General features: G+C 51.9%; 4 protein-coding genes across 4 annotated transcripts in view; 2 read left to right on the top strand and 2 right to left on the bottom strand.

The window, feature by feature from the left end:
- LOC100904758 (uncharacterized) overlaps window positions 1-530 on the bottom strand; it is a 6,186-nt gene extending 5,656 nt beyond the window's left edge. The window contains exon 1 of the mRNA XM_003743061.1: window positions 1-530. This exon is cut by the window's left edge and continues 5,656 nt beyond it. Within this exon, the coding sequence (XP_003743109.1) occupies window positions 1-530 (530 nt within the window).
- A 1,017-nt stretch (window positions 531-1,547) lies between these two features.
- On the bottom strand, window positions 1,548-6,145 carry LOC100904612 (pyruvate carboxylase, mitochondrial). The gene is made up of 2 exons (XM_003743060.2): window positions 3,428-6,145; window positions 1,548-2,862 (listed from the first exon to the last, which is right to left on the bottom strand). The coding sequence occupies exons 1-2, from the start codon at window positions 6,143-6,145 to the stop codon at window positions 2,047-2,049; spliced, it is 3,534 nt and encodes a 1,177-aa protein (XP_003743108.1). The 3' UTR covers window positions 1,548-2,046.
- Window positions 6,146-25,983: 19,838 nt separating this feature from the next.
- On the top strand, window positions 25,984-29,724 carry ArgRS (arginine--tRNA ligase-like protein). Its single transcript, XM_018639437.2, has 10 exons — window positions 25,984-26,031; window positions 26,646-26,786; window positions 26,873-26,968; window positions 27,076-27,210; window positions 27,346-27,593; window positions 27,705-28,341; window positions 28,472-28,611; window positions 28,698-28,848; window positions 29,025-29,191; window positions 29,364-29,724. The coding sequence occupies exons 1-10, from the start codon at window positions 25,984-25,986 to the stop codon at window positions 29,605-29,607; spliced, it is 2,007 nt and encodes a 668-aa protein (XP_018494953.2). The 3' UTR covers window positions 29,608-29,724.
- Window positions 29,725-35,241: 5,517 nt separating this feature from the next.
- LOC100904319 (uncharacterized) lies at window positions 35,242-48,893 on the top strand. The gene is made up of 3 exons (XM_003743058.1): window positions 35,242-35,276; window positions 35,588-35,761; window positions 48,201-48,893. The coding sequence occupies exons 2-3, from the start codon at window positions 35,687-35,689 to the stop codon at window positions 48,891-48,893; spliced, it is 768 nt and encodes a 255-aa protein (XP_003743106.1). The 5' UTR covers window positions 35,242-35,276; window positions 35,588-35,686.
- Window positions 48,894-70,936: the final 22,043 nt, after the last annotated feature.

Here is a 70,936-nt window from a genome sequence, read left to right as displayed (position 1 = left end):
TCGACGCACTCGTTGGCGAGTTCGGGCTCGGCGTCGGTTGTCGACTCCACAGCCGACACCCACTGTGGGAGGAGTTCAGTGAGGGTCTCCTTGAGACGGTCTGTTTGTTCTAACGAATCTTTTGGGTCCTCACTGTCATCGTAGAATGAAACTGCTTTCCGTACGTAAAACTCAACCCGAGTTTTGAGGTAGTTGAAGCCTCTCACTGCGGGTTGGGGGCGGTTGGTTGAGCCTCGGGTTTGGGTCGTCGGTTCGGGCCCCTGGGGTTGATACACTAGGCTTTCGGCCGCTCTCGACGCCTGCGCCCTTGGGCTCAGCGGATTTCTGATGTTTTCCTGATGACTCCTTGGGATCGACTGTCGTCTTTGTGGTGGTGCGCCGGCTCTGCGGAAGATTTCCTCTTCGTCGCTATCCGTCGGAGCGCTGTCCATTCTCATGGTTTGGAACTGATTCGCGAGAAACGCTGAGTTTTCCCGGTCGAATGATTCTTGGGACATTTCCCTGCCGGGTTGTTGAGGAGGGTCACTCATGGTTCACCGGTACGGTGAGGCTCGTGATTTGGTACACTGGTTAGGCCTAGCCGCGGTGATGAGCGATTTCGGTGAATTCGGGCCGGTGTGTTTCTGATTGGATTTGATCTGTCCCAATCGGGTCTTCGATGTGGGTTCCCACTTTCTCACTTGAGATTGGGCGGTATTTCTTTTGATGATTTCTTTCCAGGCACGCGTGGCGGTGGCCACGTTCAACTGTACCTTGGTCGGATGAATCTGGATTTCGGGTGTGCCGGGTTCTTCGGGTGTGCCGGGCACGACCTTTGGTCTGAATGAGAATCGCCTGAGAGATCTTTTGACTCGGGCGGGTTCCTTGAAGTTCTTCTGACACCAAATTGTGGCACCCCACTCCTAGAGCTCCAATGAATACACTGAGAGATCACTAGAGTTTCTCCTGGAGACGGGTGCGCTAGTCACTGGGGTGGTCGGCGAGTGTGGTGACACCGGCCTGACCGACTTTGTAAAGACTGACAACGGGGATTTGAACCCCTGAGAGAAAACTTGTCTCGTCGAGGTTCGGACGTAACCGTCGTGTGTGTAGATTCCTTTTCTACTGACTGTTTTCTCTCTCTGCCGCTAGGGCACCGACTGTCATTCTCTGTCCAGCCGCTTCTCCATCGCTCCGCGCACGGTCCCTCAGCTGGCTGCTGAGAGTGTGCTTGGTGGAAGCGGTCGATGCGGCTGGTCGTGACTTGGGTTGCACGCCCGTCTTCTCGAGATCGTTTATTGGATACTTATTGAACTGAAAGATTTTGACATATTGATGCATCAAATAACATGCTAAATAAAGTAGATGGGAATCACTGTTCCCTGGGAATGAATTAATGATGATGAGTTATTGATAGTCACCCAACCTAGTTGTATTTCAATCTCCCACCAGCTCGTGTGTGTTTGAGATGTGTGGTTTGGGTTCGTGTAGTTGCGCAGCGGACCTGGTCCGTTCGTCACATTTCAGACCAGGGAGAAACGACCGACGTGTAATACCCAGGAAATTTATTGAGCATAGTCATTGAACACTGGCTCAATTCGAGCAATAATCCCCCGGGATAATAAATTTCACCGTAGTCACGTGTCATGATTTCCGGCGTATAAGTCTTCCCTTCGTGTGAGTTCCCCACAGGCCAGGTCTGCTTCGTTATACACGTGGAGTTCCATAACACACCAAATCGAAATGAATACACTCTTAAACGCATCATACGATGTATCGGAAGAAGGTTCCCGTGTTCTACCGCGAAACCACGCGATGCAAGGCACTGCTCCGCTGGGGGGAAACTCTCCGAGTGGGTCGGGTTTTTCTAGACCTCGGACAAATGAGGGTTCTCTGAGCTTTCTAGACGTTTAAGGGTCTCGAAGATGGAAACAAGTCATATGCGCTTGGCTTGGTGACGCCTCGAACGGAGGCGAACGGCAGCGACGGGAAGAGGAAAACTCTACGGTCCTATGAAATCATATCAGTCTCTCAATCTCAGAAGGAGAATAGGGCGATTCTCTCCCATCACTCACTCGGGTCGATCTCCACGAGTAGGTCTTCTCCTTGAAGTTTCATATCCTTCGTAACCGCGACGTTCTTAACTTTACCGGCCACCGAAGCTTGGACCACCATTTCCATTTTCATAGCACTCAGCACCACCAGGGGATCCCCTTTCTTCACGACGTCTCCAACCTCCACTCGAATGTCTATCACAGATCCTGGCATCGGAGCACCGACGCTCCCTTTGTTCGATTTATCGGCTTTCGGATGCGAAACAATCTCTTCAGCTAAAGTTTTATCGACCACGAGCACCGAACGAAGCTGACCATTCAGCTCGAAGAAAACCTCGCGTTCCCCCTTGGGGGTCACGTTGGCCGACACCGCGAGCATTTTGATGTGGAGGGTTTTTCCGCGCTCGATCACGACATCGAACTCCTCACCGACCTTCGGACCCTCGAGGAATATCCGGGTTTCCAACTTGTCGACGGGTCCGTAAGTCTTGCGGAAGAGGGCGAAGTCTTCGAACACTTTCGGGTACATGGCAGCCGACATGACGTCACTCTCGCTTATTTTGTAGTTGGGAAATTGCTCCTGGATCTTAGTCTTGAGCGCCTCTAAATCTAGATCGGGAAGACTTTCACCGGGACGGCCTTCAATGCGGTGCGTATCTTTGAGAATTTTCGAACGGAGAGGCTCGGGGAATCCACCATGAGGTTGCCCGATGTATCCTTGCATGAATTCTACGACTGATGTCGGAAAACTCAGTTCTTCGGCTCTGTCGAGGATGTCTTGAGGTTTCAGGTGGTTCTGCACCATGAATTGAGCGAGATCCCCAACGACCTGGAATGGTGGAGCGGAACTCGGTAAGGATCGAGTGAATCGGCTACGGACGCGGGGCGATCGATGTCCGATCGTTTCAAGAGAAGTTCTGATCGGGGAGCTTTCAAGCGGATTTCTTCGCAATGATCTCTTCGAAATTAAAACCGGGTACAGCGTTGATGCCTCATTGCCGACATGGCGGAGCTGAGAGCGTACGCTGAATCGAGTCGATAAAAGATAAGCCAACGAGCAGGCAATCTCCGGGAGCCGAGGAAGAAAAAGCGAGGGGGGACACGCTTCTAAAAAAAACCTTCGAGCTTCGGCCTTTGCCCTGTTTCGGCCGCTCGCCGCGATAATATACGTCGAGCGGAGCGGTAAGCGTTCGAGGATACGGACTGTTATTCAAAATCCCGCTTGAGCTTCTCCGTGAGTGTGACAATAACAACAGCTCAATCGAAAGGAGGAGCTCGACCGATCGGAGCATTCCTCCCTGGGCCCACCTGTTAGCCATACACCATGAATATGATATTCATACCTAAGCACATGATCGATTGCTGGCATTATAGCAGCAGGCGGTTCAACTAACCTTCGACGATGGCGTCACTTTGATGATATCACCAAGAAGCTGGTTGGCTTCGGTGTAGGCTTTCTTGATTTTTTCGAAATGCTCTCCCAATCCCAAACTGAAGGCTTGGAACTGCAGATTTGTGTACTGTCCACCCGGGATCTCGTTCTCGTAGACGTCGGCGTTTCCGGATTTCATCGTAGACGTGCATTCGAAAGGCGCGTACAGAGTCCGAGTCTGTTCCCAGTATGCAGAATATTGACTGATGTCCTGCAGGTTCAGCTTGGTATCATGAGAAGTATGCTGGAGGCATGCTACCAGACCTCCCATAGTAGGCTGCGACGTAATGCCCGACATGGAGTCAACGGCGACGTCGACAACGTCGGCTCCCGACTCAGCGCAAGCGACCATCGATGCGACGCCCACCCCGGCCGTGTCGTGTGTGTGAACGTGGATGGGAACTGTGGGATGTCGTTCTCGCAAGGCTCCGATGAGGATTCGACACGCTTCAGGTTTGAGAAGACCAGCCATGTCCTTGATACAGAGAACGTGGGAGCCCGCCCTTATCAGCTCGTCGGCGAGTTTGAGATAATATTCTAGGTTGTACTTTGTCTTTTCAGGGTTGGATACGTCTCCGGTGTAGGAAATGGCGGCTTCGACGACTCCGCCGGCTTTGCCCACGGCATCGATTCCGAGCATCATGTTCGGCAGATAGTTGAGCGAGTCGAAAACTCGGAAAATATCCATTCCGGAGTTCTTAGCAACTTTGCAGAATTCGTAGACAGCGTTATCGGGATACGAGGTGTAACCGACCGCGTTAGCCCCTCGGAGCAGCATTTGGAACGGGATGTTCGGGATGAGTTTGCGCATTTCCTCCAGACGCTCCCAAGGACACTCGTGCAGGAAACGCATTGCGACGTCAAATGTGGCGCCACCCCAATTTTCTAAGCTGTAGAAATCGCTGAATTTATTCGCTACGAACGGGGAGATTTTCAAAAGATCGATGGTTCGGACCCGAGTTGCCAAGAGAGATTGGTGCGCATCCCGAAAAGTCGTGTCCATCAGGAGCAGACCGTTGTGACGGCGCACGGCTTTCGCAAAACCCTCGGGTCCGTCTCTGTCGAGAATATCCTTGAATCCTCGAGGGGGCTTAACCGTACCATCATGGTCTGGGACGATGGGCTTGATCGTAGCGGGCTTCAGACCCGTGGCCAAAGGGGTCTGAGGACCGTTGACCGTGACGGTCCCGAGATAGTAGAGAAGCTTCTGGGCTCGGTTTTGGGTGGGCGCAAGTTGAAACAGCTCTGGGTGCTGGTCGATGAAATTCGTATCGAACTTCCCGCCGAGGAAGGTGGGATTTTGGAAGACGTTCAACAAGAATGGGATGTTAGTTTTCACACCTCGGACCCGGAACTCTCGGAGCGCGCGTTCCATTTTACTCGACGAAGATTTCATTGTGCTCGCGTGAGAAATCACCTTCACCAGGAGCGAATCGTAATAAGGCGAAATTATGGCACCCGCGAAAGCCGACGCTCCATCGAGTCGGATGCCGAAACCCTCACCGCTCCGAAAAACTTCGATCCTGCCGCAATCCGGCTGAAAACTCTTTGCAGGATCCTCTGTCGTGACTCGACACTGGATTGCGCATCCCTGCGCTTTTATGTTTTCCTGTAGGAGGCCCAGGTCGGCTAATGTCTTTCCGCTGGCTATTTCAATCTGTGATTGTACGAGATCGACACCGGTGACCTCTTCCGTGATCGTATGCTCCACCTGCAGGCGAGCGTTGACTTCGATAAAGTAATGACGTCCGTCCTCGTCGAGCAGGAATTCGACTGTCCCCGCGTTGACGTATCCCACATGTTTGCACAGCTTGATGGCGTCCTCGTGCATCGCCTTCCGTACGTGTTCGGGTATATTGAGAGCGGGGGCGATTTCGATGACTTTTTGATGTCGCCTCTGAACTGAGCAATCCCTCTCGTACAAATGAACGACTTCACCGGCTTTGTCACCGAGCATCTGCACTTCGATGTGACGAGGGTGTTCGATGAATCTCTCGATGAACATATCGCCATTACCGAAAGCGCTTTTCGCTTCGGAGACCGCACGACTGAAGTTTTCGCGCACCTCATCGAGAGTCCGGACCACCCTCATCCCTCGGCCTCCCCCTCCGTAGGCGGCCTTCAGCATCACTGGCAAACCATGCGTCTGACAGAATTCGTAAGCTTGTTCGACGTCCTGCAGCGGAGCATCTGTTCCCGGGATCACAGCCACTCCACATTCTATGGCACATTTACGAGCGGCTATTTTGTCTCCCATCTGTGCCATGACTTTGGGCGACGGTCCGATGAATCGCACCCCGGCTTTGATACAGGCGTCAGCGAAGTCCGCGCGCTCGGAGAGAAAACCGTATCCTGGATGAATTGCGTCCACGTCATTCTCTTTAGCGATTCGGATGTACTCGGGAATGTTCAAGTACGCCTGTACCGGAGGCAGTCCCTTGCCTATCAGGTAGGACTCGTCAGCTTTCTGTCGATGCATATGCATCTTGTCCTGCTCGGAGTACACCGCAACAGAGCGTATTCCCATCTCGGTACATGCTCTGAACACTCGGATTGCTATTTCGCCTCGGTTCGCGACTAGAACTTTTTTGATCGTCCGCACGTCCGTCGATGATCTTCGGAACTGTATTCGGTTCCGATAAAGCTGTGTCAGCCTACCTCCTGAGTAGAAGATCTTCATGTTTTCACTGTCGGAGCATAGATTGTCTTTGGCACTAACAAATTGCGAGATAACTCGGTTGAAACGGACGTCGAATGGCTCTTACGTCTATCAACGATCACGGCGCCTTCTCCTCCAGCGCCACTCAAACGGAGCAAACCGCGCACCGTATTGAGGGAGAGACGACAAATAATGTCTTTAGATCTTCTATCTCATCGTCAGCTGGCGCGCGTGGCGATGAGAGTCTCGGCCATAGTGATCTTTGCCGAATATGGAGTACAGGCTTAAGTCTCAGAGAGGTGCTACTTGGTTGCGGATGAGATCCGAAACCGACAGACATAGGCACACCTACATGATCGAGACCAGCGCAAACCAGCCTCCCGGGCACACAATCGCGCCAGAAGCCGGCAGCATACCGTCGGAGGATCCGCCGCACCCTTCGGGCAGAATCCGACCACGGCTTTGGGAGATCAAATCATGATTGCCGAGAATCTGATTGAATCTTTTGACGTTGAAATACGTCATTGCTTTCACCTACAGACCCCATCGGGTGAGAAGACCGTCACGGAGGATGTCATGGAAATGACGTGCATCGGCGAACAGCGCGCCTAGTTTGAAAATACGCGAGGCGAAGACCACCGAATCTGCCGGACGGAAGTCGCCGAACCTAGTTGAGGCATATACTTTGTCTCTGCAGCTCTTTGAGGAAGGTGACCGTCATGATCCCGGAGATCAGAATGCACTTATGACTCTTATTATCCCGATGGCTCGAATCTACTCGATCGTCCCGGGAGATGTAACGGAAGTGACGTGCATCGGAGATGACCGCGCCGATTTCGAAAATATGCGAGGCGAAGACCTGCGAATCTGCGGAACGGCAGTCGCCGAGGCGATTTGAGGCCTACCTTGTTTTCACAGCTTTCTCATAGCTGAGGCAAGGCGAATGTCTCGAAAGCGGAGGTTCAGCATGAGCACATGATCCCCATGATCCCGAGACTGTGTAGCTACTCTACTCAGCAGGTAGTGTTGTGGTCCGCAAACGGCGATCAGTGAGACGGCCAGTAGCGTGCTCCGGGGGCAGCCGGGAGGGCAGTGCGCCCCGGGCGGCACTTTCGGGGGGCGGCATTTTGGTGATCGACATTAAAAAAAACGGGTATTTTTGTGAAAATTTCCGAAATTTCTCACGGAAAATATTCGGACAGGGGCGGCTCTGGATGATCGCGTCCGAAAAATGAAAATTTTCGTTGACCGCCCCGGGCGGTACCATGGGGAAGCACGCCACTGGAGACGGCCGTCTATCATGCGACTTCTCAGCCGATCAGAATCGTGGCGACTTGTGGGGGACGATGCCTCGACGGTCGTTCCGATGGCTGACGTTGGGGATTCATTTCTGACGCTTTCTAGTGTCTGCATAGTTTGTTCGAAACCTCGGAAATCGGATATGGATTGAAGACTGCTCATGGATATCTGTAAATCTGATATGATGACATTGTTTCATTGCGCAAGCCTGATTTGGACTTGAGTTGCTGAGTGGAGTACCTCGCCATCATCCGATGAGGATAGGTCGAGGACTGTGAATTGGGGTCGGAGTTCATCCTGGTTCGAAAATTGATTGACAATCGCGTGATTATCATTCTCGATTATGACTCCAGAGCACATTGACGTATTTCTACGCGAACTTCGGTTCGGCCGCCGGCCGACCTAGCACTAAATTTTTTTCCAGCCCGAATACCCGAATGAGTTTATATTGTGTTCGGAAATCCTTAATCTTGTTTCAAAGCGGCGAAGCGTCCCGAACGACGTATTTCCGAAAACAATCAGTGGGCCCTAAGGCGCTCAAGTGCGGCGGTCCATCCATAAATTACGCAGAGTGGTGCGACGATGTCCCTCTACGGCAGACTCGCGGGAACTGAAGCTGTTCTTGCATATGGATACCGGAGTCCATCCAGCATCGAAAATGAATAGGTCCTAGGTCGCATGTCGATCACAGACATTCCATCCATCAAGAAAACAAAAACTCACCCCGACATCGGAATGCACACACTGAGATGGGTTCTAGACTTATTTCAACTCGACAACGAGTTGCCAAAGAAAGCCACTTTGAGACCCATCTCTTGAAACTTCCACACGGGAAAAGTAAGAGCATGCCGAGACTGAGAGCTGCCCGTCGAAAATACTCGCTATACTGCACTCGCCTCGAGGACGCGAATGCGCCGCAACCACCTGCTTGTTGCCGGTGAAAGCATGGGACCAACGCGACATCGAATTCCGTCACCAACAACTCCGGCGCAAACTCCATCCTTACGTCCACGGCGGGCCCGACACAGACTCACACCGCATGTTTGGGGAATGCCTCGCCAAATCTTGCCCTGTCCTCGGACACAATTGGCGAGGATATTGCTCCGACATCAGAATTCCTCCAAGTCCTTCGGCGATCTACAAGTACGCCGAGAATCCTAGCGCCACGATTGCTACGGACAGCAGGTATGACTGGAAGCTACTTCTTTTTGCTCACGACATTGGCTGCTCGCTCGAGGAACACACACTTCCGGGACTTGCAGTCGTTTTGAGAAAATCTCACGATCGTCTCTCCGCCATCGTAATCACTCGCGTACATTGTTTGTTCACCCTCCGACTGAATTATGTCATGAAAAAAAAATATATGCAAAAAAAATTATTGCCAGCGCCAGAGGCTCCGCACCACGACCATCTCAAACGATCTCCTCAATACTCAACAAAATATTGTTATGCATAATCGTTCCTGGCGATGTTTTTTCGTAGACGGACCCGGCGGCAGCGAGAGAACATTTCTCTACAAGCAAAGTTTTTACTGCTTTTTACTGCAAAGTTGTGAGTGTCGCGTGGACGGGCATCGCTGCGAATCTACTTCCCTGCGGCCGGACCGTTACTTCGACGTTCAGATGGGTCATCCAGGACGACAGTAACACGCCATCGATGAGACGTCAATCGCAAGAGGCACAGAGTTTCGGAGACACCGATATAATAATTTGGGGCGAGGCACCCATGGCTCCAAGAACCTCTCTTGACACTGTCGATCTCTTATTACAAGACATCATGCAGAAATCTTCCCCTTTCGGGGGTAAAATGATGACATTAGGCGGCGACTCCCGACAGATTCCACCCGTTGTCGAGAAAGGATCGCGACAGCGAATCATCGACTCCTGTCTCTGAAAATCGCCCCTATGGCAACATTCCCACATTCTCCATCTCCAGCAGAACATTCGAGTTACAACGGACGGATGGCTCCTTCAGATTCCCCCAGAGATGTCGTGCTCAACTGATCTGGCTGATGAAATCTATCCAAATGAAGCTCTAGCCAATGCTGAAATTGGCTTCACCGACGTCACAATTCTTACCCCCAAAGACGCCGAAACATCAACGATGAATGAGTACGTGCTCCAGAGGCTCCCAGGCGACACAACGATTTGTTTGAGCGAGGATTAGGCTATGGTCGAAGATCCCAGTGATGTCCTCAACTTCCCTGCGGAATTCTTGAGCAAGTTACAACCATCGAGTCTTCCTCCGCATGTGCTCAACTTGGAAGTAGGCTGCATTGTAATGCTCCTAAGGAACTTGGACGTCAGCAATGGTCTGTGCAATGAAACTTGCCTTATAACAGAAATTCACCCTCGAATTATAGTATGCAAGTTCGCGTCGGGTCACGCCAAAGGTTGACCAGTCATAATCCCCAGAATCGATGGCTATTGCACCCATCGTGCTCTACCATTTCGACTTCGACGCCATTCCCAATTCGACTGAGTTTCTCTATGACCATGAGCAAGTCGCATGGGCAGTCCTTCTCACGTATCGCCATAGACCTAACCCAGCCGGTTTTCACCCATAGACAAGCTATACGTTGCATTGTCTCGAGCCCGGAATCGAACCGGCATCGCCATATCAACCGCCAAAAGCTATACTAAAAACAACGTATACCGCAAAGTTTCGCGATAAATTTTTAAAGTGATTATCCTCAACACGATCCTACGTTTCTTCTGTTGCATCTCAACATCCTAAGCTTCGCAAAGAGCCCACCATGCGCTTTCCGGATTTGAATCAACACCTCATACGCCATTGAACCCCCAGAATGACCGCATATGGAGTCAGTCTACTCTTTCGCCCCTTTCCCTAATGAATTCCCCAACAAAATACATAGAACTACGGCTAATCTCTATCCATATATACAAAAATGAATGTATGTCTGTCTGTCTGTCTGTCCGCCATGAAAATTCAGGAGCGTGTTCTGGGGGATCCACCGGTGCTTAAAGGGAGGTCAGTTCTCCGATGCGATGAGTCCTCGACCTTGAAAAAATTATTTGAGTGGGAAACGGGAGATCGGGGAAACGGGAGATCGGGGAAACGGGAGATCGGGGAAACGGGAGATCGGGGAAACGCGGAAACGGGAGAGCGGGGAAACGCGGAAACGGGGGAACGGGAGATAGGAGAAGATAGTAGGAATCGGCACCTTTATTCGTCGAAGATAGGCGATTTCGGCGAAATAGGCGAAGCAAGGGGTGCCCACAAGGTGTTTCCTCGAAATGAGCGAAGAACGAATCAGGAAGGTAAGAATTCTTCCGAGATCGACGAAAATGGGCAGCGAGACAGAAAGATTGGACCGATGTCATCAGGTTCAAGATGCTTGGTGACGAGGAACGCTCAGGAGTTTATTAGAAAAAGATTACGGTTCACACTCTGTCACATTGCACATCGGTATCAGATGATATTTCAAATTCTCTGGAGTCGGCGAATGCCTGTGGTCCGAAAGGATTCCTTTGCATCGAGAAAAAGATCGCTCGACGTCCACACTGACCAGGGTAATATAGTTATGGCATGAAAGATCTGAAATCGGTCGGTCTGTTTCGTCGTCAATATGTTCCCCTCGGAGCGCCGTCTCGATCTGAACTAATCTCATGAGACCAGGATTCATCTGGATCACTCTTTCGATTTAGCACCTCACCGGAGCGGCTTTCGGACCGGGCACAAAATCCAAGCACATCCGGAACTCTTCCAGAATATTGAGAGAAGTGCTCAGAGGGAGTGAACTACACGCCAGGGAAGCCGCGCGAAACTACCTCCGATGAACGTCAGGTCGCAGCTCAAAGTTTGGTCGTCCATAATTTCTTGACTCCTCCGGATGGCTGCAGCTTCGGGGCTGTCTAACATCGCCACGACGCCCCTGGTAGCCTCCAAATGCTCTGCGTCATACAGAGCCGCAAGCAACCATGTGCCCCAGCGAGTGAGGACTGGCTGTGGCGGGAGGGCGATATTCGGTGCTAGCAGTCGGAATGTTTGTATCCGGGGAGGAGCTTTCAAGAATATTTCCTTGACATTCGCAATGAGAGTATCGACTTCTGGGAAGAGCACACGAATCCCGTCGCAAACTCGGTGCATGCCATGGATGACGCATGTCACGTGACTTAATTTCAGGAAGAGAACCTTCAAGGCATCTCCCGCTTTCTTCATCTACGCCGCAGCGTCGGTGACCAGCAACATGACCCTATCATTATGGAGCCCCCCTGGCCAAAGCAAGTTGAGGGCATTCACAAGGGGGCCTGGGTGATGGTGAAATGATTGGTCCTCTCCACAAACTCCGTGTTCAACAGGAAAGGCCTTGATGGCTGCAGAGTAGAAAGGGAACCGACAATGGTGTTAACAACGGAACGGCCCTTGGCCTCTGTAGTTTCGTCGATCGAAACCCAGACGCGATGCTCTCCTACGGAGGCTCGGATATTCATCATGGTTTCATCGTGAATTTCCTGAAATACGTCTTCCTCAAGGTGGTGTGGTCCGGGAAGGCCTTTTACAAAAGTTCTGCAGGAAGCCCCGAAAAGAGGGATGCTGAAGTTTGTAGAGAGGAATATTTGACTCGACCAGTATTCGACACACATCCAGATTGAACGGATTCTCGCGTGGAGAAAGCGGCACCACTTGACGTTGCGATGATTCTAGAGAGAGGCCGCTGTTGTCCCTAGCATTCAGACGTGCCAAGGGTCGGGAACCTCGCATGTGCTGTTGAATGTAATGTTTCTCCGATGCCTTCACCGGCTTGCGGCATACGCCGCACATCAAAGTTCCTCATTCGAGCTGGAGACATCAGGACCAAACTCATCGACATACATTCGGAGTTTTTCCGCGGTGTCGATGGCCTGTCGAGGCATCTTTGATTTGCGTCGAGACGCTAGAAAATTGATTGTTCCTTCTGGTCGACCTCCGAGATCAACTCGACTACCCTCAATTCCCGAATAAGAGACTTCGGGTGATAAAAATTCAGAGGTAGCAGCAGAGCCACTACCGTGTAGAGTGTAGAGGACGTGAACCGTCTTCGGAATGGCCATTCGTAAGACTCGAGCATCGTCATTATCCCTTTAAACTCAGCTCGTACCCCTAGCATTTCTTCCTTTTCAGTCCACTTTTGTATTCGCGCGGCGAAGAATCTTTTGAACAGGAAGCAACTGAATAGAACTGGGGTGATAGTGATTGGTCTTCGAGAGTCATGCCCGTCAGCTCTGGAAGAGGCGTCTCACGGAAAAAGTGCCTAATAAGTCTAGTTATAGAAAATTTCGAAATTCGCGGCTCCTTAAGGCTTCTCCGAGTAAACGGAGTTTTATCGGTGTTCTTCCCTTGGTTCGATCACGTGAGGCAAGCAGGTCGCGTTTCGATTAGAGTCTCAACGGCTTCTCAGGGCGGAAATGAACCGTCGAGGGGCGGTCCGAGAGTACTCGGGGAGTGCCGTTGTGAATGCAGGGAGCGACTGTCAAAGAGAACGTGCGAGATTGTTTACGAGAAGTGTCACTAGCTCTCGAAGTCTGAACAGAACGTTTTTTTAGAGGTGCGGTGAAGCCGAAGCCCGCCAAGAAACGCAAAGTCGTCCAGGGACACCGAGCTGAAAGAAGCGTCTTCATGTACGTGATCGAGACTGGAGGCGTCACGCACGAGGTCTGCCAGAGAACCTTTCTTTCGAATCCTGGTACGGAATTCCTGGTTCACAGTTGAGAAAGAAAGTCAATAAAGTTGAGCGTCGAGACGAGAAACCCTCCGATTTGTGGGGTCTTCACAAGAACCGACCTCATCGGATAAGCGCAGAAGCGGGAGTCGATATCATCGCCAGAATAGACTCGCTCCCAAGTGAGGAGAGTCATAACTTCAAGCAGACCAAGGTACAGCGGAAGTGTCTCGATTCAGCCTTAACTAGGGCGAAGCTCCACCGCATGTTCACTGCCGAATTCCCCGAGCACACATAGTGCTACAATAGTTTTGGCGAAGTGGTGAGAGCAAACTGCAAGATATGCTTCGGGGCCGGTCGGAATGACATTTGCGAGAAATGCGAGGGACTCTACAGCGCGATCGCCGCCGCGAGGCGGGAGAACGAAACTTCGGTCGTTGAAGATCTCGAAAGAAAGAGGGGAGCTCATCTAGAAGACGCTTAGTCATTCTATGATAATCTAGCCGCTTCTAAGATCAGCGGAAGCCAAGTAGGGGTGAATGGACTCCCGGGGGTCCACAGCAAAATTTTCGGGGGTCCACGGCGAGATTTCAGAAGAGACGGCGAACGAGCCTCCACGACGGGATCGGGACCCGATTCTCGCAAATGAAGTTAGCGAAAAAAAATTATCTCGATGTTCTTCTGATCTACGCAGATGAGGAGATCAGGGAGTCTCCTTTCTACCAATCCATCGAGTAAGTCGAAGAAGACGGGAGCGAAGATCTCGATGAAGAAAATGCTTGAATCATCCATTCCCGTCCGGCAGAATAATATGGTGATATAATAAGAATGATAATAAAGCGTCAACATACATTTTACAGTCCATAATGCTTCGTTTTCGATCGCGGTTCATGTAAAGCCACATCAGTTTCGCCTTCGTACCCTCAGGTGCTCCCAGAATGTTGTGGCAGCATTCGGGGTCTCTCTCATGGATCTCTCTTTCTACTCGCTCTCACGCGCTGCTGGGCGGAGCGGTACCGGCGCTATGCTCGATCAGCCGTGAGAAGCGGGCACTCCGGAACAGCAGTGTGTCGACAGGTTCCACCACGATCTGGCGCTCCCCCGTGGACGCGCCCTGAAGATTCCGGGGTGCCGCTGGAACAGCGTTCGACGGAGGTCATTGTGGCACTATTGTCACGATCAACTCCACCACAATGTTTTGACGTAGAATTACGACATTATGGACGGTGTCCGGAAAAATGTGACGGACCCTGCAACTACGCGTTCGAAAAACTACCTCTTGAACCCTTAAATCACCTCAGTTATTGAGGATCATTGAACATCGAAACCAAACGTGGTGCGTGATGATTAGAGTTCCTAAATTTCGGACATTTCATATCTATCCAATCCACAAGAGCGAAGACCGACGATCACATCGACGAGGGAATCGCCTCTGATGAGTTTTCCCTGTCGCCGGACGATGTGGGAAAGACTAGAATAAGAATGCTGCAATCGAATCTATCCATATTCGAGAGTCGGAAAATGAAAATGTTCGAAATTTGGGAACTCTAGTGATGATGGATTGTGGTAGGGGGTTACCATTCATTCGGCTTCGGTCAGGCGGATTCGGTCAATGCGGAAGTCACCTCGGTCCTCGGTATCAGCACATCGTCTCCCGCGCAGGACGAGTCGAATTGTGGGCGCGTCCGACACATCTCGCGTACACCCGCATACGCGCCGCCGCGTGGCCTCCTCGGGACCGAGCCGAATCATTCAGATGATAAAAACCATATAAACAGGATCTGGCCTCGGAACCGAGTCGGATGCACAAAGCCGGGAAGCTGAACCTCTGCCATGACGGATCCGTACGCCGAAAAGGATCTGCTACAGCCAACGGCTCGCAATATTCGACTTTCCCTTTTTACAGCCGGCTGAGAGTTTCTCAGATCCCTTATTCTCTCATCAGTGATGCCCGAGGAACTCTTGAGGTTTTGTGCAAAGTAGTACTATATTCCTGATTCGCTGAATGAAGGCTCGGGACTCAAATCCGGATTTGATAATTGCGATACGATTTCATCGATTAATTCACGGCTTCGCTCGAGTGCAGCCGGACTTGATATTCTGGATCGGGATAACAATAGAAACACATCGTTGGGGACCCAGGATTCTCATGCGGGACCGAACTCCATCGGCTCCATAAGAGAGCGTCCGAAGATTATCCTCCGTATCGAGACTTGAGATAATAGGAACATATCTTATAGGATCCCGGATTTTGCATCAGGGATCGAACCTCATTGACTTCGAAAGAGTGCGGCCGGACTATGTATATCCTGTGGATCGGGTCTCAGATAAGTTGAAACCCTTTCAAATTTCAGCTATCAAAGACCCGATCCCTAAATCATAGGCGGAGTTATAAGGTTTCTATTTTGAATAATTCAGTGAAAATAAACATGGATTGAAACGATGAATCCATCATCGATTTGCTTCATTGACTTCATCGCGCTCTTGCAATAAGTCCCCCTCGAACTTGTTGACATATGCAGTTCTACACAACCCACAGGTTTGGCATCAAGCTAAACCTGCACTGATTTTTTTTCCGAATTCACTCTCGAATCGAGAGTCTCGATCGGATAAGTCAGACGAGAGCAGAAACGACAGACATGAGAATATCACAATTTATCCACGGACACTTCGGGTGAATGAAAATCGGTCTTAAACTATTGTCGGGAGCCTCATGTGGGCGATCAAGGAAAACTCTTTCTGTCATGGATATACAGTGGGGTCCCGGTTAACCAACCTGCTCGGTTCCGTGGAAAGGTTCTTTCACCGAAAAGTTCGTTAAGCGGAGCCACAACTGGAAATGGTCTCGATGGGAAACTAGGCATCTATATTGCATCGTGCATCTCGGTCGACGCGCTAGCAGAAAAAAACAGGAAGTACGGGAGTCCCGAGACCTGTGAAATCCGCTTCGATTCTATCCACAAATCTGAGGAAGTTCGTTAAGCGGGTCAAACTGGTTCGTAATGCGGGTCAATAGTGTAGATTCGGAAGGTTCGTTATACGGAACGTTCGTTCTCCGAGGCGTTAGTTGACCAGGACCCACCTGTATAGTGTCTCAGACGGTGTGCACGCATCAGCCCGAATACCCATTAGCCCGAACGCCGAGTCGGACCCCCCTCTCTCAAACAGTCCCGCTAAATTGGAGGGTTGGAAGTTTGAAAGATCGAGGTTGCGGAGCGTAAACGTGCTGCATGGTCTGGTGGGAGCGCAGACCTGAGTCTGCGCGCGTAAGAATGAAAACAAAGACACCTTTCGACGAGCCGACGACGATTTATCGCTTGAGTGATTCCAATTTACCATCCTTCTACTTCACAACCTCGTGAGGTAGCTTCTGGAAGTAATCACGCTCGTGGGCTAGATAATATTATCTGATTAGAGTATTCGTCGGCGTACAAGCTGACTGAGTGCGGCACGCCGAACGTAGTCAATTAGTGATGTTTCCTCGAATTCAAGCTCATCCACGAGGCGCACTAGGCGCTCATTGAGGAGTCGGTATTCTTTCCGCATCGGTTTCGGCCGCTGGCCCAGGTCAAGGAGCACTCGCTGGATCTTGTTTTTTTGCTCCTGACCTTCGAGATGGCTTATCATCTCAAAAAGATTGACGTGTCTCTTCCGCGCGCTATCGTCCAGCGCCTTATGCCAGCCGTCGATGTGATTGGTCGTCCTCGTCTCAAACTTCCTGTTGATTGAAATCAGCATTTCCGAACCATTGACCAGAGTCGTCCTTCTTCGGAGCTCAATACCTTCGGGACCCACAGCCGAAATTGTTCCACAGCCGGCGTGGGAAGACGCTTTCATTTTCCAACCAAGTGTTTATGAATCAGGTCTTGAATTGATCGAGAGCCTGATAGGCAGGGTGCTCGCTGCTCGGCGAATCGCTGTCGACTCGCAACCAAGCTTCATCGATTTGATTGAGGGGCACCAAGCTCGGCGGATACGCATCTGAGGAACCTAAAAAAGATTCATCGGATTTCAGAATCTGATTGGAAGAGGGCTTGAAGCACGAATCCGACTCCAGGTCATGTGAATGCTACTCCTGACGGTGCGGTCGTCGTAAAAGAATTGCAGGTCGAGCTGCTGAGCCTTCCTCCACAGTGCCTGACAGAAATGAAAGTTGCATCCTCTCACTTCTGCTGTCAGGAAGCTCTCTTCCTGAGCTTTCAAAACCGCTATTTCGAAGTCCAATGGTACCGTGGCGGGTTGGAAAATTTTCCCCAATCGCGAGAAGTGAATCCCAGAATTCTATCGGACGATCCTTGATCAAAGAGTAGGAAGACCTCGCCCTCCAAGGTTTCCGTCCATTGTCTTTCCAAGCTGGTCTCCGACAAAGACGCTGGCAACTTCGGGCGGATCTGCGCCCGATGTCGCTGAAGAGCACTCCGAACGCTATCGAAACTGGGCAAAGCAGCCCAAGCTCTTCGGGGTCGTGGGTGGAACGTCTTTCCAAGACAGCATCGGACAGAACTTCGTCATAGGCTTGCTTGCCCGGTTTCTCCGGCTGGCGCATAATTGCCTTTTTCATGGCGAGCCTGGCGTCTCGCCTTATGCGATCATCCCGCTCTGCATCATGATGGTGAGTTCCAGTTTGCCGAGAGACTACCGGCTCGGTAGTCCTTCCGAGGGAAAGATGGCGCGGATGAGTACACGCATGAATGATTTCTCGATATCTATAAGACCCGCTCGTAAGGGAATGACTCGAACCTCGACTATCAGCACCCTGGCGGAACAACTCTCGGTCTTCTTCCTAAGGCACCGACAAAAATATCTCCTTCTTTTCATCGACCTCGTACATTCTCATTGACCAGGATGAGAGGATTTTCTTGGACACTCAATTCCACGTTCGCGGATGAAGCGACTTCACGATTTCCTATAGGGGAGCATATGACTCTCATTAGAATCTTGTCCCGGGCTCAGCTGACTTGGCCGGAATGGCGAGGATGATGCGCGCGAGTTTTGAGACAATGGGGAAGGATTCCGCCTTTTCGGATCACCATGCCAAAATTTAATCCTGGACGCCCGCTTCGGCATTCTCTGATAGCCTCACCGAATGTGCGAGATACCTATACACCTCCTTTCCGAGACTTTCCCTCGACCCACATGGAACGTATTTGGCAACCGGAGAAGACTTCTTCTCTTCTGGAGGTCTCTCTTCCATTATAGACACATCCTCGTCTAGCATACTGACGGATGTGTAAGTATGTCGACGTCGAATCGAGGAGAAACTTCTAGACGCATCCACCGGGTATCTCCGCTCTCACAGCTGAGATGTTCTTCATCTCGGGGTTCAGTAGAGCTCCTAGTATATCATTGAATGGCCGCATTTTCGCGCGAATGCAGTCCATCAGCTCTTGCGCGAGTTTTCTCTGGAAGTCGACTCCTGACTGTCGCGGATTCGGATCTGCGCTTGCAACTGTACCTCTCAGATTGGACTCGACGTCGATAACTCCGAGTACCACCATGTTAATGAAGGGTTTTTCCGTGCCCTGAATCGGGGCCATCGAGTCCAAAATCAACCGAAATCATTCCTTCGCTCAAAGAAATATGTCCATCAAACATCGCGGACGCGAAGACCGAATCAAAGCGCCATTCAACAGGACTGTTCTTAATGGTCTACCCTGACTTACTCGGTATAGCTTTAGGCTGACCTGAATTTTTTCGATGTCTGTCGCGTTGAGGAGGAGGCTGCGGGAATCCGTTATCATTAGCACCTTGTTCGAAACTGCGTTTGATGCTGCGTCTCGAGATATTCCTCTTGTGTCTTCTCTCTTGCCGGAGATGCCACAAATATCTGCCTGAAGATGAGATGGAGATGAATTTCCGTCGGCTCGGAACTTTTCGACCCACCGACGTTGTATGAAAAAAGTCGTCTGCTAGCAGACGGCGACAGTCGCAGCGCGGTTCGATTGGGGGAAAATTTGCGATTTTCCTGCGAATAAGCGAGTGACCGTGTGTGGAGAGAGCACCGAATACCCCAGTGGGAGTGGCTGACGTGACACGGGAAGTTTCTACGCAGTGTGTGAAGTGAATCCAGTGAGAAAGACCGGTCTCCTAACAGCACGCATGGAAGGGCTCGGCGAGTCCTCCCAGGTCCCTCCGGCGGAGGAGACCAATTTGCCATTATTTGAGGACTGCGACGCGACAGCGAAGCAAACTTTCATCGAAGGAGACTGCTGTGCCTACGGCTCGGTCAAAAGATTGGTCGGCGGACTGATGGACCGCGCAAACTCCTTGGAACTAAAGGTTGCGCGAACCCAGCTGGGTCTCTCGAAACCGCCAAGGAGGTAGGACACAAGAAGGCCAAAGCCTCAGAAGAAAAACCCCGGAAGGCGTCTGAGATCAGAATCGACCCAGAGGAGGAACTCAAGGAGGCGAAAGCCCAAATAAAGGGCCTGGAAGAAAAAATCGCCGCTCTTCAGACCCAGCGTGGGGAGAAGATGTCTACAGCTCCGGCTCCACCCGTCGAACACAAGCCTTTTCCCACGTCGATGATCGCCGTCGGCGGAAAGACAATGGTTAAGGGACGACGTCTACTTATTGGAGGAGCTAGGGGGTATCGGTGCGCTCGCTACCTGGCCAGCTTTCCGGGAGACCACCGTCGATTGCTTAGACCAAGTGCGGCGATACCTGAAAGAAGAGAAGGACGGGTGAGTCCATGTTCTCGTCATAACCGGGGCCAGGGACGTCAGAGACGGCGTCCCGAAGGGCCTGAATGGACAGAGTATCGCGAAGGCGATGGCCGCGACTTTGGTATGCTTGAGAGACCACTCCGAGAGGGTGGTTACCATCTCTGTGTGTTCTATGTTCTATGGTAGAACATCCAGACTGGCCCAACATCGCAAGGGTCAACACTTTCCTCAAGGATAGCGTCGAAGCTAATCGGGGAGAGTTTGATTTCTTCGATCCCCGATACATCTCCAGAGATCCTACCTAGAGAGTACCTTCAGAGTACCTTCAGAGAGATTTCCAGAGTACCTTCAGAGAGATTTCCAGAGTACCTTCAGAGAGATTTCCAGAGTACCTTAGCCTAGAGCAGTGGTTCTCAAACTGGGTTCCACGGACCGATTTCGGGGTTCCACAGGCATCTGTCTCGTGGAACCCCAGGGTTCCGCGAGCACTTTTGGCAGTTTCGGTAGATTTCAGAGAAGTCGCCATGAAGCATCTGATCCTTCGAATTCGAAGCCTTCAGGAGATCATCTCCGTTACCGGATCCACACCGGGCTCTAGACTCCTTTTCAGAACTCAGTTTACCGGTCGTGGCCCGAATCAAGTCGGCAGCTCGATGCAGATCGTCATGCGAGAGCATCTCCCAGCGTGTCTCGCGTTCTCTCACAAATGACGTGCTGCGTTGGGTTCTTAGGCTCGCGGCTTCGACGACCCGTCCGAATCAGCTGCTCGACTGTGATCCATTCGCTAAATGTTTTCATCCGTTCCAAACGAACTTCGCTTCCTGTGGATCTTGGAAAAATGATTCGATGGCTCGCGACAGGATCGTGCTTGAGATTGCCAGGTCTCGGATCGGCTCAAAACACAATCGAGCTGTCGACGCACGGATCCGGCCTCTCGGAAGAAGAACGAGCGCCGACTGAGCCGCCGAGATTGCATCGAGAATACAGGGTCATCCGTCGCATTGATGTGTTCCCTTGCAAGGACAAAATTATCCGACAGGATATTCATACACTGCATAACATAAATCAGCTCCAGACGTTGACGAGTAATGAAGTTAGGAATTGTCTTTCTCCCCGGCAGTCTTCCGGGGTTCCGCGCAGGGTTCCATGGCCCGTTCGAATCTTGAGTCGGGGTTCCACCAGGGGTTCCACGGGTTTTTGCGTTTTTTTGGGGGTTCCGCGGAAAAAAAAGTTTGAGAACCACTGGCCTAGAGAGCGGTAAGGAAGGCCCGTATAAGGCGACTTACACCCGGGCGGGGTCGAGGGGATTAAGCAGATTCTCTTGGAGCGAATCATGTGCAGACTGTCCCCCGGGGAAGACACGCACGCCCTGATAGCAGGAAGGAGAATGGCTGGAGACCGTGCGGCAGAAGGAAGAGCAGGAGCTCGAAGGTCCACCACCACCAAACTCTCCTCCACGAAAAGATCCACGCGGAACTATTTGTCCTCGGCGAAATGTCCGGCGACGGTCACAATGAATTCTTTTGGCAGCGTGTCCATCATTTCCGAGGAATAAATCTACGACGGAAACTTCAGCGAGGTTCATATGATGCTCTCCGATTCCCGATTTTATTTTACCAAGGTCAAGATGGATACCGTTTCAATTCGAATATGGTGGACCCTCAAACGGATGAAGAAACAGAGAAAAAAGTCGGTTAGATCAGTTACGCTTATCGGTTGATGGAGCGGCAGAATACCGAGAAGTACTCGCTGGAGGGCCGACATCTGTTCATTCAATACGTTGTCGACATGTATGCAAAAATTGTATCCGGAAGACTGTTGCTCCTTCATTTAAATCAAACAAGGTTGTGATCGGAGGGATACGTTCATTTGCGTGACGCAATGACAACCGATGGCAATGCGGATGCGGGAAAGTTAGGGAAGATGCTTATCCTCCCCGTGACATTGACGGGCCGTCCACGCCACATATATATACGAATATACTCAGGATGCCATGACTTATGTCCGAGTTTATGGTAGCCCAGATCTATTCATAACCTTCACCTGTAATCTTCCATGGCATGAAATCAAACTTCTCCTAGGCCCTGGACAGTCGTCTTCGGATCGACACGACATCGTAGCACGGGTTTTCCAGCAAACGTCGAAATCATTGATGGGTATGATCGTGAAACATGAAGTGTTTGGAGATCCCGTTGTTGGATGTACACGATTGAATGGCAAAAGAGAGGCCTACCGTTGCTCATATTTTGATCTGGTTGGCTAGCGGAATCAGACCGGGAGATATCGATCATATCATATCAGCCGATATCCCGATATCGAATCTGATACCGGTCCACTCGAAGTAGTCGTGAAGAACATGATTTATGGGCCGTGTGGCGTTCTCGACTCCGAGAAGAACTCTCCGTGCATGGCAGATGGAAAATGGATCAAACGGTATCCGAGAAATTTGGTTGCTGAAACTATTTCCGGTATTAATGGCCATCCACAGTATCGCAGAGGATCAGTAGCAGATGGAGGTAAGGTTTTCACCTTGAAAGTCAAAGATAGTGAGATCGAGGTGGATAATCGATGGATTGTTGCATATTCGCCCGTGCTTTCAAAAATCTTCGAAGCCCACATCAGTGTCGATTACTGCAATTCGGTCAAATCCATCAAGTACATTTGCAAATACGTAACGAAAGGGAGTGATATGGCGGTGTTCGGCTTGGAAAAAGATTCAGCAGATTTCGATGAGATCGAACGATATCAACTGGGACGTATCTTTTCACTCGCGATCCATGAGCGTAAACCAACTGATGTCCATCTCGCGGCTCATCTAGAAAACGGGCAGCGAGTGTATTCCACGCTGCCCGCCGTGTATGTTCTACTTTGCAGCGTCAGGTGAAAACAATTTTCCTGGAGACGAATATGCGAGTTCATCTGCAACATGATGCTCCTGCTGAACGCTCCGCAAGCCAACTCCTAGACAGCGGGAATGGGAAGATGCCCATCGACAAGTCCAATGAATATATGTATAAGTCTCCCGAGAGACGTCTGCGCAGTAACGTCCGGTAAACAAGAGCCGATCGAAAGTATATTCCCTGATATCGTACTGAAGTACAAAAACCATGATTGGCTCATCGAACGTGCAATACTCGCTGCTCGCTGCCAAACACTGCGATGTAAATGTGGTTAACGAAAGCGTTCAACAATCATTGCCTGGCGCCGCAGCTGTCTACAAGCGTGAGTTTCAATCCAAAGCAGAGCAACTCTCTCCCGCCTTCATGGGGACACGGTGATATATGCATGAAGAAGTTTCGTACTGATCGAGTACTCCTCCACGGCACGGTACATCTTGCCACTATACCAGTCAACCGAGAGAACGCAAACAGATAGGTACTCTCCGCCGGTCATACAAGACGCATATGATAAGGTTCTGTAATCATTCACGTCGGAGAACGTTTATTATTCGAAAACATCATTAGACATTCTTTCAATGAAACGTCATTTTATTGATGCTCTCAATGGTTCATTCGTCGCTACGTGCCTGCGGTGAGCGATCGCCCGTGCTGCAGTCGCACGGGAAGTTTCCTAGAGACTCGCGAAGTATCTGGTTGAACTTCTTTCTCCTCTCTTCTTTCGTGGCAGAACTTGGACACCCATGATGGTCCCATTAACGATCTCATCATGCTTCGAAATCAGGAACTTTACGTGGTCAGTCTTGATCTCTCCTCGCTTCAACCAAAACTTTAGCACGATTCAGACATGGTCGGTTGGAGTCATCCTGAGGATGATCTGGTCACTCTTCGTCATTGATGTCGATCGATTTTATGCCGAAAGATCATGTTTGTGGGGAAAGGGGGAGTGGGGAAACGGAAAAGTGGGGGAACGGAAAAGTGGGGGAACGGGAAAGTGGGGGAACGGGAAAGTGGGGGGAACGGGAAAGTGGGGGAACGGAAAAAAGGGGGAAACTGTAAAGGGGGGAAACGGGAAAACGGGGGTAGTGGAAAGCGGGGAAACGGGAGGCGAACCCAGAGCACGCGCGCCAAGTACCGGTTCCTGGATCACCGCATGGAGCATGACCTCGTGCCCAAGATCGGAGCTGCCACGAGAATAGCACGTGACAGTCTCGGTAGGCGTTCCGGAGCTGACGCGAATGCTTCCGAGGGGGTAACGGAGTATACCGCGTGTTACGAATGAGGAATGTTCCGCACAGCTTGGCTAAGGGCTTCGAGAGCCTGGGCCAGAATCAGACGAGCATGGACACCCGCGGCATCCGGTGACATTCTTGATCTCTCGGAGTTGACCGAAAGAGATATCTCTAACGAATCCTACCAACTGTCTCAAGCAGTTTCTTGTGTCCTTAATATGCTACGCGAAGATAATGTCTTGGCCGTCAAAATTCCCCCGGAAGAGGATTGATTCTCGAAATCGGATCAAGGCACGTAGGAGGTGGAGGTCCCACAAACGCTATGTGCATTACACCCCTCACGGCATTGGCGCTCCTGCGATCAGATCGTCAATGCGGGAACGTCACTCGTACTGTTGTTCGCATGTCGCGGCTATCCTTTATTATTCCTAGCACGCCCCGTGGAAGATCCAAGATCTTGAATCCGTTATCGACAAAGACAGCGATCAAGATGGATGAGCCATGACGATGTACAGCCTCACGGGTGTCGAGTGCGTTTGTGATTAATTGTGAAGAAAATCAATAAAGAGCGAACGCGATCCGATTTTCGATCGAGATGCCGCTGTGATTGTATTGGAGTACTTGCATCCATCAATGGAGGTGAGGTTTTTTGGTACCAACTCCTGATACCTCAGCATGACTGGAATGTCCATATGACTGTTGAGCGATTCGGAATGAGCGTTTTGGAACGAGACGGAAATTGGCAGCGGTTCGAGTCGATTGGGGAGAATCTGTGTTTGGGTAAGAGTAGGCCGCTCTAGAGGGTCCGGGATGGGGTTGTCGGCATCAAGCCTCTTCGGACTCCTCCGATCGGGATGAAGATTGGGCTTCACACGAATTTCGGTCGGGTCAATATATGGTTGGGCGCGCATTTCGATGAGCGACCCATGTATCTCTAAGAGCTGGTTTCTACTCGACTTCGAATACTCCGACAGCAGATGCAGCGTGAACGGATTGACCTTCGAGACATCTATCGATTTGGAAACTGAACGAGCAGCGAATCGACCGAGATGCTGTGCTGGAAACATGACTCGTCTAATCCGGCTCCGAAGTCGCTCTTGCTGATAGCCCCGACGATTGACTTATTCACAGGAATTTCACTGGTTGGAAATGCTAGTCGTGTTGACCGTCGGACGCGAATTTCTCTGCTGCGCTGGCCGCGTATTGGAGAGGGAAATCATTGGAGAGATTCCCGCGAACGGAACGCGTTCCTGAACTTGCGAGAGTTAGCTGTGGAATACAAAGCGCAAGAACGAGTCACCCGGAAAACGGGGACTGAAATGGGGAGGGCAAGTATCGACCCAGGAGCGGAGAGCCGAACCCCTCCCCTCCCTCCGTCTAAATCCTCGACAGCCAATCAAGAGTCCCAGCTCCGGCTGGCGCAATGAAGTACCACGGCCCGGTCTTGAATTCTGCTTCTACACCGCTGCGCTATCTCGAGCAGCTTTGCTCCGAGAACCTTTCACTACCCGTCGATAGACACGTCCCGAATATAATGAACTCGGAATCAAAGGTCGGAGGTTCCGGCTCTCAGCTCGAGTCGGTCCCGGTTTTCACTTTTTCCGCTCTAGGATCCCTATTTCTTGTGGGAAGCCCGTTCACCCAGCTCTTCCTACAAATTGAGGGCTCGAGTTCCCATGATGTATTCCGTAGTTTTTGAAAGTGTTCGTGAGCCTATTGCTCGCATACTGGAGACTGGAGACTACCATCCGTCATGTGTCCAAAAATTATCGGACTCAAGGAGCATGGAACTATTAAGAAACCGGACTCGACTCTCTCAAGCTTCTATGCTCCACGCTGTGTACATGCGAGTCCAATAATCCTCGGAGTAGACTCTCGTGAGGTTCCATGCTCTGCGTTCTGTCTTTGCAAGTCCGAAGGATTTTCGGACTCTGTTCTCGTGACGTTCCATGCTCTGTGAATGTGAGCCGTACGATTCTCGGGTCCGCCAGCCCGCTCAACTGACTGAAGCGCCCTCTGCCAAAATGGCCGCCCCCTTTGCCAGCCGGCAGCCATCGGCACCAATGCCGGAGAGAATACTTGGGGAAAATAGAACACTGCAGAAATGGAAGTTGATTCCTTGGCTTCGCTACAAGCCGACGCTCAGCAATGCGTAAGGAAATTTCGTGAAATGGTATCGATTCCCGCATCGTAGATAGAGTTCTTCGTCGGTGCGACGGGTTTGCGTTTCGTACGTGTATGAGTGTGTGTTTCGATCCGACCATGTGCACTGACCCGCTCTGCCTGCTCCTGCGAGAGCGAGCCGGTTCCGTCCCCAAAATCGCCTCCAAGTTTCCACGACTCGAGCGAAGAGCTCGGACGGGAGGGAGAGATTTTCCCATGCCGGGAGGTGCTCTTAGAGACGAACACAACTCTCGAGCACTTTGCGCGCTCTCACTGACTTCATTCACAAATCCCGAACTCCGATGGAGGAGTTCAATCGAGTCCCTTCCGCGAGACACATCCTTCTTGACTAGGGATGCTGTCTCCCCGTCATCGAGATTGCGACGGGAGAGTACGGTCGTCACAGGAATGACAAGAAGCACAGTGATCCATATGGGTAAAATGAACGCGGAATGGAATTCCGTACGAGCGCGTGGCGCGTATTGGCAGCGGATGCCAAGGGCATCCGAGCAATTCACCCTTATTTTTTCAAAAACAATCGACCGGAATCGAACGCGAGTGGAACGGGATCAGAATCTGAGATGTAGGCGGCCTCTATTTCAGCAAGCTGAGCTCGACGAGCTAATCGCGGAAGTTGCGAGTTTACGTCGAGGCGAGATCCCAGAATCACACGTCCCCGAAGAATTGACGGAGCTCCGGTCCAAAAATGCTGAGTTGCGCTACCACATCAATTTCCTGAAGAAGGTATGTGAATTCGCGGGCTCTCCCATCGCTATGGCATGCTCTCCCGTCTCCACGGAGCGCGAATCAAATTCAGATGTTTCCTGCAGAGTATAGCTCGCGAAGGCGGGGAATGCGCACCCATGCAAGAAAACGGAAACACTTCGAAGTGTGCCTTGACTCTGTTGAGTGAAATATTTTCCAAGGTGAGGTTCATGATTATCAACAGCACTCCGATCACAACATTTGGTCAGTCACCATAAGAATAAGGGCACAGTATCATATCCCTAAGTTGACTTCAACGTTGCACCAGGCTTTCAATGCGGCTTTCCCCGAAGCCTCCGGCCAAGTTCAGGTTGGCGTGACGCCTTCAACAAATGAGAAATTCGGAGACTACCAATGCAACGTCGCAATGCCGGCAACTAAGTATTTCAAGAAAGTCGGAAAGGTGAGCATCAATGATTTATTCCATTGGCTCAATCGATACCTAATTCTCTTCGCACCTCAACGCTTCTACTTCGGAATCGATCACGCAGTGCTGAAATCCATGCCGGCGGCTACTTCAATCCAATTCTTCTCTCAGAATATATCCTCCGTCGAAATCGCGGAACGGGTAGTCGAGAAACTAGTTCCTGGATCCTTGATTGGCTCAACTTCTATCGCTGGTCCCGGATTCATCAACATAAAGCTGAATCTGGACTTCGTGCGGGATGCGACTCTCTGCATTCTCAAGAACGGAGTCAGCCCGCCGCGAGTCGATCGAAAACTGAGGGTCGTCGTGGATTTCTCATCTCCGAACATCGCCAAGCAGATGCACGTCGGTCATTTGCGGTGAGAAACTATTTCGCAGAAATCGAGTCGAGAAATTCAGATTCTCTCGTTTTCATTCCCTCCTGCCTCGACACTCCCAGAAACAAACGTCTGCGTTCTTATGACTCCCAGGTCGACGATCATCGGTGAGAGCATCAGCCGCTTGCTCGAGTTTGTTGGGCATGACGTGCTCCGATTGAACCATATTGGAGACTGGGGCACCCAATTCGGCATGCTCATCGCTCATCTGATGGACAAATTCCCCGACTACAAGGAGAACGTCCCGCCGGTCGCCGACCTGCAAGAGTTCTACAAGGAATCCAAGATGAGGTTCGATAGCGACCCGGCATTCAAAAGCAGAGCCTATGAAGCCGTCGTGCGTCTTCAGTCGAAAGAAAAAGACATAGTTAAGGCCTGGCAGCTCATCTGCGACGTCAGTCGCAAAGAGATGCAGAGCGTCTATGACCGACTGGACATTACGTTGCTGGAGCGCGGCGAGAGCTTCTACAACGAACTGATGATCGATGTCGTCAAGGATCTCGACCGTCGAGGATTGTTGTCTCTCGAAGATGGTCGCAAAGTCATGTACCCGCAGGAAGAGAACCTCGTCCCGATGACTATCGTCAAGAGCGACGGAGGTTTCACCTACGATACCTCCGACATGGCGTCGATAAGGCATCGAGTGGGCGTAGAGAAAGGCGACTGGTTGATTTACGTCGTTGATTCCGGTCAGTCCTCTCATTTCAAACAGCTCTTCAAATGTGCACAGGTATCGTGGTTCCCCTCCGATAGCGGAAAGCTCCCAGAACCCAGAGGATTATATCCTGACTCCATATGTTCGATCACCGCATGGTATCGAATGGATAATCAGCACTAATCCATGTATGCATTCGCTTCAGATTGCCGGCTACGTCGACGAAAAGACAAGGCTGAGCTTCGTGGGATTCGGACTAGTTTTGGGAGAAGACCGGAAGAAACTGAAGACACGATCGGGCGAGACCGTGAAACTCAACGATCTCTTGGATGAGGGTCTACAGAGGTGAGACCCATGCGAAATGAGGATCGATCCGACAACGAGAGAATCTCCCGAATTCTGAAGTACAAATACATTGTGATCGACTTCAGGTGCAGAGAAAAGTTATTAGCGAAAGGTAGGGACAAGGAACTTACACCGGAGGAGCTCAAGAGAGCTCAGGAAGCCGTGGCTTACGGGTGCATCAAGTTCGCTGACTTGGTAAACTCTCGCACGAACGACTACATCTGTTCCTTCGATAGGGTGAGTCAGAGCGGCAGCTTGCGGTTCACGATTCTATGCCTTTGCAATCCGGGGCGGGATGCTCCACTCGTCCCACGCTTAGCGACAGGAAACGGAGGAAGACGATTGTCCTCTTGCCACCGATACCTTTACCGTCAGCCTATTCGTCCAAATCCACCACCCTGTACCCGTTCCAGATGCTCGATGATCGCGGTAAAACCGCAGCGTATCTCCTGTACTCCCTGACGAGGATTCGTTCCATTGCTCGTCAAGCCGGGGTCGACACGGCGGAGCTGAGAAAGTCCATCACGAAGCTCGACTTGGACCATCCGAAGGAGATTAAACTGGCGAAACAGCTCCTGAAGTTAGTAATTGACTGATCCCGGGTGCTGATACATGAAGCTGGCTGGAAGTCAGAGACTGATTCGAAAGAAATTACGCGATCGCTCATGTGGGACTCCCAAGACTTGAGGATCGCCACCGTACCTTCCTTTCATGAATCAAAGCCAGAGTCTCACCATTCGTTCCTGCTCCAGGTACCCCGAAATCCTGCTGACGATACTGGAAGATCTCTACATCCATCCGTTATGCGACTATTTGTATGATCTGAGCTCAACATTCTCCGAGTTCTACGACAACTGCTACTGCATAGTCAAGAACAGAACTACCGGAGAGATCGAGTCTGTCAATATGTCCCGTCTCGCTCTGTGCGAGGCGACGGCTCAAGTCATGGAGATGTGCTTCAAGATTCTCGGCATAAGGACCGTCGACAGGATGTGATTCTTTAGCTCCCTGGCCTGGCTCGAAGGCATACCACCGTGCTGTCGATTGGGGTTGATTTCAGGAACGATCAATCCTTCTCCATGCGACCTGTGATGCTCGTAGCGCTGTTCTCATAAACTCTGTCGATTGCGATGAATACCCTTGTATTTTCAATGTATCAGTTCAAAGAAGACTTCTGGCACGGAATCGAAGGCTTCCCCTGGGACGAGCCGCTCTGAGATGGAATTGCTCACGAATAAGATTCTCGTTCGGAGAAAGATCAGATCAATGTCGGGGCTGGGATTTTCTTCGAAAGGCGGGCTGACCTGATTAGGAAGCAGGAGTTCGCTTGAACTAAGCTGGGCGGCCATGATCACTTGATATCGAAGCAGCCGGGGATCGGCGTAAACCACTCTGGAAAGGCACGATCTCAATCGCGAGGAGCCTCACGGTGAATCTACCAATCAGGAACGATGAACCAATAACTCATTGAGAGCCTCCCCCCTTCCGCAAGGCAAACACCCCGCAAGGCTGACTCCGCCGGCGCCATGCCCGATACGAACGGAGGCTCATATTCATTCTGAAGGTCATTCCCTCTTGGAGGGACAAAGGATCGACGGATTGTACACCGCCCGGTCTGCCTTTGGATAAATTGAGATCAATTGGACTCCGGAAACTATAACTGAGCCCCCCTAGATTCTTGATGAAGCCGAAGGAGACCTTGACCGGAATTTTCAGATACAGCAAACGCAGAGCTCGAGCGCGATCGGCTGCATACGTTCCCCCGAATAGAGCGCGCAACCGATTTCGCGACCGAGAGTTCTGAGGGAAAATGTTGTTCAACTTGAAGTTAGCGTAGAGCGTGACCCGCTCTGGAACATTTGGACGGCTAGACTCATCTGGGATTCTTCGTCTTTTCTTCTAGTTATAGTCCTCTCCCCGCCTCAGATTCCCATAGCGACAATCATAACGCACTGATCAGCCCGATTGATATTCGGAAGACCTGAGTCCGCGTGATCTCTACCCGGAGAGGGATTGAGCGATTTGAGCGAATAGGGGAAGCAGGCCTCTTCCGCCTCTGGTTTCGCCTCGCCCCATCGGGAGACTTGAGAATACTCCCGAATGTCGTCATCGGCAGACATGCTCTACCCCTCCGAGTCGCGGTTTTTGATTGTCGGAGAACATCGATCGTAACATTTTCTCTCGGAAGAAGAACGTTCGTTCGCCGATCAGGACCTTCGGTATACAGCTGAGCTCGTCGAATCCCGCAAGCCGTGAATGTTTTTCCCGTGGAGAACGTCCCGAGCAAAACTTTGTGTAAGCCTTGTCTCTGTGACGGTACGGAGACAATTCGGTTACTGCGTCTGATCAGCCATTCACGATAGGGCGAAGTGAGCAGTCAGACGTACGCCAGGCCAGGACGACTGGGGGGAACTCCAGTCATCCAGGCAGATTAATGGACACGCAAATCATGTCCTTCCAGTGGTTCCGGGAGGCCGACCGCTCACCGGTCACAATGTAGGCTGCGGATACGGCCGCTAAGGTACGACGCAACAAGCATCGTTACTGCTGTGAGATACATTATGTACGAAACAGCGTCCTTGCGAGCGATCGCAGCCGGCCGGCCGCTCGAGCCACTGACGATGTCTGCATGCCGAAGGACTGACGAGCTTCGTTGAATATCTTGTGCGGCTCGCATGAGCTGCTTACTCCATCCGCATCTTCCGGTTCCTACAGATAGTTTCTTACGAGCGCTCAACTCATTTCGACGCCCGTGAATAATCCGAAGGAACGATCGCCAAGCATGCGGCCGCGAACACCAGAATCGGACTTCGGGACCTCGATACGCGAACACTTCCATTGGAAGCTGAGGAGGGGCTCTCATTTCCATGTGGCCCTCCCTGGAAGTCCCGAGAAGACCCCCCACGCTGTCGGTTTGCTCTGCAAAGTGCACAAGAGAGGGTGAGATGCTTTTACAACTCCCAGTTGATATGGAATACTTTCGTGACCGTCGTAACGAGGTTCTACTGAAATGACAAAGAATGTTCTCACCGGATGGGGCCCGAGATTTCAATTTCCTTGCCGGCCCGCATCGACCTGATCGTAGGGAAGATGGAGAGGGTTCCGTAAGAGCGCTGCCCGTTCCCGGAGTTCCACGGGAATTCCCCCCCCCCAATTGCGAGAGCGTGGAATACCGAAACGACTGTGAATGGAGCGACATACCTACTGATTTTTGAGACTGCTCACAGAGACACCGCGGCCGTAGAGCGCGTGACAATCGGTACAGTACAATGTACGATTTGTAATATTCGCATTGCGGACCCAGAAATCGCTGTATCCGAACCACGCTACCGCTGGCGAAATAATTTAGCTGGGAATATTCGCGCAAGAGCTCCCGGATCACACGAGATAGGGAGTTATAGTCCTCGAACGACGCTGGCTGTAATTAGGTCGGGCAGGGAACTGTATTCGGAATCCGAAAAGTACTTCCACAGCTGTCGGCGTACTCTGTAATGTTCAGGCGGCTCGCGTGCGTATACTTGAACTCGGTTCCGCGAGCGATTGTTGAAGTTCGCTCCCCCGTCTCGCTCGCCGCATCGTTCCCACCGTGTTCTGCGGTTGCTACGCTTCAACAGCGAGGGGCATCGAGGCAGCAGAGCGGATGAATTCATGGGAAACAGCATATGCTCCGAAAGGTAGAATTTATCAGAGCAGCCGTGGAGAGCGTCATTCTCTAAAATTATAGGGGGCTGAGGTGCCCACGATTCTCCTCGCCGCATTCAACAACCACCGTCAACCAGGAATCGAATCGCTAGTTCGGTGGTTGGGGAAGTTGAATAAGCAAATGAGCGGAGCTGCCCACGGGGCTTCCGACACTGTTGGCTGAAATCAGGAATATTGGAGGACCCCTAAGTTTCTCAGAGTTTTTAGCGGCTCGTCATTTTCCCTTTTGGAGGGAGTCTCGGAATCCAATCGATGCCAGCTCAGCCAAGCGCCGGATATGAATCATTCCGCGGTTTTTCTGCAAACCTCAATTTTCGTAGGATTTCGAGCAAGCATCTGCGAGGGAGGCTCTCGAACTTTCTCTCGGAACTCCTCTCAACGACGCATGGCCAGTGAATTCCTTATCGTTTTTTTTGCTCCTCCGTCGAAGAAACGATGGTTCGTTTCATTGGTCCGAGATGTTCGTGGTGAGTGGATGTTGAGTATGCGATCTCTTTGACTGTCTCGATAAGTTGGGTGGTGCTTAAGTTCGAGAGGCGCTCGTCCAAATTCGATCATGGCCCTTTTGGACGGTCAGCGGTAGAGCCCTTCCGAGGCCGGGCTCGACCGTCTGTTCGGCTGGCGATGCCTCCTTCTTGCTGCTGCTACTCAAAAATGTACTCCTTTCCATGCCCCACTCTTAGCCCTAGCGGCTCGGAGCCCACCTCTGGCCCCGGAATCAATAAATAGCTGATCTTCAATGCACCCCTGTTGGCGGTAGACTCTGGATTAGGCTTTGACTTTATCGCTGCAAAACTGTACGCTTGGTTTTGAGCAGGCTCCGCGAGTGGGCACATAGCGAGAGCGGCAAGAGTTCAGTGAGCTGGCTGGCAGGCGAGCAGGCCGGCCGGCCGGCGAGCTGGCCCGCGAGCAATCAGTCAGGCAAAATGGATCGTTCGCCTAAATTATTGACGATACGGACAACATATCGGCAAGTACAAGCCGCAACAGGCTAAAATTAGCATTTAATCCGAGCAGAGCATTCGGAGAGATTTGATTCGATGGAGGAACCGCCTCGAACGGAGAGTTTGGGCTCGAAAGATCCGCCTACGGTTGTCCACGGCATACGCTCTTCTGCCTGCTCTCATGTCAATGACTGACCACATAGGACATACTATGCGGACCGATTGGGTTGACTGCTATCGGGTCGACTTCTAAACTTATTGCCGGTGAGCAGATAATCCGATGAGCCCTCTGCGGACTCTTCTTGAAAATGTCGATATCGATAGAAGAAAGTCTCGTCACACCGTCAGCTCATTTATTCACATGTCGAACGAATACTGCGCTGAAATTATTTGGCCCTCTGTCTCTCTGGCCCTGGGTTTCTGATCCGGCGGTACCCCAGCGGTTATGTTCATCCCTCACCACATCGGACATGCATGCGACTGTTCACTTCCGACATCAGGAATACAAGGACTCGATCGACAGAGTCAAGGTGCGGGCAGCAGATAATAATAATTCAACGCATGACGCGAACAGCAGATGCCGTTGACAAAAATACTCAGGTGATGATTCAAGCGAGGTTGCGAATCGAGGCAATAAAAATTCGACTCTAAGCAGCCATTCGATTGCTCGCCTTATCTCGGGCAGCACACTCCTCTGAAACCTGGCAGAAATGTAAATTTACCTCTCAAGGACTGTCGCGAGTCGGCTGCCGATTATATGTGTCGGATAGGTTGTACGCTCGCGATTCAGTGGAACCGAGTAACATCGGGCTCGAGCGATTCAGAAAACCTAGATGAATTGATCCGGAAGAGCCAGGCTCCGACCGCGGCAGGAATTCCGACAGAGTGAGCGAGTCAGAGGAGAGACTCAATGCGTCAGCTCGATAGACCCAGGAACAACCTGCATGCTAATCTCTAAGCTGCAGCCGACAGTCGCTTGTGCCATTCTTAGACACGTGGACAAAATGATTTGTTAATAGACGCCGCCGAACCAACCGAAGACGGTCGGGATTAATTGGCCGTAAGTTGGCTTGCCACTAGTGTGCGAGAGGCGCTCTTACCTAAGTGTGATTCGTTGGCTCGACCATAAGGCTCGTGGTTTCCGAGTCTGAATGCGTTCGATTCGAGCTTTCAGCAACACCTTTCGCCACGCGGCAGCGAGCCGCGCGACTTTGCAGCGGGTGGATTCTCCGGCCGCGTGGCTCTCCGGAGCTAAAATTAGAGGCAAAAATTCCTCGAATCGAGCATGGATAATCAACTCTCGTGGCTTGTTCACGTGCAATCGGGGAAGCTAGAGCGATTCCGGCGATTTTTTTCGGAGATCGAAATCAGCTCATTAGTTGCCTCAAGACCGCGGAATACTTCTCGCCACTGAGCTCGGATCCAAAACCTCTCTCGGGGCGTCTCTCCGGAAATTCGCGCCGTCTTCAACTGCTGTCGATACGGATTTTTCTGCGCTGAATCAGAACTTAGCGTGTACCGTATTGCGGTGCATATCAGGGCTCCTGAAACGACCGCGTGACGTGGAATGATTTCCAGGTGTCCTAGGCTCGACTAGACGCAGATGAGCGGAACTTCCGCGAACGTCTAGTCGAATCGCTTTCTCCCCTCCCTCCCGAGAGTCCAGAGAGTCCAGCTGATCCGCACTCTGCCGCTGCAAGTGTCCGCTCCGCGAGACAGCAATCTCTCCCAACAGCTTCTTGTTCTGATCGCTCGTCTCCTCGTCTCTCGGAGAGCGTCGATCGGCGTGGAGCTGGCCGATACAAGAAACCGCCTTGAACCCGCCGGCCTCGCATGGCCGTAACCGTCGACGCGACGCCGACCTACCTGCGAGGGGACAGAGGAACAGCCGTTCGCTGTCAACAAACAAAGAGCGTCTGACTGAATGCCGGCTCGTGTTGATCTTTTTCTCTCCCTCTCCTCCGCAGCCGGAATCGCGATCAGCTGACAGAGATGTGCATCATTGGAGCTCGGAGATCGGTTGGTTAATTTGAACTTTTGTTTATCTCGCAATCGTTTCCGGCGAAAAATACCCGCGAGCGAATCGCCTCACACAATGCGTTGGAAGCGTCGGCGCCCAGAACAACATTCGACTCTCCCGTTAGAAGTATGATTGCGCTGCCTCATGCTGTGTGTCTCGAGCACTCGAGTGTCGATTTGGACGCGGAATCCAGTGACGCAGAATCCGAGTACCGCGATGTTTATCGATGAAGATATCGATGGGAGGGTGCGCTGCGCGATGATATTGTACTCAGATTGAATAGTGGTTCACGGATCCGTCGAACTTTCAGTCATTCGGCCGGCAGGTTTGACAGACAGACAGTCGCTCGCTCTTCAAGTCAAACTGGACTCGCGTGCTTCGTCTTGTGTGTGTGTGTGTAGTGTGCGATATGAGCGGAACAGAGAACCTCGAAGGAAACTCCATCATAGCGGATCAATTAGTCTCGGATCCGCAGCCCGCTCAGGTGAGTCAGCACTTCAAGTACTCCTGGGAGTCAGAACGAAACGAGGACGAATGTAAACGAGCTTTCATCGAAAATTGCCACTATTTTTCAATTGCTATCGAAATCGCGTAAGCTCGTTCCCACTCTGACTGACTGAGTCATGTGCTCGAATCTCGCAGTCGAGAAAGCGAGAGTGGCTTCATTTCTTGGAGCGATAGCCTTGGGGAGGAGATTGTTTTGCTGCGCTGAAATCTAACCTGTCAGCCGCCGCCGCCGCCAGTGCTGTCGGTGAATCGAAAACGGGTCTACGACTTTGCGGACCGGCGATTCGTCGCCCCACATTTTTTAGGGAATCTCCTCCAAGGTGATTCGAATCCTCCCTCACTTCGCCAACCCGATGTTCGCGATGATTTAGATTTTTCCCCTGCCAAAAATTAGGGTATTCACCCTCCTCCGAAATCAGTGTACCTACTTATTATTCTTACTATATTCATTGTTTATATATTTCTTGGCCATTGAGCTCGGATATCGTTATCGGACGTCCATTGGAACGCAACGCACAGACATGGGAGGAACCTGTTTACCGCCGACGCGCCTACCGCCGAGTCGAGTCCACGAATCTACGGAATCGTGGATTTCTCGGTGAATGAGCTCGCGCCCCGTTTCCAAACAGATACCGTGGGTGCGTCGGAGTGTTGCTGAGCGGTCCCGCTATTTCCCTCCGGAGCATTGTCGCTACTCACGGCAACGCGAGGGCTCTCTGCGAGCAGCCGATTCAGCCGGTCGTCCCCGGTTTCGTTGACGCCTGTCTCCGAGTGGTGGACACGGGGGCAGCAGCAGACAGGGATGAAGGGTCGTAATCGTCATAAATTCCATAAACACGGCTTGATTAAGCGTTATACGTGGACCCCTCGAGGTTTCAGCCGCGGTGCTGCATTATGAACTGAGCTTACAAGTCTATTCATTCCCCCGGAGGCGTCAACGTCCCTCATAGGGATTCATGTGTTAAACACTTTACGATATGATTGCCATTTCCTCTGGGAGAGCTGCCATAAAGCATCCGAGGGGTCGGCGGAGATAACATGCCAAACGGAGAGGAATCGCGGAGAGTCTGGGATGGGGGAGATTTTAAGGCTGGGAGGCCTTTCGGAGTTTGTAGCGCGATACCGAGGGTTGAGTGAGAAATGAGACGCTCACGACCATTCCGGGGGAGTAATACCGACAGGAGATTTGGAGTAGCGTAAGTTGTTGCGCACTACCGGAACTTGGCTCACGGTTCGACTCAGATTCAAAAACGAGAAACTTAGAACGAGCCGACGAAAAAAAAGATGAAACATCCTACCGTGCAAGCCAGCTCCCTGTCAATTAGGAAACAGCGCATGGCTCCCGAGTCATATCTCTCGGGGTTAGTTTATGGCGACTAATATTCATGCGGCTGAGTAAAAGGGGACCGGGATCATGACGAAGCGAATGGGGACCGGCAGGCTTGCAAACAAGTCGTGAGGGATCAAGCTGACTGAGTCTACGCAACTCAAGTATGTATGTATGTGAGCATGCGGGCGGACAGGCGAGCGGCTTGTTGAAGTCCATAATACACAAGGGTCTGTCTCGAAGGAGTTCTTGATTTGAATTTATTGGGAGGGTTCCGCTCTCGTCACCCTTGCTCCTCCTCGCTGCAATAAAAACACCTCCAGTACCTGAGATATTTTCGTTCTCTCGGAAACGGGGTACAGGATCAGAACTTATCGGGGCCGCTCGGGTAGGACCACGAAATCATTGTACGCACGAACGATCGAGAGAATTCTCAATATTTGGTCGAGTTCCTGAAATCGGCACACTCTGACAAGAGAGAGATTCCGCACGTCCTCAACCGAAATCAGAGATCGGCTGACATCCAACAGCAACCGAATGGCCAAATCGGAACTCGGAACATGATTCACGAGTTTCGGTCTCTACCGACAGAAACGATTTCATCAGAGCGATGCGATAGCTCCCGACCGCAAGCGACCGGGGCGCAGTGATATGAGGTCGATCATCGACTGTTTCCCTTTTCCTGGAAGCACGGGTAGCCCCGCTGTATTGAGCGAAGCTCGAGCGTCCGTGGCGGCCGAATATGTAGGTAGTTGACTGCAGTCTGGGCGCGCACTCCATTCCGTGTCGCGGCTTAGTGAGTCGGCGGACATGAGCTAATCACGAGCAATGGTCACAGTGGCAAGCTCCAACAGAAGCTCCGTGGATCCTGGAATCGTTAAAATCTCACGAGCGGGCAGTCGTGCGTTCGTCAAGGTCGTTTCAATTTGAAGTCTCCCACGATCGAATAAGAATAACATCGCTCCGGAGTGTGATCTGACAGTGACACGCCGCGTTCGTCATTGTTCCTCCGGATGATGGGAAATGAGGCTCCTGCGATACTCTCGCGAGCACAATGCGGTCAGTGGTTCGACTCCGCGCGATGATTCCGCTCGATAGCTCGCAATCACACGTTGTATAATGCATGTTAGCGTCGAGGTGTGAAATTCCCCTCACAAATCTCTCGGGCTACTGGTTCTCGCGGATCGACTCCACCGGATCGACAGAGGCTAGTGTATGGTTTTGAGCGCTCATGATAGATGGCTTCTCTCCGAACGTAAAGAGGAGCACCACCTGAAATATCGATCAGTTACCGTGAGCGTCAGCGCACTCGCTTATCTCGATTTCGGGAGTCCGATGTCCATGTTCGACATCTGACTTTCACCTGTTCAACGGTGTCGCTAACGGAAACGCCGCTCGTAGGGACTCCAGAGGCAAATCGTGATACATGCGACTGTGTATCGTACCTCCCGCCGTGAAACGTGAATCAGTGTTGGTAATTGGCTGATACGCTGGCGCTCATTTCAGTCGTAATAGCAACACTAATCGTACTCATCAGTAGGAGTCTGGAGCGTAGAAGCGCGTGTAACTGACAAAGATCATGCCGAGCGCTCGTCGAAGAGCTCGTGCGGATGGCTGCGTCATGTTGACCCGCTCGTTAGCGGAGTGAACGTCCCGGACGAACATTGGATCGCGAATTAACTCTTAGACGTGAAACTAGGATCCCGTTCACGGCTTCCTCTCTCCGCGGTCGGAATCCCCCGACAAATCTAGGTACATTGAATGCGTAGATCACGTCTCATTTCGACATGTCAGTCCTGCAGCTTTCGCTGACTAATGTCTCGGAGGGCGCTTGCTCGGTACTATCTAATCCCAGGCGGTTCGGCGGTATACTTCCTGGGAGACGGTGCTCCGAACGGGCCAATTAAGAACAGCTAAACGTGTCTGTATGTTCGTAATGACAAGGAACAAATGTGTCTCTCTAGGTATGCTCCCTGAAATTCATCCATCCATCGACTCGCATGCGGCACGTACGAAGCGCCTCGCTACGTGGCACCAGATACGAGGCTCTCGCAGGGGCCAAGAACCCACTGTTTTCTGATCGCTCGGGCATCTCTCTTCCCTTCCTTCTTCTGCCGAATGCCCAAGTTCGCTCGCCGAGTACGTCACAGAGCGGTTCCAATCGCTTGAAAGCTCGAGAGATCGATCTCGATTCCAATGTTCTCGTCGGAAGGTTCTCCCTAACTGTCGTCGATATCTACGACAATGAAACCCCTGGGGTACCGTGACCGGCGTGGACCGGCGTCGACTACCGTGACAGGCGTAGACTAGGGAATCGGTGGCGAGTTCGGTCACAAACTGACGTCTTGAGGTCGGAATTCCCGAAAAAATCGGAACGAATAATTCCCCCCAGAAATCAAGGAGCTCTGAGCTCTTGACAGAGCTCCAGGAAATGCAGAAAATTGCGGGTAAGTCAATCCCTCGAGGTGGTCGACTTGAGACCGAACAGGGTCGACCCGGGATCGAACGAGGTCGACTCCTTGCCGGACGAGGTTGACTCGGGACTGGGGGAGAGGACGACCGCTTAACGGACGTAAGTTACTCGTCTGATGTCTCTGTTGATGAGCCGTGCTCCTACAAATGGTGACGAATGGTGTCCGGGCCTTTCCCTGCACTCGGCGAGTTCACAAATCACGGAGTCTGCACCGTGGTGCGTAGGCGTCCATCAGATGGAGGGCTCGTTCCGTCGGTGGATTGTTCCGTATGGCGCCACGACTACTCGCTTGCTGCCGCCGCTGCGTCGGCGGCTGTTCCATCATTTGTTCCATCCATTTGTTCATTCCATTAATTTCTAATCGCAGTCCGGGAGAAGAGCATCACTTGTTGTTGTACTCGACCGTAGCCGACGGGAAGGGCCGACGGCTCTCGGGGCGCGGAGCGGAACGAAGTATTTGATCGAGGTCTCAGCTCGCAACGCCAAGATGGATTGTATAGGGTCACGAGACGATGTCTCTCGCGCCTGGGCAACGTTCGTTTGTCCGTCCGTCCATGGCACGACCCTCCGTCGAGCGGTTCGTGCAGAGCCGCTGATTATGAATCGCTTGCACTATGCAAGATGAATGATCCCCATCGGCGGTGTCGTCGTGTTTTGCCGGCTTTTCATGCCTACGTTGGCGAGCGATAATAATAATTGTTGTCGTCGTCGGTGTTGATCCGCTCTTCATTGGCAGGACCCCTGTTGGTCTCGACAGCGGATCGTGTCAGAAGCAAACCGTAAAGAAAAAATTCAGGGGTAGCAGCAGAGCCACTACCGTGTAGAGGACGTGAAACGTCTTCGAAATGGCCATTCGTAATTCGTAAGACTCGAGCATCGTTATCATTTCTTCAAACTCAGCTCCTACCCGAGCGCAATGGAAATCTACGATCGCATAGGTAAGCAAGGGTGGGTCGCTGACATCGGGAGTCACCTCCATCGGATTGACTAGCATTGCTCCATCGCATTGCTGTGGGACTGGCTCACCGTATTCAGTCGACGCGCCCGCCATTGCGCTGTCCTTTCAGCACCCGTACGAGGCCGTTTACAATCACTCGGAGTTTTAGTCCGTGAACGAGACTTCCGACGTCTGGAACTGGCTCTTTTAGGTCTCATTCTCACTGGTGAAATCGAACTCTCCACCGAAGTTGGGAAAATATCTTCTTCCGAGTGGAAAATATCTTCTTCTGAGTTTTGTTACGCGCGCTCTAGAAATTTGAAATCGCCCTCTCCCGAGAGCAGCCATGTTCACGGGAGAATAGGGCGTATAGGGTGTCATTCTTGCCTCCAGGAATTGATCTGTGTGTGTGGGAATTCCGTAGGAAGTTTATGAAGTTGATTTGCCGTAAATTTGCTATCTAAAGACACCAACCGGGTGTCGATCGGTGTAGAAAGCACGGAGCTGCAAGGCGTCGAAAATGGACAAGTTTCGTCACACTTTTGGTGAAATACTAGGCCAACCTTTTTAAAGACGTTTCACGTCAAAAAATACCGCGACGAGAACTCGCGTCGACACGCTGACAGCGTAATGTTGCGTAAAAAAATATATGCGGAGCGAGGTAGAAGAACGGGGAGAGCGGTAGACTGCTGCTTCTTAGAGTAGAATTTCATGAGTCGACGTTCGGCTCGGGAAGCGAGCTTGGGAAAAAGTAGAACTTTACGTTGCCCTTCTCGCTCACGCTCGAGAGGCCGGTTTTCGTCCCGCTGTAATTCTTCCCATCCCTCCCCACCCACGTAGCACGCAAATCTATACTCGCGACTCTTTCCCGGTGTCCGAGCCCGCCGTGAAGTCGGCGGGAACGGTGAGCATGAATCATGCCGTCACGAGAGGCTCTTCCGGCTGCGAGCTCACGTCCTAGCGTAATAGGTTCGGCGAACGGCTTGTAGAGAACGGACTTGTCTGAGTATATTGATCGAATTAGAATCCGTATCGATACGGATCGGGATATCGCTCAGGGTGTGGATGCGAAAGAGATCGCCGCGTGCGAGTCCGCGCACGTGCCGATCCTCCACTTCTACTCTGCATGTTATAGCTCTCCGTTTTTCCTCGATCTTTCTGGCCGGCTGGGTGTGTTGGATTCGCCATTTGGGCAACACCTCTTTTTAGTGGTCTACCACAACGGCTCCGAAAACTTCGTCGATCGGCGAACGAGCTCGCACGAGACAATGCCGCTCTCGTATCGCTCTCACTCGTTGCTGCTCGGTCGTGCCAGTGATGGTGTCCTTCCACGCCGCCGCTCATGACAGACAGGGCGCCCACCGTTCGTGGTTACAGCCACGAAGAGTGACATCTGTCAGCCAGGCGAGTCTGCCATGAGCAGCTCGAGAGTATCTGCATGAAGCTATGAACAATGTCATGTAGAGCGTGCTCTCCCGTATGTCCGTCCGTCCATTTACCATGGCGTCGCCGACCGACGTGGCGTTTACACCCGTCATGAATGAACGTGTGCGACGTCTACACCGAACGGAAAAAAGAGGAACGGAGGAAGGAATGGATGAATAACATCGGCCGGCGGCGTCGGGAATTCAAATCAGATGTTTTGAGAGGCGTAAAAGACGAGCGGGACTACGCCACGAACAGCGGGCCCGCTTCGTTGCCTACTCGACAAATTGGTTGGCTGGTTCTGCAAATTTTTTCTCCTTATTGTGACGCACCGAGAAATGATATACGCTAACGGAGGAGATGGAAATTACGACGGCGCTCCGCCCGCGACGGAACTCCGAGGTGCTCCCGACGATGATTCCCGCGTGTCATCCCCTTGTGTTTCCACGGGCGCGAGACGTCCAACGCTCCTTGAGCCAACGCCGATGTCACGGAAGTTTTCGTCGTTCTTTGTCACTGCGGGGCTCTCGTCTACGTTCATGGCGGCCGTTTTCGGGACGAGTCGCTTCGACAATGCGCTGCTTCCATTTGGCTCCGGACGTGTAGTCTGTAGGACTTCGGACGTGCCCGAGACGAAGAGCTGGAACGAACCAGACCGGGCCGACAATGTTGAGATGTTCGAAGTGGGTCTGCGTCCCAATTGATATCGCATTAGTCTTGGCATTGGAGCGACCCACCACCCGCTCAGGGTGACACACTTTGATTTCCTCGGGGACTAGGGCGACCAAGTGTCCCACCAAACACTGGATTGCGTTTGTTGTCAAATTTACCATGGACAACTCCGTACCAGACACCGCACCTCCAAATCCCCGTCGCCGAGCCCTGTGTGAGCCCCCGAAAAGCGCCCACCTGGACGCCTCTGTAGGAATCGTTGAGGAGAACGAGCTCGTTCCACGCAAAAAAAAGAATCCGCCCGGTTCCAAGCTGCATTCGTTCGCTTCGCCCGTTTCGAGATTTTTCTTCGGGTGGGAAAAGCAATTCGTTGACGGTCGCGAATCGCGAGGTATTTTCACAAACTTTCCCTCGCCCGAGGATTCCTCGATATTATTTCTCCCAATGATTCGGAGTACTTCATATGCTGTTGCGCGATAGCTTCGAATCGGGCAGAAGTCTCGACCAGGTCCGGTCCAGCCCGGGTACGAGAGTAGCGAAAATTCTGATTCTGACGTCGACTCCTACACCGAGCAGGGTGGCTGCGTTGGGCGCGTGCCGCATAGGCACCTGACGCGGAAAATTGAAGTCAGCCAAGTTTTGATTGAGTTGCGTGGCGACCAAAGTTGACAGTTCACCAACAGATGTTCCTCAGTCGACTTTCTCGCTCACGGACGCCTGTTTCTGGCAGCTCCAAAACATCCGATTGGGTAGGGCTCGTCGGTGAGAAAAATAAAATTCATCTACCCGCCTCGGCGAATTTATCCTCTAGCAGCCTCGCTCAGCACTTACCGTCGCCAGCCCGCGCTGGAATGAGGCGGGGAGCGGAAGTCGAAGAAACCGGCTATTCAGCCATGTACGCCAGGTCATGGCTTTTGCCGGGCTGCCACAGCCACCGCAGACTCCGCAGATGTCAGCTGCGGCGTACGGAGGTGGATATCCCACCGAAATCGAAAGAAAGGTTCAGAGGTGTTGGAGGAGAAGACGACGCGGGCGGAGGCTGACGGTGATGTTAACGGGAATCGATAGCAAATTTGATTACGGATTCCGAAACAGCGAAGACGGCGAACATAAATTCCCTTATTGGCAACAATGTGCCTCGTGCTTTCCGACGGTTCAGTGACGTAGATAACTTTTGCTTCTGTTTGGGCTCTGCTCGATAAGGGCAGAATCTGACGAAACAGATGTTGATGATCGGCGTCCCGAAGGCATTCACGATGCCGCGCCGTATGAACAACGCTTTCCCCCGATCCCACCTCATTCCCTCATTTCCCCTGACTGAGTACTGGCCTTGAACTCGGGCAACTTGTTGGAACAAAATATAGTCTCCACGTTCGCGGGTCCTATGCGAAAACTGAATTTTCGTGGAATTATATCCGTGATTTTTCCCCGGCGGAATTATCCGATGATCCGGGCATTGTTCCACCCCGGCAACGTCGTTGGTTCTACATCGAGGACGAGGCCTTATTTCGAAACTTCTCTTACGTTGAGCTCAGATCAATCGCCGCTGCTCTCTGCCCTCGACAGCCGGTTGGACAGCGGGTTGCACGTCGATGAATCCCATAGTGAGTCTCAAATTTCCGAGGCTCAGAAGTTCCTGACTTAGACGACGCTCCCTTGGATTCTTGAGTCAGAAAACCATTCCTTACCCCCAGGCGAGCAGTCAGTCAGTCGGTCGGTCGGTAGCCGACCTACCTACGGGCCAAGCAGCATTTGCATAACTCAACTTTGTGAAACGTGAGCCGCCTCGCCAAACTCCTGTGACCACTCGACGCGGATCCTGTAAACACGGCCGTATTATGTATGAGCTCCTGCTCACCGCCTCTTCCGTGGATTACCACAACGGCCGCGGCGGCAGTCAGCTAGAGAGACATAGACAGATAGATAGAGGGAAACGGGAGACCGGCGGCGGTGAACGGACAACGCATTGCAACGTGCACGGCGCCAATTAGCATGAAATAGGGACGACTAGTTGAGGGAGACCAATGACAAAACCTCATCGCAGCCACAGTCGCCAGCGCTCGCCGACCGAGGGCGACGACGGACGTGAAGTCTTTTTCCAGAGTACGATTGCACCGAACAACAGGCTTTGCCCAGTGACAAATTATGAACGACTATTGTGTACATTGGCACACGTAAATCCATGCTCATTTATAAAATTACGAGCTCGGACTCATATTCATAAACAAGACCATCTGCACGTCCGTCGCGAGAACGAGTCGCAGTGAGTGCCGTGAGGAATAAAAATAGCCGCTTCCTGATCCGCTTGCGACCGCATCGAGGGCGAGGTGAACTCTTTCGTATCCTCCCCATTTGAGCTACGGTACGAGACTCATTCAATTCATTTCGGATTCGGTCTTTGAGACTCGGAATAACGTTGCTCTAATCTCATTTGATCGGTCCATCTTACGTGAAGGGCGATCGATTTCTCCTTTATTCGTCGAGGAGAAATCATCGCAAACGGGCCCGTGCTCTGGCGCGATCCCATTCCACGGCATCCCACCGGAGGACCCTCAGCATGGGAAAACCGTCACGGAATGTCGCGGATCCGGTGTCGGAAGAGGAGTGATCGAGCTTTTTTTTTATTCGAGATCTGCTGGCGCATGCGAGTCTTGTTAATTATGCCTGGCGCTTCGACGCCCACCTGTCCATAACAGAGGGAGCTCTCAAGCCGTTGCTCGAGCATGTAGTTTGGTCGCGTTAACTCGATGTTCATCCATCAGAAGACGCTGCAAGTGATGAGCCGAGTCGAAATCTGATGCTCGCTTGCAGTAGAGGAAAAGAGAGGAAAAGTTAGATAGCGAACAGGATAATGCTCGGGGCAGTATCGGCCAGGAAGAAGCGGAGCGAGCAATGGGAACGTTTGGAGGCGGCATCGGTCGGCCTCGTATGCAACGACCAACGAACAGACGTGAGTGGGATTCCGAGCCCTTTTAGTCGAATTAAGCAAGAGTCTACTGCTGCGGCGAGCAAACGAGACGGAACACTGCGAGAAGAAGCTTAACAACACGGTAAGAGGGAAGAACAACAATCGATCTGGATCCACAATCGAAATGCCAGTCGATGTTTTTCCTCGGGGATGAAAGTCATGCGGAGCGGGTGCTGGCCGTTTTTTCCGTGACAGAAGTACGCGTTGTCGAAACCCATGGATTTCGTTCTAGATATGCATCTGAGAGAGCTTCGTCGACTCTCCGCTCACGTATTCCTGTCCACCACGCATATGCCACCGACCTCGTTAGCTTATTTTGGAGTTTTCCCGCCCACAATTGAAGCTCTGAATCTCCGCACGGAAAAATCTTGCCCATGCAAAGTTTATTCAGCTCGAATGGAGCATGAAAGTACATATAGTCAGGCGCTCCAACGTTGCCTTCGGAGTCGGCGGGAGACTTTCCGGAATACCGTCGCATTGCGGCTGGTCGAGGTTACGAGTGATTTGTCGTTCGGCCTTGTTTACCTTTGCGATTCGCATAGCGAACTGTCTAACGACAAGCTATTTATTCTTCTCGAGCTCCGATACTGACGCGGAGTTCAGTTGATGATCGGAACGCGTCTGGATAAATTCGTTCGGCCGGGCCTTGGGGCATTCCCCATCGATACGCGAACCTTGCAACAGAGGCTTGCTGAAGAAGTTCGACTCGTGAGCGGAGTAGCATCTTCTGCGGGGGAACGGAACTTCAGCCGAGTGACGGTCTGTCCAGAGTCTATAGCGAGAGCCGAGCAGGATCGCTTTTTCGCGCGAGAGGGATGGTGAGCTCTTGCGATATGGCATACCTTCGGAAGAGACGCTCGACGGAATCCTGGATTTCAGTCGGGATAGATTTAGGGGCTGCGACGGCGGCTCAGGATTCCCGTGAGGATTTGGCGTCACGGTATGATTGCCACTTGGTCCGAGTCCTGAGGCAGGAACGACATCGCTGGGGATGCCTTAATGCGAAGAAAAATCCCCAGACAGACGGATAGAGAAATCGAGAGACACAGTCTGCGTGGGCTATTCAGACAATAACAGACAAGAGACGACGAACCGACCGATGGCTCGATTCCCACCGTAGTATCCAAAAAGTTTGGCCAAAAAACCGAGCTGCAGCCCTCCTCTCCACACGCCATGCAGGAGTCCTCCTTCGTGCTGCCGGTGGTCAGGACGAGAACGGGAGTAGTAGTAGCAGCGGTGGCGGCAACAACAACAACAATCAGCTACTACTCGCAATCTGGTAAGTGAGTCGGTGGGGTGGTGGTAAGCGCCAGTCTGCTGCCTCATCGTCTTGCCCCATCGCTTTCCCCCCGGAGCTCGAACTCCCTCGCTCGGCAACGGTGTGGTATGTTCGTTCCGTGCGCTCCCGGTATAGCGAGCGTGATGGCATACCATTAGTGTTGATTTCTGCTCCGTGCTTTCCTCTCACATCTCTCGAGTAAAGTTAGCAACAGACGTCGACTTCCACTATTCCTTCCTTCTACGGGAGGAGAAGTTCTTTCAGCAGAGGGCGGGAGAACGACTGTTCGTCCGACCGCCCTCCTCCTGAGGAATCAAACTTCTTCAGGAGAGAAGTGCGGCCGACAATCGACAAATTGAGAGACTCCTTGGAGAGTTCTCTTGTGGGAAAGTTGGCCATCGTGAATTTTGCCAGCTCGAATTTCACTCCTCAAATTTACCCCGTTCCACATGATTGAATTTTACGTTCCCGCTGGCCTCAAGCGTCTGTGGAAAGCTCCCGGAAGACCCAGAAGGAATAAAGTAACTCCTTCGAGATCGATCATGGAAGGAAGCACTCCCAGGAAGAGCTTCCCCAGATCCTCTGCCGGGTGTGGGGTGGAAGGAAATGCTCCCACCTTCCTCTGGGGAATCACGGAGAAGTTTATCAAAAGTCGAAAATCGCTGAATATCGTCTGCAAACTGTATTTTCTCCCGATGGACTAATTGAAAAAGCGGCTCGTCTTTTTGTTTAGCGCTCGACTGATCAATTATAGGGTACTTAGGCGCATATGGCAGTGACATGCGCTGTTCCGGGGAGTCGAGCCTCTGTTGCTCTGTATTAAAAATGGACGCGTTCGTGCATACAACAGCCACCCAACTGGGGATTCATCTAGTCAGCCAGACAGCCAGCCAAGCCGTCTTTTCGTCTGACGACGACCGCGGCGGAGAGGAAAGTCGATAAGGAATAATAATGGAAGGTGTCATCGTGCATTGAATGCAGATCGGGGCTTTCCAAATGATCCCTTCCTGCAAGTCTCGTCAGCTCGACCGATATCCACAACCGAACGGCACATATGTATCGTCATTCAGGAACGAGCGGCCCAAAGTGTGCCAAGAGTCGAAGCTCGAGAAGCTTCGCTATGTATACGCTTTGCCTCAAGCCAGAGTTCAGAATAACTCGCGCTCCTCTCACTCACGAGTTGCCTGACCGACGAAACTTTTTTTTTTCTCGCGCGGGTTTTCCTCCTTTTCGGGGCCTGGATGAAAATCTACTGATACCAAAAGAAGGCTCTCGTATCCATATGGTCAGGGCTATCCTCGCTCTCTACTAACCGGAACTGATTCTCTTCCGCAGAAGTCCGACACCACAATGCACATCGTTCCGGATTACGTTTTCGAGTTCAACACAATGAGCTACGCGCGCTCAATGACCAAGAAAAAAAGATGCCGCCACAAGAAATGGTACCAATGGTTCCTCAAGCCCCACTTCAAAAATATCAGAAAACTGCCCAAAGAAAAAGCCCCATCCGGAGGAGACGCAGTTATCGAAGAAACTGAAATGATCGCGATGGCCGCTGGAAACCCAATCGAGATTAGTACTATGTCGAGCTCTCGCGAGTCGATCCCGGGATCCTCAACACCAATTTTGCGAACACGCAGAGTGCGCATAGACGACATACCCGTCGAGATTGGGAGCTTTTCCAGCGGCTCGGGTAACGAGAGCACTCTAGTGAATTCTCCGGATAACGTACGAGCCAGCGGGGATTCTTCCAAACACGGTCCATTCCGAGATTCTTCGCACGATGAGGTAGAGGAAGACGACGATGACGACGACACTACACTTTTGGTTCCCGGCGTAAATGATCGAGCCAATGAAAGAGACTCCTTCATGAGCGCCGACGACTTTCATTCTGTGAGTTCCTTGGACAGCGAGGAATACACCCCGTCGGTCACCACTGCTTCGATGAGATCCGTTTATTACTCACTGCCCTCAGAAAGTAGTTCGCTGATGGAGATCTGGCAACCCGAGGGCGAAGCCTGTTCGTAAACGAAGACCGATCACCGCTGACCCTACTTTGACACGACGACCCCTGTTTGTGTTTAGAGATCCGAGTTCCGCAACGTGTATACATTACCTGACATTAACTCAAGTGTACATAAGTTATTAAAGACGTTTTTACATTGTGTATTACTATTCAGGAAGCTCTTTGAGACAAGGACAAATCCGTTACGACCGATGCAAAGCTTTTCGACTACGTAGTCGTGCAATAGGTGTCTTCAACTGATCTAAATAAATAAACGTATCCGAAGTTTCTGAACCCCCTGTCCTGTCAGTTCCTCGATTCAACCATCCATAACCGTAAGGAGTACCTCCGAAGAATTTCAGAAAGTTTCCTTCGCGCAACGTCGATCAGCCGGTCACCCACCGGGAGTTCCTCACAAGTTCCAGGAACACAAAAAGTCAAGACAGGAATCTTATCCAGTCCGCTTACCATCAATCCGAAATTCTCATGCCCCGATAATAACGAGATTGTGTTCTCCGGAAACATGGGATCTGAACCAGGATGTGAACTGGGTGGCTCATTGAGAGTCGATCCGAGGAATCGAAGTCGCTCCTTCCATGATCAAAAAGACCTGGTACTGTTCTCCGTCGCTGAAGTATACCGGTACCAGCGTTTCCGGTAAAGAAGGCGAGCACTCGCCTAGTGAAGTCCTTGTCTTGGTAATGAATCTGGAAAACTCAAAATCGAGCAGTTTTCTCTTTTCGCGGTTCATGAGCAGAGGTCAGCCATGAATTCCCTGTGTTCCGTTGCACTCCAGGAACTATCTCAACTCATTCCTCCGATTGACTCTGGTTCTGCTATCCTTCTCGACGCTGATCATTAGCATCATATTCTCCATGGACCCTCAGCGTTCTCCGTACTGGCGTTTCCTCGGCGTTCCATTAATATCTCTCGGCGTGCAGGCTCTAATCGTATATCTCTTATTTGAGATCAAGTCGGATCCTCCCGCAGCTGAATGGGAGATCGTCGTATGTGAGTTGTGCCAAAACAGATTTCTGAGCACTTCTCATGGTTTTTCTTCTCACAAATGGTGGATTCGTGCCACTATCCGCTGGAGAGTTCCGGGCATTGATGCCGTGATTCCCGCTCGCCAACAGGTGTTCGTGAAATGCACTCTTGTCCTACAGTGAGAGAAATAAGGTCGAAAATTCCTGGATGTCGTGTACCACCGAGGATCTACGCTGCAAATATAAAGACCTTGCGGACCGCATTAGAGAGGAGTTCTTCAGCGAAGACGCGATGGCGTTTATTGACGAAATTATCCGGGTACAAGTGAATATCTACTTCGATGACCGAATCGTAGATCAATCCATACAGGGAAACATATGCGGTTCTAACGCTGTACCAGAGGCACTGCAAAATATCCTTTTCGCACGATATTCCCGCTTTTTTTTTATGAAACGCTTCAGAACGGGACCCGTCGCGCAAGGCGCTCGAATTCAGGGTTCACATCACGGATGAGCCAAGCAAAAAGTATGACCCTGCAGCAGTAGATCATCGAGTCCGGTCTCGTCAGGAATACTTCGTCAACGTTTTTCAGTTCTTAGAGGGTACGCGATTATAATTTCTTGTGGCTCTCCGTCGACCTCTCCCTGGATGGGAAAAATTCGAGGAAAAGTCATGATCGGATCCGAGACAGTCTTTTGGTCCGAGTGACGTTTTTGAAACGTCCAACCTTCCTGATAGGAGTTTCGGAACCTGTCGTTTTCAGATTGAGGATTGCGAGTCGAATATGCACCGAGTAAGCAACCGCGCGGAGAGATGATAAAAAACTTTTTTTGAAGGGAGTTCGTACATTCGCACAGGATTTCCACGGCCTAAAGCACTCGAACGTCCACCGGAATGGGAAGTCGTGCGGATGGGCACGAGCTCAGATGTAATAAGTAATTAAGTACCTTCGTCTCGCGATTCCTCATCCACGACTCCAGACTTCCCGGTCTGAGTGAAAACCATCCGCACGGAGGAGGCTTGAGATTCATCGACGTCCACTGTTCATCGATGACAACGAACCCTCGTCGTTGAGGAATGTACAACAAGCTGATCGATGAGGGGGGTGCCTCATTGAGACCGAATCCTGACGATGACTTTCGGGTCGATATAGATGACAAAAGTGTGGATATATTTTCGCTCGTCGAAGAGAAGTGGTACCGACGATTCAGGTGAATTACCGGGAACATATGCCGAGTTAACTCGTGGTGGAAGATAATCTCGAACAGTGGATCTCTGCCGCGGATCTGTGATCCCGCGAGCTGGTGCTCCCTGAAAGAGAAGAAAATTATTTCATCGAATTTTCTGCGCTTCCCCGCATTCTGTGCATTGTACCCGGCAAAGCGCGGGAGCCCCTGATTTGAGATGTTCCTAGAAGTCTCGATTACTCGAGGCGTACCGACGACTGAAATTCACCTTCCCCATGTTTCCTACAGAAGGAACTTCAGACAAAGCCTTCGATTCGTGCTGATTATGCTTTCGTTCTTGACAATAGTGATGAGCATGAAATACTCGGTGAGCTCTAAGCATTCTCGTCTGTGGCGCTTCGTCGGGGTTCCATTTCTGTCGCTCGGGGTACAAATCCTCATCGTGTACTCCCTGTATGCCATCAGGGACGATGCTGCGCCCGCCCCGGACCAGCGGGAAACAATATTATGTGAGTCCTTTCGAGAATGACATCGGGACAAATAGTGTTTCGATCCTATTCCTATATATCTTAGTGGAATCGTAGTTGTATTGGTACTGATTCCGGATCATCGAGGAACTCCAGCAGTCGAGAAATTTGAACTTCCGCTGTCTCCTTCGTCTCAGGCACTCGTCGAAGTGTGTCGTGTCCGACCCTGCGGGATACGCGGTCGACACTCCCCAAGTTTGTTTTCCCCCCCGGAATATATGTCAAGAACTTGAGACATTTACGACCCGGACTGAAGCAGACTTGTGATTCCGAGCCGCATTGGGCCTCCCTCCCGCGTTCCGGATGTGGAGATCACAACGACTTCTCCGACTCGCCAGACTGGTCAGACCCTGGCTCCCCGAGTCAGAAAACAGACGCGGACTCGAGCTCCACTGAAATAAGTTCTTCGAGCGGTTCCTCCAGCCCGGAGAGCCCTTCACAGGGATCTCGACTGGGGACCCACCCGCAACCGGATTCCGAAGACGTCGCCGATCCTGGAACTAGTCATACGAAGTTCTCGGAATACGATGAACAAGACGAGCGGGACTCTCAATCGAACGCGCACAACACGAGGATCAGGAGACTCCAAGACGCAATCGAAGCGAACATGGTGCTTCAGGCGCAAGCCGAAAGTGGAGAAGCTCGAAGCGAAGTTTTACAATATTGGATGGATTGTGACGATGAAGACTCGACGGTGGTTCTGCGCATTTGAGCGTATGTACTAGACGGGCCGATTTCGTTTACTTGAATGCTGTTCTGACCAAATATGATTTTCGAATACATTGCTGTATGTCATGCAAAGCTCGCTGCCAGGGAGGAAGCGGAGGATTCCGCGAGGAGAAGGCTCGATCGGGGCTGCGGTTGGATGAATGTTCGTTGCTATTTTATGTCTGGAGGCTTTATTTAGTGCTAAGTTGATTTTGTGTAGGCTCAATACCCGAGGGGTTTTGATAATCGAATCATGCTGGCATCGGGCACGCCCCCGACGGTTCGTCTTTTCCAAAGCACCACCTCAAGGGGGAACGGCGCCGGTCAGGTAAACGAGGTGACAAGAGATCCTTCTGCGAAAAGAAGCAGTGCGAGGAAATCCTGAGCATGCGGAGAGGACCTCACGATCTGGGCTTCTCGTCTCGCTTCCCATCTAGAGCGCTTTCCCTAGTCCATATCCCTGAGGTCTAACAGAGATGGAAAATTAATAATAATTGCCGATCCGGGAAGGCAAACGAGAGCAAATTCGCGAAACATTCCGACACGCCGTCTGCAAGACTGTCTGCGTGTTCGTCAAACGAGGCAGGGCGGCACGCACGCACGCGAGCAAGCGAGCGAGCGTGTGTGTACGCTTGCATATCTGCTAAATATCATTGCCACGAACACCACTAGAAGCAACGTCGTCGTCATCGTCGACACCCCTCGCATCGCCCTCGTTCTGCGAGCGCCTTATCAGCGGACGACACGCGTAAATGTGGCGGGCTATTGAGCATTGTTACCAAGAGTTGTTGTCAGTGGTTGTTGAGTTGGGGCTAGAAGGGAGGGGACGGGAGTTGCGAACCGAAAAAGAATCCATAGAAATACCACTGTTCGGTGGTGGGGATGAGCCTGGTATCGGAGCGAGCCGCTTCGCCGACCGAGGCGAGCTGTGAACGACGCATCCAGCGGCGAATAGCTCACTTCTTTCTACTTCACTGCTGGTTGAATAATGAACGTCTCCGATTGGCTAAACAAGGAGTGAGGAAAGTCTGTGAGGTGGTAGGCTAGTGCGTCCACTACGAACGTTGTACGCACCGCTTGTAGTCCCGCCGGCCAATCTGACTAGCTTTCTTCAATGCGAGTTGATACCTGCGCGAGCAGCGGCGGCGCCAAGCGTAATCAGAGTACAAAGAAATCTTTCGGAGAGAATGGACAGTTTGATTAGTAAACTTGTCCACCACAGAGACTCCTCAGGTCATTGGCCGCTAGGTTGTTACATCGATACTCCCTCGTCTTGCGACCCCGTCACACCCTGACATATCGCATGGCCTCGGAGAATGCAGTCGGAATACGCAGGCACGTCGAATTTCGTGATTCGACCACGCAGAATACTCATTTCTTCAGCTATTCAGGAATTCAATAATTCTCCGCGTGTTTCCCCCTCCCGATGCGAGAGGATTCTTCGATGAGAACCGCGCCCACAAGTCAGCTCGGAAGCTCATTGATGACGCTCGATAGTTTTTTCCTCGGCAATGAATTACAGGGCGGGAGAGCAATGCAAGGAAAGGGCGAGGAGATCGAAGGGTCGCAATGGAGAAAATACGGATACGCAGCACGTCGGCGTGCGGGGGCTTCTCGTGCCGCAGAACGCCGAGCGGAGAGAGACGCTCCACGAGAGAACCGCTGAACGAGCTCGCTCGTAATGTGGCTGAGCCTCGAATATGAACAGCCCCGAGATGGTCATTTGCTCTTTTTTTATTCATGCTACAAACTTAAGAAAAGCTTAATTTCTCTCCATGGATCATCGACCGGGTCTCGAACCGATCGTCCCGAGCCGGACGAAATACGCTGAGGGAGAAGCGTTGTTATCAACCGGAGTCTGTCGGAATCACAGTTGCACCGGATCTTACCCCAAATGTCGATAGTAGGGTCCGGCATCTGTCAAAATTAATGAGGAACTCGGTCAGCCTTGCCTTCGAGGAATCGAAGTCTAGGTCAATGTCAAAATTGTACCTACCGTCGCGTAAAACGGGGCGGTATCGTTTCGGTTTTGAAGGCGGTGCTCTCCAGAGTGAGGAGCTAGTTCTGCTGCCGGCCAGCAGGGCCTACGCAACGTTTGAGCACCTTGCGGGCTGTCCTCGAAACCTATGTAGGAGACTTCGACGATTCCCTTGCGTTTCTTGAGTTATTTCAGCTCAACGAGGGGCGACGGGCTCTGGCAGGGCTGCTCGCTCGATTTTCGGGTCTGAATCGAGGCCCGAGCCGAAATCGGGCAGTTGTTCCTCAAAGCTCCGAATTTCATTTTTTCGAAGCTATGATAGCCTCTAAGTTCGACAAGATCGATGTGTCGAGCGGAGCGAGGCTCGCGTCGTCACTCTACAATCGTCTTCGATCGCGGCCCACGATTGTCCCGGCCAAAGTTCTCGAGCGAGCCAAGAGTGTTTCGTCGCTCTGACATCCTGTCTCGGTGAAGCGGCCCAACGGATGCAGCGGTCGTAATATCCTCGTGTATACATTCGAACCACGGTTTTCAAGCCCTTCGGGTATTTGCCCACTAAGCGCGGCTTTTCAAAAAAAAGTTTGATATTGCTTTACTGCTTGGAAGATGCTGCTGCCCGGACCGCGATCTGCGTTCATGTTTCAAGAAAGCCGGAGCAGTCAGCCAAACTCCGGAAGCTGCTGCTGCGTTCGAGCAGGAGGAGAAGAGAACACAAAAGGACATGAGGGCCAAATCGAGATTTTGGAATAAAAAATTTTATATTTGTCCCATCAAATCCATCCTGACCGCTCTTCGTTCGACGTCACGGCGAAAGATCCTTCGCTGCAGCGCCGAATGTGCGACAATCCTGTTCGTTCGTCGAAGAGGTTCCTCTGAGCGATAATAGGGTGCGATGATAGGTGAGATGCCGCCGAAAAGACGTGGTGCCGGCGGACGATCTACGTTCTTATGTCCATCTAACGATCGCTGGAAATGATACCGAATGTGGTGGGGTTCTCGCCGCAAAGGAAATGGCCTCCGATCTCATGCCATGGCCTAATCCTCTCCGTGCGTGGTTATCGACGGAAGTGCTCGAGGAGATAGTGACGAGAGTCGACGACCGTTTTATTGATATCATTGAGCGTGGACATCGGACGCTTCATCGAACGTTTTTTTCGAAGTGAGCGGAGAGATCAGGACAGCGATGCATTTGGGGCCACAGTGTCGCCGATCTTGATGGCTCTCAGCGAGAGCGAACTTTTTTCCTCAAATTTGCGTTGCGGGCTGTGGGAGCGACTCGCGTCGGGGAACTCTCAGGGAACTCCCCGTACGTATTCCGGTATTCGGGCTCCAGGGAATGTTCCCTCGATGTTCGCGAACCATCCTACGACCGCGTATCTGAGGGGCCATGGCTCTCGAGTCAAGTGAAAATATCCTGACATTTTAGAGAATATTATATATTATTTCATACTATATCCTTTGTTCTGCGCATATGGACAATCAATCTTTCTCGGCAGCCAGATTCCCAGGAATCGGGGCGGTTTTTCCTCTCCCGGAACACTGAGCCACGTACTTCCAATTTCGGCTCGGAACGGCAGCACATAGAGGAACTCGTTTTTTTCTCTCAGCAGAGCGGGGAGTGTAGCTTGTGCTAATGACTGAGTGAAGCGTCGATGTCGTTGGCCGGCTAGCGTGGAAGCCATCAGTGATGGTTAATTCCGTAGCCGCGGGACATTGCCATCAAAATGGGTGAAGGAGCGAAGAGGGTGTAGTAGCGAGCGAGGAGACATTCATCGAGCTATGAGATAACGTCGATTATTCCCCTGAAGGCGCGCCCTCAAAGGCTTCTCCGATGAAAGATGGAAACTCGAATGCATTAATGGAAGCGAGATCTGGCGAGCGCTTCCATGAGATTTCCTAAAACGGAATATCCCAGCCCCGGACAAGTCAAAGTAGCGGATTGTTCCTTCGGAATCGGGTTCCGATGCCGCCGACTATCGCGAATGCGACGAGGCCAAAGGAGCAAGGAAACGGTGCCGCTGATGTCGCTGCCTCGGTAGCATTGATGGTCATCTTCAATCATAATATCTGAAACATCGATACCGCTTTTGTATGCGGCCATTTCCGAGGACGTACCCTAATGGAATAATTATGCGGCAGGTAGTCGACATGGTGGGGGATCCAGATCCCAACGTGACTCCGGTGATTGCGAGCAAGCAAGCAAGACAAAACTCTGCTCCGACGACACTGCCAGCACACGGCCCCGGTCGCGAGAAGTGCACAAGTGTGGAATGCTTGCTGGCTCCATCTTCCCGTCTCACTCGGATCCCTCTCTCTTCGCTCGCACTTATCGAATCCGATGTTGAAAAACTCAGGGCGTGAAGAATGTCCGGCATTTCACGCAGGATGTGATTTCAATGTTGAAGCTCGCGCCTGTCGACACCGGTCAATGGCCGTTCCGCGGATGACAATCGGGGTTTCATTTTTCGCGAGAAAATTCAATGAGCGAATGAAAAGCTTTAAGTGATGAACGCGAGGCCTAATGGCATCGCTAAATGAACAGTCGTTGCCGTTCGTCGCGCCGCTGAATGGACCATTACTTTGTATCGCTGCTGGAAAGCTCTGTGACGAGCATCAACCGGGAGAAAAATAATAGAACTTACGACGCGTTGGAATTACCGTGTAATTGAGCAATGATTCCACTGGTATTCTCTCTCTGAAATACCATTCAATGAGCTGCGGGCTGCGGAGTTTTTTCGTGGAGGCTCTTCGCGGATTCCTGCCAACCACAGAAAAGTCCCCGTACGCATCGCATGATTCGAATGCGAAATGAAGCTCGTGCATACTCACGAATAATTCCTTGGATGACCCGCAAAGGAGCTGTACGGCGCGCCGCCTGCCATTCCTCGCCTCTGATAGTCTCTACGGTTCGAGGGGTTGAAGCAGGACGAAAATCCATCGGTTCCTTCCCAGCGCGTAGAACGATCCAGGGTTCGAACGGTGCTCCCTCCGATCGGAGCTCGGGCATCGAAATGATTCCATGGCCGCGATCCTCAGCAGGAACGATTTTTAGTCTCACGGGAACTATAGGAAGGTCCAAGACGATTTCGCTCCGACTCGAGGGAGAACTCAAAAACTTCGGAATGCCAACAGATGACAAAAGCTCGCGATTATTATTGTTCAGTCATCCCGACTCAATGGAGAAGAGGCGCACGGTCTGTGCTTGCATAAATATGTGCCTACTCGCATACATATAGCAGCGTAACGCAAAAACAACGTTTGACTCTCGTAGTGCAAAACTCTTCAGAGCCCGAGCTCCGCAGAGACTTTTCTGAGAAGTCCCTCCGCAGTCAGACAGGCTGCCTCGCGGAGCGGTGATCCTGTTCGTCGTCTTCGACGTAAAAACGGTCAACGACTAAAGCAACGAATGAGCTGCTTTTTAGTGCGATTCCTCTCCCCTCCCCCATCCCCTCTAATATCCTCAGGCTCTTCCTTGAGGGAAACGATATCAGGGGGGGTCTCTGAGGAAGCGATGCGTAGGGGTACACTCCAAGGAAGTCAGGATTTCCGCGGGGGCGGGTCGCTTGCTCCGAAGCCGGGCTCCAAAGCCTTCAGAGGAGTAGGGAACGGAGCCGAGGATCGACTTCGGTGATACGGAAGCTTCCCGGGAAAAAGATGGTCACGCGAAACGCAAGCGAGCTTCAAAGCAGGCGCGCGAATGCGCATTTGCGCACTGTGGAATTTTAATGATGATTTCTGGAGGAACGGGAGGTAATTGTTCATTCTCGGCTCCCGCCGTCGTCTTCTCTCCCAATGCGGCCGACGCGGCGTCAGGAATGATGCAACGACCGGGGCGTGAGGTGGGGACGAGGACCCGGATAGCCGTCTACCCGAGCACTCGAGCGGCTAACGTCATTCACTTCGTAATGGAAGCATTTTTTGAGTTGCTCTCCCGTTAGTTCTGTGCTCCGTCACGCCATTCAAAGGAGTCCGGGGCTCGCACCGTTTTCCGTCTGTCATGCGAACCGCAGCCCGCTTGAACCCGCTCGGTGTTCCCGCGAGCTTCAGTCTCGGTGGGGAAGCTCCCGACGTATTAGCGTGTCACGACGGTGAGGGACCGTACCGCGGCGTCCGGGTATTCCCCGTGCGGTTAGCTCGAGGCTTGAGGTTAGCAAATAATTTCAATCGAGCTGCCCATGACATCGGATCCGCAGCGCAGGGTAAATATGGTAAGTAGGTGTGCCAATCCAGTTCTCCCTATATGAGGGGCAGTAAAACCATACCGAGGCTGAACATATGACCTTCTAACATACACCGGTATCGAGTAGCTGCCAAGCCGCTCGGTCGGGGCAGGTGGTGAAATCGGCCGATCTCCAAATGAGAGAGTAGTTGATGATTAATTCCGGCCATAAACACCGAAGCCTTTCGGAGTCGCTGTTGCATCGGATCGCGCTCCCACATGAGACCTCCGGGAATAATATTTCGCACATCAAGGGTACAATCAATTTCCCGACTGGCCAGCGAGGGAACAGGCTCGCGCGTTGGAGTGACCGCTCAGCCCGGCATGCTCTCGGCGACCCGAGCAAGGTGAGGTCATTCTTCCCGTGGAAACGTAGAGCTTGGATCTGATATTTCCCATGAATCGGGATTTCGAGACCCCCAGTATCCTCGGGGAAAATCCGCGTCAGATGAGAACCCGGAACCGCCCAAGTAGAGAACCCGAATCTTTAGCTTCGTGTTTGTGGCTCCCATTTCACCCCACGTCGTTTAACAAGTGAGTCCCGCAACAGGTCTGACACCATGGAAACAGCGACCGTAACAGGTAGGAGATTCAGCAATGCGACGCGGAGGAGATGGGTGAGCCGGCTTGTCCGACATGTGAGTAGCTGGCGGCTTCGCACGCGGGGGCAGATTTGCTTGTTGTAAAAGTTCTCCCTGATGGAGGAGCATCTCATAATAAATATAGACCCCTGCTGAGATCTTCGACGAGAGTAAGCCCCTGCGAGCGAGGAAGCACTCACAGGTGAAGTACAATTCTCCGCTCGTTCGTTCACCCGCCCGCTTGCCGCGACCCGGTCTGTGTTGTGTGGAGTAAGAACGGGGATTAAAAATACATCCATCAGGGGTCTGGGTGGCCCTCGTGCAAATATGCAGTGAACCAGCGAGCGAGCGAGCACCACCACCGTCTCCACCATTGAACAGATGTCTGCCTTCAGAGTCTGGGCTTGGTGGTGGTGGTGGTGGTAAGGACGGCGGCCAGCAGCAGCAATGGCGGTGGTTGTTGGCCAAGACGAGTGAGCTAGGTGAAAGGGAGAGAACGAGTGAAGGGGAGACTATTGCGCCGGGGTGCCGACGCTATGATTAATGGCAATGCACATGACCATTCGCATCGCAAGGGACGGTCGATGTTTCCCTGAACGTCGACTAGCGGTCCGCCGATCCTTCGGCCGCGGTGCGGAATAGAAGGGGAGTGGGCCCGGAGCCGAGCTTGGAGGTATGCGAAATCTCCACCATCGAATATCTTCTTCGGCCGAGGCTATCAGAACCCCGGCGGAACAGAAATCTCCGTCCGATAGGGGGAAAAATAAACCTCGGAATCGAGGCCTTGCGAGGCCCGATTCGATCATGTATTTATTATATGCGTATCGATTGATTCCGAACGCGAGTTCTGATTGATCGACGTCGAGCTGGAGAGACATGAAGCTGGGGCCGTCTGACGTCGCGAGAGACCGCGACGAATGTTGAGCTTCGGCTCAGGAACTCACAGTTGCTCCGGTGGAATTCAGAGCTTGCAACTCGATGCACCGAGAATGTTCTGAGCAAAAACAACAACAAGGACAGTAACGTCCCAGGGCATTGCAGGGCTTCGAGTGCTCAGACATGTTTCGCGTGTTTTTGTTGAGACCGGGAAGAGAAAAGATTGCCCTCCATCCTCTCGGAGTCGACGGAACGGATTGAATTTACCTATGAGAAAAAAAACACGCGAACAAACACTTCGACAAGTGCCCTGAGATGCTCGTGCTCCAAGATGAAACAAAACTTTCAACAATCCAGATTGTTCGGGCACTCCGAGCGAACATCGGACGAAGTTGTTGCCATTAAGAATGTATTGAGTCACTGGCTCCGAGAAAAAAAAATAATATCTCACACGACCCGACGTCCAGTACCACTCCATCAATGTCCTGCAGGCTGACTGATGCCGACCCTCCTGGCAAGCTGGGCGGCTAAAACGGATGAATAGCCCTGGCATGAAGGACATATTAAATAACACCTGACCATGGAACTGCACGACGACGCTCTCGCCATGGAGGCGATTCGGCTGCCATTAAGAACGCCCAATCGATGATTCTCCAGGACATCGACGAGGCAGCAGCGACGATACGACTGCGATTACAACGAAGGCTTCCATCGGCCATGATCACCGGAAGGTGTACAAAGCGATTCGTTATGTCCCGATGGAATTTTTCGTCGACTCATACAATTTGATCCCGTGGAGAGACTCGAAGAATGTCGGAGGCACGCACATACGTAAGCGGAACGAATCTGCTTGCCTGAGTCAGGTGGACCGAGAATAGATTTACGACTCTGCCTGTGAGTCTCTGGATTAAAACCAGGTTTGGAGTCGACACGATTCGGAAGCATTCGTTTGCGAGGTACCGACCGAAGCTTTCAGCGATCCTATCCGATCAGAAGCAATTCATTGAGATGGGTTATTGTGGATAATGTTCAATGTTCTGTAGGGAGTTTCGGAGACCAAGCCACGCCGCCGCCAGTGCTATGCTCGAAGAAAATACAGACTCGGAGCGAGAACGCCTGAGAGTCAATGAGGAGCTAGCCCGCCCGATGACTCGATGACAGGTCATCATGACCTTCCGAACATCAACGAGGCTAATTAGCCGGAAACATGGAGAACGCCGATGCCGAATAATGGGGAAAGAGAGGAACGACTGACATGGATGGAGCGACCTGAGAAAGGTACCAGACGCTTTGCGGGAGTCACCCAAGAGACTTCCTCCCTGTTGATATTAGCCTCAACTCGATCGGGTTTCAGGGATTGCAAGCCATCTGCTCGCATATGCGATCCCGGACAAACTCCCCCTATGCATCGGGAGTTGGGGGGTCGCACCGCTGACTGCTCCGGATGAATGATGAGGTCGAAATTTAGGCACAAGAACAAGCACATTCATTGGTCGTCATCCTTCGATACGGTGAGAAGAAACAGGTTAATGAGGAGTGAAATTTCTCGCATAACTCCGGCGTCCACCGTTCCCCTGAGGGAGTTGGCTTTTTGCGTCGTCGGAACCTCGGAGTACATTGAATTTCTCGGAAGGAGCCCTCATTTCCCCCGGAAATCACCCTCCTTCATTCCACTCACTTTCTCCTCCCGTTTACTTTGCGGAATCGTGCGCTCGCACTCACTCAGAATTTGAGACGAACATATTTACCGAGCTGAAATCGGAAACTAGAATCCGTCCTCGGAGCTGTCAGCAGAGCAAACTTTGCGCGTGACAAACATTCAAAAGTGGTTGGAAGGCCGTTCTAACGATCTCTAACGATGAGTCAGTGCCAGCGAACGTCAGGGACCGATGCCGCCCACTGGCGCGTGTATCGCAGTTCACTTTTAGCGCGTACGCGTTCATGGCGGGAAAATCCAGGCAATTAAATGCAGATAATCACAGTTTAAGCCTCCATTTGGTATAGCGTTACACCGTAAAGAAGTACGCTTTCCAGGGTTCCCGTTACAAACTCGTCTTTGATCTCGATGCAATCCAACGCGCGTACCGTGAACACGTCGAGCGAACACGCGTTTCGGATGAGTTTTAGTTTCACGAGGTTTGGTTGTTTCGCACAGTCGGTTCCGAGAACGAGCTTGTCGAATCGTTCTCCTTGTTTACGACAACAGGACCGTGGCTTGAGGAGAACCCATAGGAACAAAGGGAAGATCACGAGCATCTGGAGTCGACCGGGGTCTCTAGAGACATATATTATAGTTGTTTGAGAACTTCTTAACGAACGCAAGGCGAGATGCACTGTGCCGATGATCGACATAAGTACTTCAAGGAGCCACATGGACAGGAGCAAACCGAAATCCTCGTTCAAGGTTTACACGAATTCTTTCGCTCTCAGAATGACGGATAAAACCTCTTTGTTCTCGTCGAGTAATCGCTCGATTCGGTCGAGGTACCTGCACACAAGAAACACGAGCTCCCAGTAGACACAGACGATGATCCAGAGCTTGTAGTAATCGAGGACGAGGAAAAATGTCCAATCAACCGGGAAAACGTTTCGCGCCATTTCTGCAGATAAGAAATGCTCCGGTGTGAAGCCGTAAAAGTGAGACGACATGCTCCGGTCGAGAGACTTGCCGAAGGACGTGTAGAGAAAGACCAGCTCGGCGAATGCCGATAGTACGGCGAGAATCACCCAAATCGCCAGACGGATCCTGACTCCGCGGTACTCAGCTCTAGAGCTGTCAACAAGGCTCGAGTATTTCCTGCGCAGGCGTCCTTCGTAGATCCATGCGGTGACCGCAGCTGTGACTGCCCGCCAACCCATGTTGAGGTCGATGAATATCGGGGATACGACGATTTCGGTAATGGAGAACGCATTGCTAACGCAACGATGAATCGCGTAAGCGGCTCCGAATAAGCAAAAGCTGAAGCGCAGAGCCCGAGCCCAGGGTGGCATTCTGATCCTCGCGGAAACCTTCCGGTTACCCTCGTGGATGACTTGTGCGATCATACGGACAAGCTCGAGCCAGTAACGACCGTGAATATAAATTGGATCCAAGCTTAATTGAATATTCTCTCACGCAAGCCAAGGATCAGCCCGAGGATTTTGGACAAGGAGTAAATTGCATTTTTAAACAAACCAGCGAAGACAAACGAACAAACGAGGATCCGTCTCGTTATTTCCCCCCTGCTTCTGAGTAAGATCGGAAAGTCCGGATCGATTGCGAAGCTGCGAGGACGCGGGGTCAGGAATGTGAAACTGTTGTCTGATGCGCAGAATTTCGTCAGAAGTCGAAACCCGACGCTTCCTTGTGACCGGATCTGGCCCTTCTGGAACGACGATACGATGGCCAATCCATACCTTGCGCAGGGGGAGTGTCTGCTGACAAACTCGTAGCTCGCCGCATGATTTGGTCACCGGATAAATCCGGCATTGAACTACTAAATGGAGGTCTCATGGTAATTCTTCGAGCTGAAACCTCGCGGAGTCGATGAGGGGGGTGGTGAGTCCACACTGACGAGAGTGGTGAGCATCCGAGACGATGGCGAACGAAATAATTGAATATCAATGAGCTCCAGGGAACGAGCACTCTCTGGACAAGAAGATTCTCGAGACGAAGGCCGTGCGGGAAGATCGAGGTGTGCATGCCACGTTCACTCAGTCAGACGGGCGGGTGGGCAGGGAATCAGTCAGCCCGACGGACGCCGGTCACTAATGACAACCACTCAAGAGCACTCAGCTCTTTTTAATCAGACTCTTCCAGCAAGTTTTTCGGGGCAACTCGAACTAATTTTGTCTTTGAGAGCCCGACCCGAGTGTTTCGACTGTCACTGATGGCGTGATGACCTTTCTCGATACCGTCCAGCGAATGTTCATCCGATTTGAAAGAGATGGACGAGGGGGTCGGGGAGCAGATATTCAGATCAACCAGCAGAAGAGAGTAGGTCGATACCATGAGATGATGGACACGTCGCATTCTTCTAATTTGAAATCGATGACCCCCCCCCCCTCTTCCCCCCGGGACAGGTAGAGTGACGACCGAGTAAGACGGACTTGGGCTTCGAAAAACTCAAAATGCATATACGGCTGTCCGCGCTGAGCCTCCAAGCGCAAACCCCCGGATCGGGTAGCCTTTCCGATCGTGGCAGCCGAGGGTCTTCTGGAGGTCCCGTCATGTCTAGGAACTTGAAATTTCTCGAAACTTGAAAATTGAAGATCTGGGTACGTCTCAAATTCGAGAACGACTCACTATCCTTTGCCCCTCCCCGCCAATCGACGGCAGCAGTGGAAGAGGATTTCCGATCCCAATTGGATCTAAGCCAGAGGAAGAAGCTCAGTCACGAACCGCAGTCCCAATGATCGACGAATGCGTTATTCTCGATGGCAGGTTGAGGTTTCGCGTTTTTCCTGTTCGTCCCATGACAAACGATGCCCACACTGATCGGGCATAACTCAGCAGCCAGCGTTCCAGCATCGTCGGCGTGTTCGACAAGTGATTTTGTCGTCGTCATCGGGTAAATCGCTTCATAAATTCGCGTCGTGATCGGCATATCGTCGTCGAACGTACGTCTGCGTTATCCTCGCAGGCACGTCGTATTGCGTTCCGGCAATGATGATACTGCCTGCTCGACCTCTGCAGCTCGCTGGCGGCCAGGTCAGTCGCCGGCGGACCGACCGACGAAACGGTAATATTAGGCCATTACCGCGCGAATGTATCCGCCGTATTCAGTAGGGCGTAGGCGGGCCGCTCTCCGCTATCGGCATCTCGCATATACGGCGATGAACTAGGATCTGAGCGAGCAGGTATTCGATGAGGTCTCATTCATCACCTCGCAATCGATTTTTTCGTCGGATATAGGGACTGATTCAACCAGATAATAATACACATAATGAGCCGGGGGCGGCTCGCTGACAAACTCGCGTGGAATGCATAGAATAGTCGTCCTGCTCGTCAATCTGAGAGACAGGAAATCGCCGTCTTCATATAAATTCTGCATGAACTTACTCGATTCGATACCCGGAGTTCGTGCTGATGACGGCGAATCTCAAGACGGAATTCTTGGCGATTCATCAGAATATGATCACGTGTTCTGTCCGCGAAAATTTTCCCTTATGTGAAAGAAGCTTCTGGTTGCAAATTCTTGCGACAGATTCAGTACAAGAACTCGGTCCCGTCTGTTTCTGCAATATATCGTTGTCGAATCGGGTTCCCAGCTTGACGCATCCGCGGTCTTCAGGTTCCTTCCACGGACGGAGTACCAAAAATATGGTGCGAGAACTCCCTTTCTCCCCACTTTCCTCCGCTCCTGTCGAGCTCAGCCAGTCTGTGAGACCTACCCACGGGTAGCCTTCTTCGATGCCACCAGGGACCGAGCGCATCACAGGGTATGTATGACAACGGAAAGTATATAGCCTTGTGTCAGAGTAGGCGTTGGAGGCTCTCCAGTAGGCTGCGCACCTGTAGAAAACTGCAGGTAATCCGGAGGATTCGCCCGAAACTCTCTTGGGAAACGACAAAAGGAAAGGAGACGATGCCGACGACTGCTGAAGCACTAAAGCCTAAGACTTACGAGAGCATTAAATGGATTACGCTTCGAAACTTCAATTTCTCTAGTCGAAACCCTCAGAAGAGATAGGCGGAGAGCCATTGAGCGAGTGATCGGGAAACACGGGAGACGACCAGCTCGACCCTGAGCGCTGTGAATCAAGCGAACGGATACTCGGGTACTTTTTTCTCAGGCTTAAGACGGAGAGTGAACATAACATGTGGGTGGGCGATGGAGGGCGCGTGCCTTTTTCACGACGGATTCGACCGTTGGTCTGTCATGGAATCGGCCACAGAACTAATATGGTGCAGCGGTCCAGTCTAGGAGATTGTACGAGACCGAAACGGCTCGCATGCTCGCCGCTTGAGGTTCGCTCGTTCCTTGTGCTTCTGAGCATGATTGAGAGCGACGATTCGTCGGATCCGCATTATCCGTACCATCCGGTCGAGGGTTCGGAACTACCGGGTCCTTGGAAGAGGATCATAATCAGTGACCAGAATTCAGCTGGCGTCCCGAGCCTTAAAGACCTCGATCATCATCATTATTCGGGATGGACGACGACGCAAGTTGTGAGTTCCTCGGTGGAAGATGAGAACAAGTCGGAGAATCGATTTTGCGTACACCACTCGACTCCATAGGTCTTTCGAATGAGTAAAAGTTCACTCTTGGTCTCCCGTGCAATGAAGTTACGCGGAGACTTCCGCTGCGCCGTAAGATCTCTCTATCCTACACGACGGTGGCAGCTATTAAAATGAAGCCGTCGATAGTCCTCGTAAAAGGAGAACGAGGAAAACATGCAGCAAGTCAATGTCGGCTTTTGAAGCAACACGAGAATTTCGACTTCCTCGCATAAGCAATTACAACTTTGTTCACTTGCAGGTCCCGTGTAGTTCCTCTCTCTCCCTCTCCGGAGGATGATCCGTTTCCGTGGGAGAAATCAAAGGACTATTGCGTCTATCTAGAGCTCTTCGACCCGGTTTTGCAAATTGCTGTGAACGGACGAACAACGAGCATTGCGGCGCACAGGAGAACGGGATTGAAGGGGGAAAAGGGCATGGGCAGTCCATCGGGGTAGCGGAAACGGTACGCTATTTGCCCTTTCAGCGTTTTTTTTCTGCTTCGAGACGTTTCCATTGTATTCCGACGAGCTCTCTTTGTCGACGCCGCGTCGTCTTTGTATCGCGTTCTCAATACCGACACGAGGTACCCCGATGTTCACGAGATGGCCAGCCCCCGCGCGAGCTCAGGTGGGAGCGATAGCGCGGCCGAAACCCATCTGGGAAACTAACGGAGACCACCGAGGAGCTCTGATAGGAAGAGTCTCGTAAACATGAACGCAAGAGAGATCAAAGTCCAATTTTGGACTCCGATGAGGCTCGGAATTCCATCTAGAAATAATTGAAGCCGATCTGAGCCTCAAGAATGAATTATTGCTGATATCGTGGGTATTCCTTGGGATCAAAATTATTTGAGGCTGAAAATATTCGGTCGCGACGGCTGAACCGGTGTGGTGGGCTCCCGTAAGGCGGAATCCTCACGGTGCTAAATTGACGCTGGATCGGCAGGGTTGAGGCAGGGTTAGTGCTAGGTGAGACCGGGGCCACGTAGAGGATTGTGACGCACTGAGCGTTTGTCATCCGCCAGGTGGGGTGGCCGTTGCGGGCGCAGCTGCCACCAGCATTTCCCTCATGTTCGTCGCCGTTGACGGGATAAGTTGAAGGGGTGCTAATTCCTCCGACCGACGAAATTGCTTCCATACCGACACTCGCCTCTCGAACGGAGTGTTCAGCTCGCGAAAGGTGCGAATGCGCGTTGTTTTCCCCGTGTCCGCTGTCCCCTCTCTCGACATCACGCCGAACCGAGTGTCGTCGCGCACGAGCACTCAGTCAGGGTAAAGCGCGGGAGCCACTGGGTGGGGCGTAAGGCAAGATTGCCAACCGTGTCAGAAGCGATTTCCAACTTGATTTATTCAGAAGACGGTGGAGGCTCCCATCTCGTGAGCCGGAATCGAATTCGATGGAAACGTCCTTCGGAATAAATTCCATCTGTCCTCCTGCCAAGCCATGAGAGCGGAGTCATGTGAGAAGAGATTCCCTTGGAGTGTTTGCGAGCTATGCATATGAGGTGTCGGTCCCACGGTCCCTCTGCAGAGACAACGAGGAGTCTCTCCGGACCACTGCGAACCTCTGGCACACTCCATCTGTTTACCTCCGAACACATTCGCTGAGGAGACATTGGATCGCGGAGCTTTCTAGGTAGACATAAGCCGCGTCGCTCGGAAAAATGTGTACATTTCATGCGATCGGGTTTCATTGATCCTTTTGACTCATTTCTCATGAATCCGTCGGAGCCAGCCAGCGTGACCAATCACTCACCCCAACCGAAACAACAAACGGAGGCTGGACGTTCGAGTAACCCAGATGCCGTCGGTATGAAATACTAACAGCTAAGGAAACAGCGCCAGCATCGCTTAACAGAGACCCATTCTCCCGAAAACTCTGCTCAACGGCGGTCCCCCCTCCGAACGAAGTGTGGGGATCGGAGCTTCGGATGAGTCAGACGACGCAGAAGGGAAAGAAACCAAGAAGACCAGATACGTGGCTTGTGTAATGCTCGGACATGTCATAAGGAACATATCGCCTGCCAGTGCAATGGCCAGGTGCCAGGTGTGCAAGAAGCCGCTCAGCCGAATACCGCGATAGACATTACGTTAATAGGCGATTCTGTTTCCCATCATCTACGGAGCTCCCCACTCTCGTCATATCCGGAAATCGCGGAGCATCCATCCCGTTCCCCCCCCTAGAAGGGGGTGGATCGGTTACACGTCAGCTGTCATGAAGATAAATAATGTCGGGAACTCAAAAGAATCTATTTCATTCAGGTGATCAGCTGGAGCTTCCGAAGTTCCTAAGTCGCCTGGGAGAAACCGCCGCGCCGCCGAGACTCACTCAGAACCATGATGTCTGTAACGTACAATAGTTAGTCGATCGCCGATTATCCTCGGACGTGATCTCATAACTCGGTTTTCTTATTCACGAGAGATAAGTATTCCACATTATATCCTCCGAGTTTGGATCAGGATCTCGGATCTCTCGCTTGAGAAATTAATTTCATGGGCCGGTGAAGGTTTCGCGAAGCGAAAATGTGGATCCGATCGCGGAGGGCATCGTCCCGATACGAGGGAGCGCATGCGAGTCGGGAGGAGCAGCAGCTCCCGAGTGAGGGGTCATCGTTCATCGTCATGTTTCACGGGGATGGGGTAAAGCCATTTGGCCAAATTTATCTTCCGAGTCAGCCGGAGGAACGCTCGGATAGACGAGGCGAGAAAATCCCAAGAAAATGAGGAGTCGTCCAACGTAACGGGAAACGTCGATGAATCCCTCTCGCTCAATAATACCACCACCCGTACTGTATAGATCGTCCGAGTGTCCTCCTTACCGATGTCTGAACTTCTCAGGGTGATTCATCTATTCCAGGATCGACTAGAATTATATTCGACCGGATTCTTGAGAACTTCGAAGGCGCCGGGGGTCAGATACTTCCGAAGCTCTCGACCGCTTCGAATTTTACGATCTTCTCCACCGAGTCAGAGAACCTACGACCTGAGTCTCCGAGGGAGGCTCCGAGGTGTTTTTCGGCCCCTTCACCACCGGAAAGAATCCCTCGCTTCGCCTTTTCCCTGAAATCAGGCTCTCCGATTCGCCTGAGGTGAAGACGCTTCCTTCTTTCCACTGTGAGAGGCACGAGGACAGAGCTGCAGCGTCGAAAAGGTAGAACATATTCGGCCAATGGTAATTCTGAGTGGATTCGCCGTTGAAGATACTCGCAAAAATAGAAGCACCGAGGCAATAAGAACAACTTCTGCCCTGCGGTTGTAAAAGCGTAAAAGCGCCGCCGTATCCGCCTGACGGAGAGACTGTGAAGAGGCACTCCGAAAGGAACCGAGTGGTAGCGTGGGTGATCTTCAAGACGGCGAATTCATATTTTATTGACGTCTTGCATGCGAGCTGCATCCGCGCCACGCACTGAGAGCACTCCAAGAACGTGAGCATCCGTTGGACATGGGCGTTCGTCGTCTTCTCCCATTAGTTCATCCCTCCCGTGTGCGGCCCGTTCCAGCGTCTAGCGTATACAGAGCCTTCCCTCGTAGGCTCCGCAGTCCCCAATACGGACGAACTCCCGAGGGCGTTCCCGCAGATGATTATTTCGCTTTTCGTATTCCTTCCGCAAACTCGTTTCCGGTAGAATCCTCTTGCCGTAATCAATCGCAAAGAATGTCTTCTGTTTCCTGGGCGAACGAAATCCCCCATAGCAGGGCGGGAGGGGGGGAGGTCCTGACCTACGCATCATCTAAACTCTAAACGGTTCCGGCTTTCAAAGTAGGGTCTCAATCGCTGCGACGATGTACACCGAACCATCGGAGCCCTGATTCCCGCTCACAAGGCGTGGTGGCTCCGAGGAGATGCTCTCGCGTATGGTGTCGTATACCCAATTACGGACATGATGTGTCGTAGGGAAGAGAGCCGAGCACGTCATTAAGCCACATAGAGCCTGACGCTCCCCCGAGTCTCGTATAACAACCTCTAACCCTTTCCATCTTTCGCCGCGCGCGTGGTCTTACTGATAATTGCTGTTTTCGACCACCACCGCTAATGCCGTTCCGGGGCCTTGTCTCGCCAGAGCGACTCCATGACCCCCGACGAAGTCCACGCTTCCATAGTTTTCCAGCACCCGAGGTCTCTCTGCTCCGAGCTCAGGGCTCAGGGTGAGGGCGGGATTTCCGTCGAACGAGTTCTGAATGATCGATCAGGGAGCCTCGGCCGATGAGAATGGAACGATTCGAGAGAAATCGCTTTTCTTGAAGAGCGATAGCTGAGAATGAAATTCGAGGGCCTGAGCCGTCGGTCCAAGCTTCCAGTCGAGCAACCCAGCAGCCGCTCGTCGATCCACCGATTGACCACAACAGTGTGACCCGGAGTCGACGTTTTATGGTCGTTCGGAGCAGCAACGTGAAGGAGACGGGAGGCGTGCAACATATTCCTTAATACGATGCGATATCTCTCCCAGAGGAGACATCTCCTCAGATGAGGCCGAGACATTGACCAGCTGATACCACGGCTCACAGAAGAGGGTACGAGCCCGCCGGAGCCGAGACGCTCGGCTCCGAACGATTGGCTTTGTTCAGCCCAACGGAAATCAAAGTGGAGACGGAGAGGCGTCGCGAGGCATCGTTTTTAGTTCATAAATTCGGGGATTTCAAACCTTGCGTCGCTTCGCGAACGGTAGCGGAACAAACACCCGTTGTACCGGGCAACGAATGTGCAACCAGCCGGAAGGGCGTCGTAAAACAATGAGAATGTTCAAATGAGCTGTTCAAGGTACCGATGGATCTGTATGGAGCTGCCGACATAAGTGCGGAAG

Source organism: Galendromus occidentalis, unplaced genomic scaffold (assembly GCF_000255335.2).
Source record: "Galendromus occidentalis unplaced genomic scaffold, Mocc_1.1 scf7180000077438, whole genome shotgun sequence".
Lineage (NCBI taxonomy): Eukaryota > Metazoa > Arthropoda > Arachnida > Mesostigmata > Phytoseiidae > Galendromus > Galendromus occidentalis.
The sequence above is the reverse complement of the archived record's forward strand: the minus strand, read 5'-3'. Positions and strand labels throughout refer to the sequence as shown.

Excerpts from the sequence above, each read along its gene's own strand:
- LOC100904319 (XM_003743058.1), top strand. The coding sequence starts at position 35,687 with ATGAGCGGAACAGAGAACCTCGAAGGAAACTCCATCATAGCGGATCAA. Across the intron at positions 35,762-48,200 it reads CGGATCCGCAGCCCGCTCAG|AAGTCCGACACCACAATGCA; the intron begins GTGAGTCAGCAC and ends TCTCTTCCGCAG.
- LOC100904612 (XM_003743060.2), bottom strand. The coding sequence starts at position 6,145 with ATGAAGATCTTCTACTCAGGAGGTAGGCTGACACAGCTTTATCGGAAC. Across the intron at positions 2,863-3,427 it reads AAGTGACGCCATCGTCGAAG|GTCGTTGGGGATCTCGCTCA; the intron begins GTTAGTTGAACC and ends CCACCATTCCAG.
- ArgRS (XM_018639437.2), top strand. The coding sequence starts at position 25,984 with ATGGAAGTTGATTCCTTGGCTTCGCTACAAGCCGACGCTCAGCAATGC. Across the intron at positions 28,612-28,697 it reads TTGGATGAGGGTCTACAGAG|GTGCAGAGAAAAGTTATTAG; the intron begins GTGAGACCCATG and ends GATCGACTTCAG. Across the intron at positions 28,849-29,024 it reads ACATCTGTTCCTTCGATAGG|ATGCTCGATGATCGCGGTAA; the intron begins GTGAGTCAGAGC and ends TACCCGTTCCAG.